The following is a 71071-nucleotide window of genomic DNA, read 5'->3' as shown; positions in this document are numbered from 1 at the left end:
TGTCGGAGCAGAAGTCCAGTAGTTTTCAATAGTTTTTTTTTTTTAATTCCAATTACTTTCGTTTAATTTCGTTGTGCCTCGCATAATGACAATAAAGATTCTATTCTATTCTGTTCTGTTCTATTCTATTCTATTCTATTCTATTCTTTTGTGGTATTAATAGTACTGTTTTTGCCTCTTGTAAGAAGATAATGATGGCCAGAGTAGTGGTGTTTATACTTCTCCTTCTTAAATAAGACATGGATCAGGTGTTTATTCAGTAGAATAAGGTGTGCTTGTGTTAGAATTCAGCAGACACGGGAATGGAATGAATGTCATACTTGCACACATGCTGATTTCAGAGGTAATTGCAGTGGTCTCTTCATTTTTTCCAGAGCTGTATGTATGTACAATCACCACTAGAGGGATACAGCTGATATTCACATTTGGAGTGACTCACAAGAAAACAAGACATAATTTTACAGTAATTTTGATATAAACATGTATTATTATATTTTGCTGTGCTTTGATATAAGTATCATGGCCCAAGATGAGACGTTGGAAGTCAAATGTTGAGTTTTGCTCTGAAACAGCTTATCTTTCCAAATATTATAGGTTTTTGACTCAGCATTGAAGATGACAAGACGCCTTATACTGACTATTTTAGCATCTTTTTGTTTTGGTTTCAGTGCCTGTAAAATGACTGTTTTATTAATTTACACATCTCACATCAGAGTCATTTTCATTTCTAATACAGGCCAGAGAACAAGCAGAGAAAATGAGCAACTAACCACTGTTTAAAAAACACTGATGTTTCCTTTAAGAGTTAGTGCATACCAAAAATGAGCTGGAGGATGGCCTTGTCTTTGTCTCCAGCATGATTTGGTCTCGTCGTAGGGGTTCTTGCCTACAACACTATCTAAAACTCATGAAACACTGAAACATAATGCTCAGTTGTATAGTGACAGAATCTGACCAGCACAGAGAAGCCAAAAATTGTCAACTCAACTCACAAACAGTAATGCAAGTCGGTCAAAAAGATAACAAACATGCAGTAACCACAAATGAAACAAATATGTAGAAATCTTGGTCAATAAGCAGACACTGGAATGAATGAGAGCCACTGGAACATGTAGAGCGCAAACCACAGAGAGTTCATGACCCACTTTGGATCAGGCAGGCACTTTATTCATTCTGAGATTAAAGAGAGTGATTTTATAAATGCAAATAACCAAGTAATAATAATGTATCAAGTCCTGTGCTTAACACATCATATTGTGTCTTCTGCAAGAGCACTCATTAACAGCTGTGTTCTTATCTATCACATATAAATGACTTCTGGATTCACTGTTATCTCATATTTTGAAATTTCTTCAGGTGTGAACATATTTTACAAGTTCAGACTTACAGTAATTGTGTGTAATTTCATTTGCTGTTTTTCACTAAATTATTGTGTTTTTGAGTTTTTAAGTTTGAAAACCCTATAATTCGTAACCCGTTGATGTTCCATATCACACATCTGGTGGCACTGGTGGCATTTATCATGTTTATATAGGTCATTTACACAGCTGTCTGAAGTTACTAGTGTTTAATGAATCTCATGCGACATTCTTGTACAAGGCCATCATGCAAAAAAAAGAAAAAAATTACAATTCTCCAACTTAATCATATGACAGGGTTCTTGTACAGTGATCTGATCATTATTATGGAATAAACCCAAACAGACCGATGCAGAACTTGTATCACTCTGAAGATCTACTTACCCCTACTTTAGAAATTAATAATTTGATCAAAAATGTTGATTAAACTAGTCAGATTCTAATAGTTGGAACTATGACTGGAATAGCAGATATAACAGACCAGACAAAGTCAGGTATTCAACAAAATTATTACACCTTTCCTCATAGTTAGCCTTTAGCAAGTGTGAACATGTGTTCTATGCACTGGGAAAAAAACTTCTGGCATTGATGTAATTTTACCGCAGTATACGTGAAATCATGCTTTGCAGAACAGAGCAATGTCAGTAACAGGTTGATTGTAAAGTGAGTATGAATCTGTTTCAACTTTTTATTACTGAATCAAAAAGGACAAGACTAGCAGGTCTCTGTCAGTTATGGTTTGATATAGTGTAGATATACAGAACAGTATGCGCTGCAGATATCAGTCAGCTGACAACAGTTTGGGTTGTAAGAGCAGGAACAAGATTGCTCCAAGGCTGCCAAGTTTTGGACTCCTTCAGTTCTGCTGGTTTGTGAGTCGTACTCTCCAAACTTATAGCGACCTGTTGGGTTTGTACTCAGTGGAAACAGCACATATTACAGTTTGACTGAACTTTAACATACTGTGGTTATAAAGCAATGTTTTGACTGCCAGGTTTATACCACCTCAAATACTATAAAATTTTTATGTTTTAGGACCTAGGAAATTCTCATGTATATTATAAAACCAGACTGTACATAATAAGTGCACGAAGCAAATACAAGACTGTATGTTAGCCTTTGACATAACATTGTAAAAATAGTAGTTTGCATCTTGCCCATTGTCATGGTGACTTTTTGGAGTCAGAGGGGACTATTTCCACTTGGTAAGGCATGATGTCATTTCCTATTTCTGAGTTATTACTCTATTCAGTCTGCTCCACTACTGTGTCCTTGAGTCTCTACAAACACATCCAGTTGTCATTCCACCACCATGTGACGATGACGAGCAAAGGAAGTGGATGAAGTTGACGGTGAAATTACTGTGAAAGCTGCAGATGACTTTCATCACCAATTTTTCATCAGATCTGTAAAACCAGAGTCACAGCCTAAGTACCACGAATCTGCAAGTCTTTCCATGAGTACACACCTGAAGCTCTTCCTTCATGGTGAACATTTGCGAAGTGTACTCCACCATAAACTATCAGTTTGTTTACAAACAGAGCCGGTGGGTCACTCGGGCATTTTCGGAAATTTGACGTGACGTGCATTGTGGGAAGCGGAACCATATTATGGCCACAGCGGCAACAAACACGGAAACGGCTTGACATGTTAGTTTTAGAGAGCAGCTCAGTGTAAGTGTATGGGAGACAGCATCTAGTGGCCGTTAGTGGTATTACACTTTCACACATCAGCCTCACCTTGGAACTGTGGTATAAATAGTTTGTTTTTCCATTATGTTGTTGCTCCCCACCCCCCCGAAGGGGAGGCAAGGGGTAGCCTATTGTTTTTTAGTTCAGTTTGTTTTTTTTGTTAACACTTAAGCAGCAAAAATATTTGTTCAGTTCATACCAAATTGGGTTTATAGATTGCCAGTGACCTAGAATAGATGTCATTACATTTTGGGAAAGGTAGGGCAAAGTTAAAAATTTTATGATTTGAAAAAAAAAATCCCATTTGCTTATAATGGGCTAAATACGTGTGACAGGCGGGGTTTCTTGTGCCTGGCACCACTTGTTTCTTTCATTGTTCACTTAACCCACCTTTTTTTTTTAATATGATTTTTTTTTCTCAAGTGAACAAAGCCATTTTCCTCTGGCTAAAAACCAAGCTGAGCTAACTGCTTCTAAGAAAATATGTGATTGTATTAAAGTGATTATTTAAAGCTTTTGTGTGTTAAACATTTTTGTGTTGTCTTTAGCGTATGTGAAGTTTTTATTGGAGGTTGTGTTGTGCTGAGAACTAGCCATTTGTTTACGTCAGCCAACCAAGTCCATTACTAAACTAATGATAGCTAATAATAGATATTGTAATTATGTCTAGTGGTTAGTTTATTATTATTAGTTATTATCATTCGTGTTTGGCTGTATTGTTCTGTCTTCATCCTACAATTTTTAATAAGCTTTCACATAATTTCAATATTATGAGTACTTTGAGTTTTGCAGTTGTAAAATCTGCTGTTTGTTAGATTTTTGGATGGATTCGGTTGCATATAGATCCATATGACAGTAAATAACAGGTTTGAGTAAGAACATGTACCGTATGGAGGGCAGCAGGGGTTTACAGAGGAAAAGTAAAGCATGTCTGCGTCCCTGATGAAATGCACAAGACAGGAGGATTATACTGATCCATGCCAAGAGAACATCAAGATCTGAACGTCAGCTACAAAACTGATGTGAGGCAGTTGTACACGGTGGCAGTGGTGATAAAACCCAGAGATTCCTGTTGTCTTTTTTAATTTATTTCAATGCATACACAGAGTGGGAACAGGCTGTAGCTGTCAAAATATACCAACAGAGGAGACTGATGTATTTAGGCTTCTATGCTCTGGTTATCCCCGGTGTTTTAGCTGGAAACAAACATAGTATACAAGGCACAAATTCCCACCGAGGGAGTATTTGAGACGGCTCATGCAAGGGAAAACTAGACATGACACTGCAATCACATGTTCTGTCAAACAGTGTCTTCTGTTTGTGTCCAAAAGTCTTGGAATCGTAACCCACATCCCTGCAGCTGGATGCTGGATGGTGATTTACTGTAATAGTGTGGTGTAAAGTTAGACAGGTTCGCAGGTTTTCAGGGTCAATGGGATCACTGCATACTGAAGACCTATATTAAAGGCTGCCAGAATAGCTTTATTACATAACATATAATAGGAAAGGAAAGCCAAGAAAGAATGTATACTGTGGGTAAAAAACAAGGGAACATATGGAAGTACAGTGAGTCTTGGTATGCATCAGTGTCATCACAGCCTTTTTTTCTATGATGCCAGGGAGCTTGACATACAAGACCTAAAAAAAAACATATCTGCTGGGTAGTGCTGGGCAGCGATTAAAATTTTTAATCGCAATTAATCGCATGGATTTCTGCGATTAATTCCAATTAATCGCATAGTTATATGGGGGGGAGGGGGGGGTTGCTGGCATCAACAGTGTGTATTGCCTCTAAGGCATATTTCAGACTTGAAGTACTCTGGTGATAAAAAATAATTCCACATTGCAGTGCTTCCAAACAACTTTGTCCTTCTCAACCCCACCATCTGAAGACATTTAAAATGAAAATGTCCATGAAACAGACCAGTACTTTTCTCCATGTTTATGTCCACACCAGCTTATTTCCGCTTGTGAGTGACTGACAGGAGTCTTACGCCCACTAGTAAGTACTAATACTAACAAGCCCAATAATATGTGATGTTCAGTTGTTAAAAGCAAGCAAAAGGGGCCCTGAAGTGGTCAGAATAAGTTGCACTAATGTATGTTTTGTCCTTTCGGTGTTACCGTAGTCAGTTTGGAAATAAAAAGACAAGTTTCTTTCACTCTGTTTGCATGGCCCCTAAAACGTTTACCTGTGAGTATTTTATGTTCAGTTGTTGTGAGAATGAATAGTATAAAATATCTCTGATGTGAACCTTTGTTGCTGGATAAAAAGACATTGTAAATCTTAAATTAATCTGTAAATGGTAATCGTTAGCGTGTCTTTGGATTTTCCCATTCAAGTTAGCATCGAGCTAATCACATCCTAAATAAGTAAAGGTTAGTTCAAAGACTGGCATATTATACCTAAACACAACCGATGAATTTACATAAACTTAACATGAGCCTGCATGAAGAATTAGCAACCCATCTGCGACTGCTAGCATAAACGAATTAGCTTAAACATGTTAATAACACATTGTAATAAACACATCCAAAATAACGTCATAAACATGTTTCTAACGGCACGTTTGCATGTGAAATTATTTAGCAAACAACAGAATGATTGATACATACGGGTGTTGCTTCTGCAGGAGTTACACAAAGTTTGATTCAGCATTATTCAAAAAGCTCGCTGGCTTTTCTCCTCTCAGCTACACCGGCTCCGGCGTTTGGTTCTGAAGTGTGTGTGGAGTGCCAAAATAAAAGCATGAGTTTCAAAATAAGAGTCCGTATGTATACATGAACTAAGACTTGCTTGAAAGTGTCATATCAGTCCCCGGACTTTTACTTGTTTTGTCTGTCTTGTGTGTCGTTTCCTGTTTTATTTTGTTAAGTTTCCCTCATGTGTCATGTCTGGTGTCTTTACTTCCCTTCCCTGATTGTGTCCACCTGTGCTGATTACCTGACTCCTCCCTGATTGTCCCCACCTGTGTCCAGTTGGCTTCCCGCCCTCTTGTGTATTTAAACCCTGTGTTTTCCCCTGTTCGTTGCCAGTTCGTTTTCCTCCTTTTGGTGTGTTAACTTACCAGTGTTTTTGGATCCTGCCTGTTTGCCTGTCTGTTGTGACCCGTTTTGCCCTTCGACCACCGCCTCTGCCTGTCCCTCGTCTGCCTGCTCGTCTGTCTTCGACCTGGTTTGTCCATCACACCTGAGAATTCGCCTGACCCCTGTCTGTTTATCCGCCTCTGTGCTTTATCCTGGTTTCGACCCCTGCCTGGACTATCGGTACGTGAGCCTGCCTATCCCAATGTACGTTTGCCTGTCTGATTGTCTGCCCGTGTATGACCTGGTGTGCCCCCTGACTATCCTTTGCTTTCTCCTAGTCGGGTTCCCCTCGCGTGCTCCCGACCTGGGCTGCAAAGTGGTTCACTTGGAATCTGAAACCGAGACGATTCCCCATCACAGTCCCGCTGAAGATTCACCCATTACTCTCCTGTGTGAACCAATTACTCTGATTGTATTTAATAAATACCCTTTAACTGTATTCCTGTCTGAGGGTCTTGCATCTGGGTTCAGTTCACGTACCATCAGCCCTAACAGAAAGGCAGAACAGCATTAACGGGAGACTTTAAAAAATTGTCGGCGTTATTTAATAAATACGTTAACGCGGTAACAATGTGTTAACTTGCCCAGCCCTACTTCTGGGGTCTTGGGTCATTGAGTTTTCCACTTTTTTTTTTTTTATTTTTTACAATTTTCCCTATAGACTGTATAAGTAATAGTAAGTATATAAAGATGGACACATGTCAGACCATTCTTTCACACTTCAGCCTTTAACATTGCTCTCTAGAGTGGTTCATATATATTGACATTCATTGCTGTTTTTCATTTATTGTGCTGTTTCTGTTGTTTAATTCAAGAATCTATTATTTTACACCTAGTTTTAATATTAAAAATTTTCCACTATATATTTGCAAACTGAAACAAATAAGCAAACAGAACAGATGGATGTTATTTTACCTCCATTGTAAATAATAGACGGCACTATGTTGTCAGTGTTATATCTGGGTCAGTGTTCACCCCAGTGTTCATTTCCTCCGTGGTGGCTGAGGCTGTACTCTTTCGTGGTTTGCTGAGGCGACCTGTTTCGCACGTCGCATCCTCCAAAAGATCCTCAAGTATGTCGTCTTGCTGTCAAAGTTTGGACACACCAGTTTTTTCTTTATTTTCGTGACTATTTACATTGTAGATTCTCACTGAAGGCATCAAAACTATGAATGAACACATATGGAATTACATAGTTTAAGCAAGTATGACATAACTCAAAGCATGTTTTATATTTCAGATTCTTCAAAATAGCCACCTTTTGCTTTTATTACTACTTTGCCCATTCTTTGCATTCTCTCGATGAGCTTCATGAGGTAGTCACCTGAAATGTTTTCCAACAGTCTTGAAGGAGTTCCCAGTGATGCTGAGCACTTGTTGGCCATCTGTGGTCCATCTCATGTCATTTAAATGAGAAGCTGAGTCCAAATCTTTGACTGATAATGTACATTGCTGCTTATTAGGGTATAATTAAAGACCCTGGTGCTAAAAGTACTGAAGTCACATTTTGGGACAATTCAAGCTGAGCATATAAACATGTATTTTTAACAGACTTTTTTTTTGTGACTTCAGTACTATTAGCACCAGGGTCTTCAGTTGTTTTTACACCTGTCTCCACTCTTTGATTTGCCGTGGTTGGCTCGTCTCTTGGTTGTACGATGGTAACTCTTCTGCTTTAGGCCTCTGCTTAACATAGCTTCACTTCTGTAAGATACAAAAAGGGGAACTGCTTTCCTTCCTTGTCTGGGCTTGTCCAGAGTTGTCGCCCTTATTCCAGCTTAAGATAATCTTTGAGCCAGACACAGGATGTCACACCCACTGACTGGTGATACCAATCCATCTGACTGTCTGTCCATCTGTTGCCAGCTCATCCCAGGGCTGACATATAGAGACGAACAACCATTCACGCTCACATTCACACCTACATACCATTTGTTTTGAGCAAATTCTGATGTTTTTTCCATGTGATTTCAGCTCCTGCAGCTTTAGCAGAACTCACCTATAACTAGTGCAACAGGCTACAGATGGGTGCTTCTATGAAACTGCGTTTATTTTGGTACCTTTAGACTCAATAATAAAAGAGAAATTTACACATATTTCCCCCAAGGATGTACCTAATGATGACCTCAGATAAATGCCAAAAAAATTATACTCTTACTCTGAGCCATCCCAAAATTAATGCATTTTTAATAAAATATTGGGGCCAAAAATAGGACCAAAATTGGGACAGGAAAATCTACCTAGGTGTCAGTGCATTTGATCTGAAAACATGGCTTGAAATGGTCTTATATACCGCTATAAATAAAGACACTGTGTTAAATTTGACAATCCTAGTGGTTTTTCTAATCCAGATATGCAGGTTTTTTATGACTCTCAGTCTCATTTCAGGTTTCATGTGTAACCCATCGTGTCCACTGGTGTTACAAGTGGAACCAGTCCATTTAAACACAAATAAATCGTGAGTGATTTTGCAACAGTTGTCATTTCTGGGAAACACTCTGCCTTGCATATTTACTTCCAGAAATGTACCTGTGAGAGAATAAAAAGATATTAAAAAAAAAAAAAAAAAAAAAAAAAGTAGCACGTAATTTTTGTGTCCTTTTTATTGTGTTACACGCAGATTTTTGTAGAAAAAAAATACAAAAAATTATAAAAATATGTTATATCTGAAAAATACTTTCTCTTTCATCTCAGTAAATATTTATTTTTAAAATAGACCCAAAGAGCTTCTAAACTTGCTTCATAACAGTCTATATCTGGTTTGAATTTTTAGCCTCTCTGTCCCGTTTTTGGGACCAGTTTCATAGAAGAACCCAGATCTGAGGTCATCGAGGAAGACAAACAATTGATGGAGATCTACTTTGTGTCAAATGTTCTGTAACGTGCTGTAGATTTTGAGTTATAAAACAGACAGGCAGTAAAAATATCAAATACTGTTGAAATTGCAAACAATGATGGAGCTCTGTACCATGTATCAGTATTTTATCACAATTGCAGGATCAGTTAATGATTTTTTTGTCATCTCATGGAATTACTTGAAGAAATGGAAAAGGCAGCGTATGAGCAGTCCTGTCCGTTCAGTGTATCTGTGCTTCGTTGAGTGAACAGTATGTTTTACCCACAGCTGAGAAAGCTAATCTGTGGAAAAACTGTCAGGTGGTCAGTGATGTCATCCACTCTATAACCATAACGCAAAGATGAACGTGACTCTGTGCCACGCTCCACATATTACACACCCATGACCAATGACCACACCCATCTCTAACACACACATTCATACAGACCACAGCCATAACTAAATGTCTGATGGAAAACCTCACCAGAGTATCATACGGTGGAAAATGCCCCAATATTAGTTTGAGAATTTTTAGTTTCACAGGTTTGTTTGTTTGTTTTTTTTTTTAATTAATAGGCTCAAAAAAGTATAGATGGAGGAATGCATGACATCAAACTTGATTCACAAAAAGAAATGAGAACGATCTAGTTTTGTGTCTCATTCTATAACTTCATAATTGGTTTGATGGCATTTATTTCTGCTAATGAGACTGTTTTAACTTCCTTTCCGTTACCCTCGTACCCTAAAGTAAACATATCTGCAACTTGAACCTTGGTCTAATTCTCAAACAGGATGGTCTGGTCCAAAGTGCCACATGTTCTGACCTGAAACCAATACTCTGACAAACTGCACAGCTCTTAAAAACCAGACTGTTACATTATTATCTACAGCCTCCAAAGGTTAACCAGCGTGTCACCTACACACACTCACACATACTCCTACTGTGGCGTCTGCCAACTGTGAGCAGCATACGTGCAGTCTGACACATCGTCTCCTCTGAGGCCACAGCCCTCGTCTTCAGCTGGATATTAACACCAGACCTGGATCAGCGCAGCGTTGACTGCTGTCTGCTCACCACTTCATCAAACAAATATCTCAACTAGTCATCCCCCTGCTACCTTTCACATTGAAGAACGAGTCAGTAAGATGAAGTAGAAACACTTTATTGTCTAAAAATGATAGAAATGTGCCTTGAGCCTGCATGTGAATATCCATCATAAAACCATACAAAGAGGAAAAAACTAAAATAAAAGGAGCTCTGGTCATATGAGTGGTGAGTTATAAATAAATAAACAAATAGAAAGTGATAAAATAAGTTATGGGAAAATGATTTTTTACGATGTTTTTCTTTGCAGAGGGAAACTGTTCTTTCCCCTGAAGGTAGAAGCTGAAAACAGTCATTTAACGTATGGCCTCTATCACATACTCTTGAGACCCAGTGACTTTAGGTCTTTTATTATTATTATCATTATCATTTTTTTCTTTTTTAGTAAATAATTGCATTAAATACATTAAGTACATTTTTAATGGCATTTTGACATTTTTAATGTCTTTTGAAAAGGACAGGGATTTCTTTCTTCTTCTTTTTAAGTAAAGCTGTGAAACTCTTGTCCAATAGAATAGAATAGAATAGTTTCACTCTCCATTTTACATTTTCATTTCCATGTAATGTAATTGCTGTTTTATCTATTTGTTTACTTCTTTGTATTTTATACATTATTTGTTTTATTCTCTGCTGTACAGTGTCCTGAAAGGTGCTTATAAATAAAATTCATTATTATCAAGAGACTTTCTGGTCATTATACATGTACATTCTAACTTAAAGTGCCAAAAATAAATGAATAAAAGTGCTTACAAAAAATATAACAAACATAAAAATCATCACCTTCCTAAAATAATCACCTCTGTCATTTTTACCCCAGATTTTTCAAGAAAACTTAAACAGAAATTCAGTATTTGATGATTCAGGGAAAAAAAAAAAAGACTGAGGCAATTACTTTCGGAAGGTGACGATATAAAAATATAGTAAGTAACTATTGAAGATTGGTCAGTTGAGGATATGAACAGCCAGTCTTCTCTCCACTTCATGCTGACTCTATTAGTAACTCCTGCATCACCACAGTCCAGGGTGTGGTTATAGGTGCAGTAGAACACACTGCACACCCATCAGTATGAGATGTGGTCACACGGCTGCTAAAAATAGGACTTATGCGATCTGTATCAGCCTCCTGTAAATATAGCTGAAGTTTAAGTACACAAATGCATTAAATATCACATTTCTCAACATTTCAGTCATTCTCACTTCTCCTTCAGTAAATGCAAGTACTTTATTAGAATGATGCGTAATTTTAAATCATGTTTTTATTTTAATTTTTTTTTTCAATTTTTATTGCATTGTCAGCATATCTGTCCATTATTTTTTGTCTGGAAAAAGAAGAACTGGAAAATCCTTCAATATATTTCCCCTGAACTTGCTAGAATTTATCACTTCTTCTTCCATCTTGTCCCTTTGCTATTATTTGGGGCCCTTTTCTGAAACTATGCAACTCCTGTGCTGTCAAAAACGAGTCAAATTAAGCTAAAATCAGTGTCAAGTACCACTTTGGGAGGATTTTGCATTAATTTTGAGACTCAGCACATTACATTAAAAAAATGCACAACTAAAACTCAAGAAGAAACAGTTTAGAAGTACATTTACGAGTGTGGATAATAGCTTTACAATGAACTGTACATAAAAACAACAGTATGTGACTTAAATGATGGAGAATGGCAACCAAGGTGTGTACAAACCACGAGGCAGATCAGGTGAATGTGAAAGTATCTGAATGTGTAATAATATATATGGCCACTAGGGGCTGACTCCAAAAATCCCTGACTTGGTGACTTTCAAAACAAATTCAGTCACTGTTTTCAAGGAGTCACAAAAAATTTAAGAAAGTACTATATAAAAAGATAATAAAATATAATAAATAACAGAGAAAAAGACATTCACAATCCATTCTTAACTTAACCAAACAGTAAAGAGGAGTTAATAATATTATTTATCTTGTTGCTTTTTTTTTCTTTTCTTTTCTTTTTTTTTGGGGGGGGGGTTGGTATGTTTGTTGTATGGTTTGTTTGTATATGTTGTGTCCGTGTAGTTCCCTGTGTATGGGTACATGTTTGTGTAAATGTATAATTTGAAATAAAGACAAAAAAAAAAAAAAAAAAAACTTAACCAAACAGGAGATTACCAGTGCAAACAAATAACAGCGATTCATCTGTACTATGTCAGTACTACATGGATATAAGTATTTACAAAATAAATAGTCACAAAGCTATAGAACACAGGTTATCACACAACATAGATTAACAAATACTGACCCTTTTAGAGGCAGAGGACGGGGCTGGTTCTGCTGTCAGGGTCTGTCAGAGGACTTGGCCCCATGGAAGCAGCTGATCAACTGTGACCACTTCAGCACAGCATGAAACAGAAACAAAACATGACAGTTACTAAAAGATGCAGCTCTGACGTATTCATTACAGTAAAAATGTAATGTGTGATGAACAATTTGATCAAATTTGTAAAGATTTGATACAAATGTTTGTTTTGACTGTACAGATTTTAATGGACAAAGGTCAAGTTTCATGTGACTACATTTTTGGCCATAGCTCAATACTTTACAATCCTGTTACAAAGACATTTTCATATAATATGATGGAAGATGTCATAACATTTTAATGTGCAAAAAGTCAAGGTCACTGTCACCTCACAAAACATATTTTTGGCCATAACTGCTAGTGATTAAGAGAAGTGCATGAACAGATTATGATGCAAGGATAAAAGACACATCTGACTGTTCATTTTATAATGTATGATATAACTTCCACCACATAACAAAACTGAGTAACTCTTAGTATTACACTTGTTAATTGTAAACTTTTGAACTTGAGAGTACTAGGAAGCTTATTATTGTTATTAATCATTTAACCCTTTGATGCACGAATTATGAAAACCTTAGTCAAGATTTTTTTCCTGACTGTTTTTATTCCTCTTTAGGCATGAAAAAAACGAGATTGATTTTTCTTTTTTTTTTTTTATTTAACCTTTTTTTCAGAGTTACAAAAATGTCCACTCAATTGGACACCATGTGTTTAATTTTTGAAACAAAGAAACATGTATTTAAAACGCAACATCAGAAAGTGATATACTGTGTGAAAACTATGAAACAAAAACATTTTTAATGCAGCTAATCTGATGTTTTCTCATCTTTTATCATTCTCTAATACTAGTTCTTACTCACTTCATGGAGATAATATATATATAAAAAAAACTGTTTAAGAAAACTGTTATTTTCAGTCTAATAACAACTAGCAACTGATTTAGACTCAATAATGTTACTGCAGATCAGGTTTATCAAGAACATAAAGTTACAGTAATAGTATGAATTGCAGTGTATGGGATGGTGCATAAGTGTCCACTGTGTTGGCTGATATGGAACTCAAACAACAAAACCCATGAATATACAAGAGAACAGCTGGAGAATAACTGTCCACTGTAGTGACCAGTATGCATGAAAGGGTTAAGGAGAAGGGATGGGAATTTATAAGTTATGCTTCTTCTCACTCCTTTTCAAATTTGTGTTATATGTCTTATGTTTAAATGTTTAGTTTATTTATTTTTCATCTGTTTTGACATTCATATTCAAATTAAATACATCAATCAATAAATAAATAATAAAGGGTTTTAAAAGACATTTGTAAATATTTATTTGTGCTGATGTATGATGATTTTTTTTTTTTTTTTTTTAATCTCAGAAATATCTACTTATTTTACTACACAGGTTTTTCTTGAAGTCTCAGATTCAGTATGTTTTGTAAATAAAAAGTCTTGTTAGGTTCATGTAGAAATGTTTACCTTAGCCCATGCAAAGGTCAGTTTTGAGAATCTGAAAACATGGATGTGAACATTGAACATCAGTCAATACCTTGAAACACAAACAGGAATCTGAAAGTATTGACTGACGTTACCAGCAAATATAATGTGAGAGAAGAAAAAAAAAATCCCTACAATGCCTTTATGATCTTTAAATAATGTGTTTGGTTCAGTTCAGTGTCTCTATGGTACTATGTGGCATTTCTAATGTTCATACTCTGGTATTGTGCCAAAGTGGTGCTCAAGCATCCAACAGCCTGATGGGATGGGACTCTGACGTCCTGCTGACGTGAAACAACACAAAACACCGTCTCTGATGCAGTCAGGACCAGGTTCATCGTCAGTGGTGAACAGCAGCGATCCTTTCCAGTCTTACACACACACACACACACACACACACACACACACACACACACACAATAAGCCTGTGTGACCTTAACCCTACATCACTGAAGGTTATAATTTCACTATGATGTGCACCTGAATAACAACATTACAAAACTGTCAATAAAGTCTTACATCAGTTGATTTATTTAAAGCACAGGTGTCAAACATGCGGCCCGGGGACCAAATCTGGCCCGCCAAAGGTTCTATTCCGGCCCGCAGGATGAAAGTGCAAAAATTAACCTGAACATTCAAGGCTGTCCAAATTATTTTGGTTCAGGTTCCACATACAGACCAATGTGATCTACAGTAAAAATAACAGCACAATAACCCATAAATAATGACAACTACAAACATTCTTTATGAAAAATTATGTGGAAAAAATTTAAGTGAAAAAAATAACATTGTACTGTGAAAATATTTACATTTACAAAATTATTCTTTCACAATGAAATGGAAATAAATACATAAATAAAAACAAAGATGAACGACCCGAAATGTGCAATTTGAACAATATTCTGCCTGTTACTAAATGTTTTGTGCATTTATGGATCCACTGTGAGCTGTAGTTGTGTTAATAATAAGAGATGTAATATTGTAGAAATTATTCAAATTTTAGTTCCAAATTCCAAAATTTTAACAATATTCTGCCTGTTACCAAATGTTTATGTAACATTGTGTGTAAAGTCTATTTATAAATAATAAGTTGAGGCATAATATTGTTAAAACTGCACTAATTTTTCAAACGAAATTTCTATTTTTTCAGGTTATTCACATCTTTTTTTGTAAAAATTTAAATATTTTCATAATGTAATTGGGGTTTTTTTGTACTAAAACAAAAAGGAAAAATTTGGGAGTTGTCATTATTTATAGGTTATTAAGTCATTATTTTACTGGTCTGGCCCGCTTGAGATCAAATTGGGCTAAATATGTCCCCTGAACCAAAATGAGTTTGAGACCCCTGATTTACAGAATACATTATGGTGTACTACAGTGAATCCTACACAGTGAGTAAAATCTGTGTAAGTCACTGCCAGTCAGAGTGGCGCTTAAAAATGATTATGTATTTGCTGCATGTATTTGTTCAGGAAAGAAACACTTTAAAAAATCCTCTAAAGAGATTTGAGGTGATAATCTGTGACGTAAGAAAGAATTTCAAGAGTTGACTGTAAATATACAGACTCCCACTGAGTTTACTATGATTTCAAATATGTTTCCCTTCAGTTAAAATAAAAAAGTACCTTTTTGCAAATATTAAAGTTCTCACAATATTAGAATATCAAGCAGTAATAACTCATAATGTTTAGAAATCAGCAAAAAGAAACTGAAACATATGCAGTTATGGGCAACAGAACACTCGTTTAAAAGCACATAGAAACAATGCCATGTACCCCTTGGCCCCTCCCCCTTACCCCTCCATTTTTTTGCGTTCACGTAAAGGGGTAGGGGTGTTCCAATTCTCGATGACTCAAAGGGGAAGGGCTGGGGGGGCGCCTGTTTGGCCCTCCAAATGGACGGGTATGAGAAATCTCCCATAATTCTCTTTGAATCATTGGCAAGATGGAGGTAAACACAGCAAAAAGTGCAGCATTGTAAATATTTTCTTCATAATAACTTAATCAATTGATCATCTGTTTAATGTCATTTCAATGCATTATGGACCACATTTCTGCAGTTGGCAGTGGATAAGTGCAAAAAGATGACCAAAGCCCATGTAACACAGACTGTTACAGCTGCTGACGACATGGGAAACTTTCGGAAACAAAGTTGTCGCATCTATTTATGGCAACATCATGATTGCTGATGATGTAACAGGTCTTAAAGGATTGTCCCATTTCGTAGGGGAATATTTCAACCCCTACCTCTTGCAAATCCGTTCCAAGGAGTAGTGCCAAGGGCCAAGGGGTAAGGGGTGGGGGGGTAAGAGGTGAATTGGGATTGGGCCAAATCCTCCTGTCCCTAGACACCCATATCACCATAAAACCTCTGTGGGTTGTGTGAAAGATTCTGTTTTACATCTCCACATCTGACTTCCTTCCCATGGTCAGACAGGATGAGAGCTGGATGTGCTGTTTCAGGGTCCACAGTTACGTCCACTGCAAACAGCTCTTCAGTTCAATGTCAGTCCACAGCCTCTCCACCTTCATAAGCATCTCCTCCAGCTGAGCCACAGCCCCCTTCACCATCCCCTCATGTAGTGGATGAACTCTGACCTCCATCCAGTCTTTGGTGGGCGGAGCAGTGTTCATGGAGGTGAAGTTCTGAAGGAGCTGGAAGTGGTCTTCGATGTGTGAAAGCTGCTCCACCTCAACACTTCTCATCAGTTCAGATATTTCCTCCTTCAGTTCTCTGATGAAGCCTTCAGCTCGTTTCTCTGTCATTTTCTGCTTCTCTTCGATGGTTTCACTGAGCTGAGTCAGACCTTTCTCTACAGACTCCATCAGAGCGGTGAAGACCTGCTCACTTTCTCTGATCTCTTCATCTGTATTGTCTTTAATGATCTTCACCAACTGTTGGATCTGCTTGATCTTCACTCGTCTCTCCTGGATCATCTGCTGTATATTTGCATCAATTTATGTCTAATTCAACCTACTTTTCTTCCCCTTTTTTCCCCAGAGAAACATTATGTCTCCTGAACATCATGAACCAACACACATCTTGATTGTCTTTATAGAACATTTTCAGAGATCTACAATGCCAAATTTTGCCCATATGTTCCTAATATTATCATCTAACTACTAATTGATTTTCTCAAATCTCTCATCCTGGGAGCATATTGTTGAAATCTTTATCTTTATATTGGACAATTTTTTTTTCTATATAAACAGTTTTATTAAAAATGTTCATGCAAATTTATTCAATTGGACTTAAAAATCTTTTACACTATATAACTTTGCAACAAGTTCATCTCAGAAGCTGCAGATCATCCATTCAACACTTCAGATATTCACATGGCGCCTTCTAGTGGAGAAGGACCAACAGTGCACTGATGGGTGATACTGTAGTTAGATCCTAACTCCCTCTGCTCTGACTCTCTTTGTATGGACAAAGACGATTTATCACTTTTTCTTTTCACAGTAAAACAGAACCAGTCTTTATCAGTGATTCATTTATTGTTAGTTTACAATCCCAACACCTCACACAGACATTAATATTTCAAGAATACTTGGTGCCTGATATTTTTTTGCCAAGTGGTAACACAATTGTAATACATTTATTCAGATTTACAGCAGTCAAAACACACAGAGTACACTCTAGAACTGGTGAAACTCCTTTACAACTTTCCAGAAGTAAGCAGAAATAAATTACATATAGAAACATACAGTTACAGAGAACAGCAGAAATGAACTATTCAGTGTCACTGAGGAGACATAATTAAAGGAGCAAAGTTTTATCCATATCATTATTATGAAATGACAAGGACTGAAAAATAGTTACATGTGTAGGAAATCCACAAATGCATTCACAATCAATGTTTTTCTGTCCAATCTACTACAAATAGGAAAGTCTTTCGTAACCTTATCGCAAAGAGGTGTTTTTGATAGACTTTGAGTAAGATTAAATGATACAAAGGAGGATTAAGGCCAAACTGGAAAAAAAATCTAAAAATTTTCAGGGAAATTTGTCTTGAGCAATACTTCCAGAATAAACACAAATAATACAATTATGATGTAAAAAATTTCAACCTATATATTCAAATTCATACTTTATTTTCAAGACCTTTTCGACCATGCAAAATTCAGAGTTGTATGTGTATCTATCTATACAGTATATATATATATATATATATATATATATATATATATATATATATATATATATATATATATATATATATATATATATATATATATATATATATATAAGGCCTGTAATGGTACACAAAATTTTCGGTTCGGTACGTTTTCAGTTTTGAAAGCCACGGTTCGTGTTTTTTTTGGTTCGGTACGGAAAGAAAGAAAACCCCTAAAAATGTCTTTAATACATTTATGAATTTTTGAAAAATTTTCCCCCAATTTTTGGACACAATAGAATATAGAAAAACAGGAATAATATAATTCTGCTGCTACAAATCAAATAGAAAATAAAAGGAATTATTAATATTACTAACTGTATTTTAAACATTAGTATTGCACTTTTCCCTGAAAGGTAGTTTTGAACAAACAACAAAAATCTGATCACATTTCTGTCAGTTCACATTCTGCATAAAAATACCAAAAAAATTCCACATGAAGTGCAACATTAACCAGAGGACAAACTGGTATTCTCTTTAAACAAACTGAAGAGCAACAATGACAACAAAAAATGAACCAAATTATTCACTTTACGACAGCTAACAAACTGTTTAGGCCACTTTGTGTACGGGCACACGCGTGCAGGGTGCGATTTGTTGGGGGGATGGTTTGTTTGTTTGTTAGTTTTTTGGTCAGAGCCAGGAGGGTGGGGGGGTCCATAACTAACATCACTAACGCTGGCGTAAAACGAAAGTGAAACGTTATATACTTTCAACATCCAACTCCGGGTTCTATTCCTCTGTTATACAGTGTGTGTGTGTGTGTGAGAGAGAGAGAGAGACAGAGCAGGTGTAAGTGTTTTAGAACTACCATAGTTCATAGGCGGTAAACAACGTCCGTCTTATTAACGTCTCTTTCCTCGTTGTTGTCTTTCACCGGGACCTGAACTGATCCCAAATGGGACTGTAATAATGGTGGAGGGTCTTCAGTCTCTTCCTTCCTGGTTCACATCATATTTGTTGGTTTTTTTTTAAACCTTATATCAGCTGCTATTTCGTATTCCGAGTCAATGTGTGCGTCCTTCAATATGTCCGTGTGGAACTTGTGTAGATTGAAAGTTCCGCATCAAACAATGCCTTTCGTTCCTTTTTCTTTTTCTCAATATACTGTGCCGTTTTGGTACAGCTGTGTACCGAACCGAACAGGTGTGTACCGAAATGGTTCGGTTCAGTACGTGTACCGTTAACAGGCCTAATATCTATATCTGTATATGTATGTATATATATATTTATATATATATATATATGTATGTATGTATATATATATATATATATATATATATATATATATATATATATATATATATATATATATATATATATATATTTATTTATTTATTTATTTATTTATTTATTTATTTATTTATTTTTGTAAGGAAAACAATGATGTGAAAAAAGGAGTAACTTTTTAAAGAAAAAGTCACAAGATTTTGAGAATGAATTCCTAATGTTTTGAGGACAGGTAATAATTTTATAAGCATAACCTTATAAAGATGTGGACTTAACAGTCTGTCACTAGTGGTAAAATGATCAATGTAGGGCATCTCCTTAAATGAAATTTTAGTTCACAAATAACTAAATTTTCCCCTTAGGTGAAGCTGGAGACATTTACAGATTCAGACTCCTGTGGTTCATCTGGTAACTGCAAGTATTATATTTTTTAACACCTCATTCTGATTTTTTTCCCCTCAAAATATTGAGTTAATTCCTGAACCATTTCAGTTTGTTCTTCCAAATATCATATTTTTATTCATTTTCAGCCCAGCCCAAATTCTTTGTGGTCAGAGAACAGTGTTGTGGACGTGACTAGGTCTGACCAACAGGACATATGATCAAAGGCGCAGAGTTTTTACCTCCATCATTAGAACGGGGGCCAAAGATCATACAGAGTTTCTCATTGAAGTTACAGTCAGTAAAGGAGTAGATAAGGTATGAGGCATCTACATCATAAAAAGAGACCAGACCCTCCTCATAATCCACAAACACCCCCACCTTTTTGAGATCAGATTTGATGCTGAGAGGAACATGGGTGTTATTAAAGGCCTTATAGTTGCAGTTATTTCTCAGACCAATGCTCCAACACTTACTTGCGGGGCGTGCTTTGACTTTCCCCTTCCTACTGATGGACTCACTGACCACTCCCAAAGTCCACTCAGTCTTCTCTTTAACCTGGACCTCATAGTAACATCTTCCTGAGGAGAGACTCTGCTTCCCTAAGACAACACAAGTAGGAAAAAACCTCTCCATATTGTCAGGGAGGTCTTTCATTACATCACCATGCTTAACTTCTTTCCCATTAGGGGATAATATGAGATACGGGTTTGCTGTTTCAGGATCCAGAGTTATGTCCACTGCAAACTGCTGGACCCTGTTCAGCTCAATATCAATATACAGCCTCTTCACTTTTTCATCAATTGTGTTCTTCAGCTGACCCACAGTGGTCTTCACAGTCCCCCTATGTGATGTTTGAATTCTGACCTCCGTCCAGTCTTCGGTGGGTGGAGCAGTGTTCATGGAGGTGAAGTTCTGAAGGAGTTTGAAGTCATCTTTGATGTGTGAAGGCTGCTCCACTACAACATTTCTCTTCATCAGCTCAGATATTTCCTCCTCCAGTTCTCTGATGAAGCCTTCAGCCTGTTCCTCTATCGTTTTCTGCTTCTCCTCAATTGTCTTCACGACCTCAGTCAGACCTGCTTCAATAAACTCTATCAGGGCAGTGATGACATTCACGCTGGCCGATGTCTCTTTGTCTGCATCGTCTTTACTGAGCCTTACTGACTGTTGGATCTGCTCAATCTTCAGTCGTCTCTCCTGGATCATCTGTTGGACATTAGTGCCTTCTGTCTGGAGCACAGCCTTCTTTGCTTCATACTCTTGTATGGCGGGGACAACATGATGAAGCCTGTGATCTGACACAGTACAAAACTGGCACACACAAATGTTGTCCGTTAAATAGAACATCCCCAGAGGTCTACCATATATTTTACACATGCGGTCTTCCAGGTTTTCCACAGGATTGATCAGCGTATGTCTTTTCAGGCCTGGGATTCTGAGATGAGGCTCCAGGTGAGTCTGGCAGTAGGAGGTCAGACACACCAGGCAGGACTTCAGGGCCTTCAGTTTGGCCTCGGTGCAGACATCACAAGGAACTCCTCCTGGTTCTGCAGCTTGTTTCTCTGAGCAGCTGCTGCTTTTGTTCACCATCGTCTGTCTGAACTGATGGACCATCTCTGATATGAACGTGTTGACTCGTAGATCAGGTGTTTTATCAAAAGGCTCTTTACACATTGGACACTGGTGCTGGTCATTCACTGTCCAGTGCTGTGTGATGCAGGTTTTGCAGAAGTTGTGTCCACATGGGATGGTGACTGGATCAGTGAACACATCCAGACAGATGCAGCACAGAAACTTATTGTCAGACTGGAAACTACCTTCAGTGGCCATGTCTAAAAAGTAAAAGTAAAATTACAGCAGTTAAATCAAAGTTCATACAAGGACCTCTAGGACCTGGTTTGGACACCCCTGCTTTAAAGGGACTATATATAGTGTTTCTACTTCCAAATATTTACCCCGCCCCCTGAAGGGGAGGCAAGGGGTATTGTTTTTGGTTTGGTTTGTGTGTTTGTTTATTAACACTCTAGCAGCAAAACTATTGGTTAAATTCATACCAAGTTGGGTTTATAGATTGCCAGTGACCCTGAATAGATGTGGTTACATTTTGGGTAAAAGTTCAATTTTTTTTAGGAATTTTGAAAATCTCTTTTTCTCCCATTTACTTATAATGGGCGTGTCTTGTGCATGTGAGCATGTCTTCTACATGAGTGAGTTCGATTATGAGTCTTAAAGGCTTAAAGTTATTATTTGATGTTATATTTGCTAAGTTCACTGTTTGTTGGCCCACAGTTCAGACTACACTGTGACGGTTCAAACCTTGTTTGGACAATTCCAAACAGATAGCAATAACTGCAGCACAAACCGTACAGAAAACAGAGGTGATTTGTGGTTTTACTGTGGCTGTTTTCTGTCTAAAAACAGAGCTAAGCTAACAGAGCTATAATGTAAACTGTCAGCTGACTCTGTTATTTTAATTAACTGTCAAAATAACTGACTTTTTATTTCAAGAAGAAAACTTGATGATACCATAATACAGATACATTTCTTCAGTGAGTGATACAGTCTGTGGTGCATCATGTTGATTGGTAGGTGATTGTGGTAGTACTAAGTATGTTCTGTTCCATGACTTGTTGGTGAGAGTTTAGAAAATCAATACTACATGTAACCCACCTTTAAAAAAAACTTTAAACAAATTAAGTCAGGAGTTGCATTAAAACAATGAGATAATTGATAATTTTTCCACTTAAAATCCAATTTAAAGAGAAAAATGACAGTATTATCATGTCTGACTTCACTATTTAAAGCTGGAGTCAGTTAGCTTAGCTTTAGCTTAGCTTGACATAAAAGCAGGGAAACAGCTGGTATTCCGCAGAGGTAGAAACATCCAACCAGCATGTGTGAAGGCCACTGAAGAAAACCTGGAGTGTGTTTGTTCCATATGTGAACACACACTCCTCTAGTAGTGTGAATTACTGATAATCACTAACACTTTACAGACCACAGTGAATGCATCCCTTCAACAGTCTGTGCTTCAGGAAAACCAGAGTAAAACATGACTACAATACATATAGAAGCAGAATAAATGTGATGTAGTTTGACTCACCAGCTGTACTTTACAGATCTTCTGTGCTGATATGTAAAATAAGAAAATGAAAACACGTCGTCTTATCTGCAGTTACTCAGCCTTTGACTATAAGTTTCACTTTCATTTCTGAGTCTTGCTTGTCTCCTCTTCAGGTTAGATGGTGCATTCACTGACATTCCACACCCTTCATGCTGTACACCAGGGGTGTCAAACTCATTTTAGTTCAGGGGCCACATTAAGCCCAAATTGATCTCAAGTGGGCCGGACCAGTAAAACAGAAGCATAATAACCTGTAAATAATGACGACTCCAATTTTTTCTTTTTGTTTTACTGCAATCAACATTAAAATGTGAAAATATGTACATTTACAAACTATCCAAACAAAATGATGTGAATAACCTGAAAAAACTGAAATTTCTTGAGAAAAATAAGTGCAATTTTAACAATACTACACCTCAAAATTTCACTTTCAAAAGTTCAGGTTTTTCACATTTTATTGTTAAAGGATAGTTTGTAAATGTTAATATTTTCATAATTTAATGTAAGTTTTTACACTAAAACTAAGATAAAAAAAAAAAAATGGAGTTCATTATTTATAGGTTATTATGCTATTATTTTAGTTGTTCTGTATGTGGAACCTTAACTAAAACAAGTTCAACATCCTTGATTGTTAATATCTTCAGTGTAATTTTTGCATTCAACAAATTCATCCCAGGGGCCGGATTGAACCCTTTGGCTGGCCAGCTTTGGCCCCCGGGCCGCATGTTTGACACCTGTGCTGTATACGATTAAAGAGAGTTCAACACAACTAACTTTCATCAGTGTTAATGTTTTTAAGATGAGGGAATACAATAGTTTATAATATCTCTTATTATGGAATGAATGTGTAGTGACATTATATTTTGGTTTAAAACATCTCTGAATCTGAAGTCTCTTAAGTTAGTTCAGTGCAAAAAAAAACAAACCCCACAAACAAGTATAACGCAGGTATGACACCATTACTGAGAAGCTCAAGCGGCTCCGAGTGTTGAAAAAAATAAATAATTTCTGTTTCAGTGTGTTTCCCAACCAAAAGAAACCACTTTAATTCTGTTTCCTGGGTCACAGTTTATTTTTTTTGTGCCTTCATCAGGTTTGGGAGAATAGCTGTCTTTAATACACACATTAAAATAATAAAGTTTACTTGGGTAAAATATAACAACTGAATCAACAGGGATCTAGAGCATCACATGGGCTTCTATTGCTACAAATAATCCTTGAAATTAGTGTATGGAAGTTTTATTTCTTTTTTTGCAGTGCAATATAGTTATTGTGTTATTAGTAATAATCAACATATTTGTAATAGAGACAATTATCTCTTTTTTTCTTTACACTGTTGCCCATAAAGTTGGAATAATTTTGTTATCTGACACATCTGACACTTTTTATTCTTATTTATACACATCAATAATCATCTTTGACCAGGTGTAATGATTACATACTGAGTCCCAGTTACACTTTATCTATCAAGAATAAATCACATAATCGCATTGTCACAATTATTTCATGAGAAGAGGTACAAATATTTTATTCCAACATTATGGGCAACATAACTGAGGTTGCCAAAATCAGAAATAGCCTGAGGTTGTTTCCCTTGTCAACATAAAAATCTCTCTACCATATTCAGTTAAAATCAGGAACCTTACAAAAATAGGCTTTTAAATATGTATTTTAGAAAACATGAAACACATTCAGTTTTTAATGTTTAGTACAGATTGTGAAGTCCTTTGAGGTAAAATTAATGATTTATAGATGTATAAATAATACTGTCTTATCTCCAAAGAAGTCTTGTCGTTACTTTTACTTTTCAAATGGAATTTATTCCTCAGTGTAATGTTTTAATATGTTCACATTTGTCACTAAAACACAACAATAAGTCACATTTTTTTATGTAGCACATCCATGTGCTGGTCTGTCTACATCTTTACACCAGTGACCACAGTTCATCGTCCTCGTGCACTGCTCTGGATCAGACGGAGTACAAGCCCTCAGCCGTCGCCATCAGGTCGTAGTAAGGTGAACTTTGCAGACGGGTCTGGGACAAACCACTTCTCCCACAGATCTAAATGAACGGCGGGGTAACTCCACGGTTTGAAGGGGCCGTTCCAGTGCAGCAGCCGTGCCTTCTGTAGGATATTGTCTGAATAATGGGCATCAGGGCTCCAGCCTGAACACAGAGGAAGAGCTGCATTATAAAGTTATGACTGTACACAATAACATGTGTACAATAGACAGACTCTTTATTTGTTCTTGTGGGGAATTGGGTTTGTTATGGTTGATACTCAAAATATCATCAACAGACATACAGAACTTGTACACATAAATCTGACCATAGACTAAGCATTTGCTATTAATATCACAAGTATTATAAATAGCAGATATTCTTTTATATTTCCTGTTTCACTCTTGAATGTTCTGCACTTTGTTTTCTGTGTTTTACTGCTGTAAATATTGTAATTTCCCCACACTGGGATCAATAAATTCTTATCTTGACACTTGAAATACCTAAAGTTTTCATTTGCTTCACACTGCTACTTGCCTTCATTACCTTTTGAGCTTTACCTGTCTGTTAGCAGTCTAACATTAACAATTTAGATCAAATTGTTCTGGCTCTTTTCATGTTAAAAGTCGTATCTTTGTCAAAAATCTAATTTAACACAAACATTCAGTGTCAAGATCTAGAGCCACATTAAGTTTGATATCGAAAGGTCTTAGTGACTGCAGGTAATTTTCTAAAAAAAAAAAAAGAAAAAAAAGAAAAAGAAAAAACACTCCATCTCAAGATTTTGTTCTCAGATTTCTTTCAGATTTTAACTGAGGTGTCTTTGGACCATTGTCTTCCAGAAGGCCAAATAAAATCTTAAACTATTTAGCGTGGGATGGTGTGTTGAATTTAACAGCCTTGGTGGAGGCTGATGTTTTCCAACTGTTTTCTAGTTAATCACTTTAAGTGTTTAGATGTATTACATAGTAATGCTAAAGTTTACTGTCTCCTCAGTGTTTCAGAATATGCTTTCGACTGACAACTGTACATCTATAAAATAAACTGAAAACCTGAACCTGAAAGAAATCTAAAACATTTAAATATTAGGTCATGAGAAACCTTTAAACCCTGATCACAAAGTAAAATGTAACTATGGATGAATAGAAATGACGAGAAAATTTGTATTTTAAGTTCTTGCAGTTGTCCTTTCCATGCTACGGTAACTGTGTTAAAGATGGAAGATGATGTTACCCAGGTGTCTGACGTGCCACATGGGATCCAGTGTTGTGAATTTGTCATGAAACACTATGAGCATGGGTGGAGTTGCGACACCTCCGGCCATGGCACTGCTGTATATGTTGATCCTGGGGGAGAAAAAAAAAAGCAACCAGCCACAAAGTGAATCAGTGCACAGTAACTCCAGGAGTTGAGCTGAGACGGAACCACACAGGGAATCAGGATTAAATTCAGATGGCCTTTCAGAACAGTCATAATGCTACGAGAATCACGTTTGTTTGTTTGTTTTTTATCTTTGCTGGTAATATGACAATGCATTATGGGGAATTCAAGGACTTTGTGGTCAGCATATGCACCTAAAATTCTCCTCCATCCATTTTTCCAGCTGTTTGGTGATCTTCTGTTTTTTCCATTCCCTAATATCAGCCACAAACACCCCGGGGTTGAATGAGCAGTCACTTGGGTTGATGCCCAGGTCTTTAACTTCTTGTTTTCTGTAATCCAGGAAACCCATGTAGGTTGTCTACAAAACAAACTCAGAGGAAAAAGAACCATACTTCAATTAAAAGAGCGGAGGACATACTGAAATTGTGTATATTTCTGAGTCCAGAGAAAAGATAAGGAGAAGACCACTTATTATTTTTTTCTCATCTTGAGATTATGTATTGAGAAATATGAAAATGACATAAAAATTCACCTGCATCCCAATGCTGCGCACCACCTCATGTGTGGACGGTAAATCGCAGTCAGTGGCAAAAGCTGCAGCATGACCTGGTTTCATCTTAATATTGAACAGATCCTTAATATCACCTGAAAAGCACAAGAAAACTATATGTAATAACTAGCAAAGTAAATGTCAAAATACACTAGAGTTAATATTCATGGAGGTCGCTGTTCTGAATCAAAATAATCTGAAATATCTCTGAAACTGTTAACCAGCTTTGAATGGAATGTACAAATCTTCACATACGTACCCTGCACAATCACATCATCATCTAAGTAGATCACCCTCTTATGGTTGATTTCAAGCATAGGTAAATAAAAGCGCACAAAGTTCAGCTGAAAAATAAAAAAAAACAACACATTTTTAGCTTGTTTTGCTTCTTTGTAAATATGTCACTATTCTAAGATTAAAGTAACATTTCTACATGTGTAAGTTTTGTTTGCTGCTTGACAAAGTCACAGGAACTCACTGGGTGCAACAGATCAGGACGAGAAGAATCTGGCTTCACCTTCCCTCGTAAAATCATGGGATTGAACTCCAGTATCTTATACCTGATACCTTTCAGTTTGGTCCTTTCTATGTACTGCCTGAGTAGGATAGAATAGAATAGAATAGAATAGAATAGAATAGAATAGAATAGAATAGAATAGAATAGAATGGAATAGAATAGAATAGAATAGAATAGCATTTATTGTCATTGTGTGTACAATAAAATTAGGCGTGCTACTTCAGTCAGTGCAGCAATATTAACAAAACATCAGTGCTACAGAATAAGGACAGCGCAAATATAAAATTACAAAAACTAAAAATAAGATAAGAAAATATAATTAAAATGTTACAATTTAACAAGGTAACATAAGAATAGAGCTTAATAGAATAAAAATAAAACTGGACAAAATATGAATAGGTGCAATTTACAGTATTAACAGTATGTGACAGTATGTATATCTATGAACAATATTAACAGTATGTATTACCCATGAATAACAGTATGTATATCTATGAATCAGTATGTACCATGTATCTATAAAAACAGTATGTATATCTATGAAACAGAGTGTATATCTATTAACAGTATTAACAGTATGTATATCTATGTAAACAGTATGTATATCTATGAATAATATTAACAGTATGTATTACCCATGAATACCAGTATGTATACCTATGTAAACAATATATATAGCTATGAAACAGTGTGTATATCTATTAACAGTATTAACAGTATGTATTGCCAATGTAAACAGTATGTATATCTATTAACAGTACAGAATATATTATCCATGAATAACAGTATGTATATCTATGAACCAAGTCCCTATGAACCAAGTGTAGTAGCAGAGTAGATGAAGGATGAAGGTGAGGTTATGGAAATGGAGGTGAAATTCATCATGACAGGCAACAAAATAAGAACATCAGATGATGAAAAATATCGCTCAAACTGGAAAAAGATACAAGTGACTAGAATATGTTTGATTAGAGACAAGTCTTGGACCTGGTCAGTTTGACAGCGTCACGCAGAGTAACAAGGTAGAACAACACGCTGGCGTCTGTGTTGCTATAGACGCTGTTGATGGTTGCCATGGTTGCACCCAAACGCTCCTCTGATGCACAGATGACCACAGGGATAACATTTTCCTCTTGTGGCGTTTTCGCCCCAGGAAGCCCAGCTCCATGACTGAGGCCCCTCCACTGATCTGAGGTGACAAGGATGTAGTGAGATGACGAAGATGAACATCTAAGTCAAACTAATAAATACTTCTATTAAACCAAAATGAAACTGACCTTCTAGGCAGTACTAGAGTTTGACTATTTGAGCTTTACATTTCCTGAAGGCCTGTTGAAACATCTAATATTGACCATCAGCCACTGAGCTACTACTGACCCTTTGAACAATGTCCTTTTTCTATGAAGTACCTGACGCTTTGGGCTGAGTGGAGACTCTGAGTGCACTGTGGAGGAGGAGACACACCATCAGCACCAGCAGAACCAGGAGGACCCTGTTAACTGAAACACACAGTCTGTAAACGCACATGTAGACACCACCACACATCAATATTTGATTTATTTGTGCTTATAAAAAAAGATGTTGTAAGATTGAAAAGAAAAGATTAGATACACATTGACCGGATCAGTGGGGAAGTTTGATGTGGTATGGCATCCTTTTATTTCTTATGTAGAACAGCTGACAATGCACCTTGACTCTGAATAATGTGTGCTGTGTACAAAGTGATTGGGTAACTACATTGTTTTTGGTTTTTTTTTTTTGGTTTCTGGCATCTTATACCTTTGCTATATGTTTCAGTGTTTGTCTTACTTTTTCTGTATCTTTGAAAGACTTAATGAAAAATACATTGATAAAAATACATGTTTGGGGCTTTTCTCTAAATATAATGTGAAAGTAATATAGTATGTTTGACTTCCATTAGGTAATAGATCCTGATAACTTCTCCATTGTTTTATTATTTACGTTCTCCAGAAAATGTCAAAGAACTACAGTGTCTACAAAAACTAGTCACCATTTAGATGGTTTCACCTTTTATTGCTTTCAAAATGGAATCCTGGTCAATATAAAAATGTTTTAATGTCAAAGTGAAAACAGATTTCTACATAGTAATGTCAATTAATGAAAATATATATAATGTAACATATGTGACTGCATAAATAGTCAGTATTTAGTAGTTTGTCCTTTACCACTCACACAGCGATGAGTCTGTGTGAATAGTCTGAATCTGTTTTCGAAATTTTACTCCATTCCTCTTTGCAGAACTCTTCAAGCTCTGTCAGGTTGCATGGGGATCGGGTGTGAACCGCCTTCTTCAAGTCCAGCCTCAAATTCTCTAGTTGACTGAAGTTTGGATTTGACTCAACCAATCCAGAATATTCACCCTGTTGTCTTTCAATCTTTTCTGTGTAGCTTTCGCTGTATGCTTCCAGTCATTTGTCATACAGGAAAATAAATCTTGACACAAGATCTTCTTGAATCAGGTTGTCCTGCAGGATTTCTCACTTTTGCTGCATTCATTTTACCCTTTACAAGTCTTCCATGACCTGCTGCTGACAGGCATCCATCCACACAGCATGATGCTGACACCATCATACTTCATAGTAGGGATGGTGTTTGTTGTAATGTACAGTTTTTGACGTCCAACAAACATAGGCCAAAAAATCTCCATTCCAATATGTTACTTACATTATAATAATAAGAAAATAATTAATGCTACTATGAGTGGCTTGTTTTATCTCGAGGTAAATGCACAGATGTAACAGTGGCTTTGGTTTGTTTTTAGTTATTTTCTCTGAGCATTTACTGTTCCCACCATCCACTTATCAGACAGACGAAGAGGAAAAGAAGCTCAAATACCCATCTGCAACCATTTAGAAGCTACATCCAGATGCCATAACCAGTTCTAGCAGTTACACTTCCTCACCTGCAGATTTCCACATAAATCACCTGTTATATTAAGGATTTCCTGACCAAGATCAGTAGTTTTATTATGTATACATTTACAACTTTCTTAACTTTCTGAGGATCCAACTTCAGTTATCCTCTGCCTTATTTTTTCTAGTTTAAATTCTAATGTAAATTAAATATGTGAAATTACTAATAATAACATAACATTTATACGTAAACATCATCCAAAAATGAAAGCTTCAACATTTTTATGTGCATCATTTTTATCAATGTGTCATTTGTTTAAAGAAAACTTCTCCAAGTATGTGGCAGTTCAACCAGCTGCTCACACACTCCAGAGACTATTTAACTTGTGCTGTGTCATCTGGTTACCTCATTACGCCCTCCCCCAGCACACAAACAGTTTATGTATGTGTCTATGTAGAGTCTTATAAGCACTTGCAGAGAGAAAAGTTGAATAGTTTCCACCTCAGACATTAGTGGGACTGACATGAGCTAAGTAGACGTTTAACAAAATGCAAACCTGAACAGCAGAGAAGACAAACATGAACATGACTGCCTGTGTTTATTCCTCAAAACCAATCCATTTACTTGTAAAAGACACTTGTTTTCACTTACTTTTTCTCAGAAGAGGCATATTTCATGTTCTCTTCCAGCAACATCTGTAACACACAAACACAGGAGTGATGAAGTCACTCAAGAAGAGTGAGGTTTTAGAGAAACGAGGAATGAAATACTCCTTGGCGTTAATAATGATCAATGTGTGTCAAGGGCAGGGGATTTGGCTGCACAAAAAAAGAAAAGCAGCTGACAGTTACTCAGAGAGTCTTTGATAGCCATTATAATGACAGGCCTAATTTGTGCTTGAACAAATGTTAAGACAAAGAATTGCTTAAAAAGGTAAACATTTTTGGGTCTGTCCAGCATAAATTAAACCAATTTTTCTCAGTCCTTTACTCTTTCTTTTTTTTTTTTTTTTTTTTTTTTTTTTTAAAACACTTTCTTTTTATTGTTTTTTGAGAACATGTAACAGATATGGACATACAGAAGGAAGACAAAAAAATAATAAAGAAATTCAAACCTCAAAAGAAAAAAGAACATAGTGGATTGTCATGTCTCTACAGTTTGCTCCAGTGTTGTTACCAGTAGGATCATCCTTATCCTGTCATTGTACAAACAGACTATTTCTTCTACTTTTCTCAACATTGTTCTTCTTGAGTCCTTATCTTATGGGTCAACACTTCCATCACATATATCTCACTCACAATGTTTTTGCCAGTCATGCTGTGTTGGTGGATCTGCTTTGTACTGTTTTCTTGTGACTGTTTTCTTGCACAGTCCTTTACTCTTGTGAATGAAACTAAATTTGCATAGATTTTTTTTTTTTTTTACTGTTAAATGTAGAATAATTATGTTACAGTAGTCTATGGAAACACACTATCTTCTAAGTAGAGTTTAAGTAGACTTGAAATGAAAAGGAAAATTTGTGAAAATGAGAAGGAAATTGTTCTGTTCATTTTCCCCTATGACTACAGTTAATCATGTACAAATGCATGACATAAACATTTATATTAAGTTTTATCTTTACACTCATCATACTTCTGTTTCTTTAACTTCTAATATCATAAAGCATTGAAGTTAGGGGCTGTCAGTATTTTCCCATGCCATGAGAAGACTAAAAACAAAAACTTAAGTCCACATCCTACTGTGAGAGTTAACCAGAGCACTTAATCTACAGTGTGTTCATCTGCTGCTGAAAATAGTCCCCATACAGCACTATTTGCGTTTGCTAGAGAACCCGTAGCTGAATTAACTTAAGCTCTTACAAATAAATTTCAATGCCTGGCTGCTAAGAATGTCCCAGAGCATTTCTTAAAAATGTTAAGATTTAATATTTATCTCAGACTGAAGCAGAGCTCAACAGAAAAACATAGGAATTACTGATAAAAAGCAAATAGGATTTTATTGTCTTAGAAAAGGAGAACTCACTAGGAATAATGAAGTTACTAAATGGCACACTGACAAATGTTTAGGCGTGTATTTTGCTGTGATGTGCATGACTACATGAGGAACTACCAGTGTAACCTGGGGTCCTGCGGTGAGTTCACTGACCCGAGGACACTGGCCAACACATGTGGCTCCATTTTTCCAAAGACTTCCACCACTTCCTTCCTTCCTGGTGCCAGGGCTTCATGAAGGAATTATTGCCTTCAGGCTTTTTAACTTTTTGGAAAATGAAAATATAGCAAATGCTTTAAAAATAGTGAATGCCAAAACAGACAGTGAACATTTATCAAATACATTCAATATGTTACAGTGGCTTTCTCTGACCTCCTAATCAATACCTCAAGGAAACAACACACTCACTCTTGCAGTATAAATATGAACCTTTGTGTGTGATTTTTACGTTTCAGTGCTTCTCCAGAGATCCGTATAAAACTAATGTTCAACAGTCAGCAGAAATTAAACAGGGCATGCATGTGTTTCTGTTTTTTTTGTCACTGTTTAGAGCAACCCAAAACATCTGGAGCTGATTAGTTTAGATACACTCGTTCCAGAAAACTGATACTGCCCATGGCATGTGTAAGAATAATGGGTTAGCCACACAAGACCACAAAAACGACAATGAATATAGTTAATGTAATATGTGGTCTAGTTTCACTGCATTTATAGCAATGTTAAAAGAAGACTTGGCAGCAGAAAGGCTCTTTGTTGTGTTGTGCCTCAGTCATATTCTGGACCATCACTGAATAAAATGATACATACATTATTACACATGTATGTATATTATATTTATATATGTATTAAAAACCTGCAGGCACTCATTTTCCCTGTGTGTGTGCATTTGTATATGATGTGGCTGGGAGTTGGGGACTGAACAGTACATAACGTACACTAAGTGCACTTAACTCTCACACTACAATAAACTGCCATATTAGGCAAATGTTTTCAGGGCTGGACTGCACATTATAGCTTTGTTTAACAAGTCATTCCTGCTTGTGCACCAACAAATTACTGATTTCTGCGCAGATTCATTTGTTTGGCTGGGATCTAAAGGACAAAATGTTTAAGGCTGCAGTTTAACATTGGCAGGTCTTATTGTCTGATTCAGGTGTCTAAATCCAGAAAAGCATTAAAATGCATTGACTATGACATAAACTGTGCCATGCTCAGCACAGCTGAAAATGACTATTTCTTTTAGGGGTCAAAAAATACAGTTTTTTACATCTGGTTTTGTCCCCCCAGGTTATAGGAACAAAAAGTTCTCTTGTCTTCCACAGAACAGTGATAATGAAAGAAGGTGTGTCACTGCTGAATTAATTAAAGATACAAATTGTACTTACCAGAGCGGAGTGTGGTGGGCTTTTACAGTCCTACTCCTGGTGCCCATGGTCCATGTTGTAAAACCTCTGAGGACTGAGACTCACCCTCACCAACAATCCCACTTTTCTCTCCCACCTTCTCTCTGGTTTCTTCTCGTCTCCAGATGTGACTCATCATGTTCACCTCTGTCCTTCAGCCAAACACTGGATCAGTGCTAGATCACCCCACTTCATGGAACAGCACTTATTGAAAGACTTTTTTTCTAGCCTTATTAGACGTGTATATTGTTGGAAAAAAAGTTTTAAAACAACCTCAGGGATTGTTTGACTAATAATTGATGGCCCACTGTTGACTGCAAGGTATTATTACCGTGTTACTTACTATGCTAATACTAAATAACATACACAAGTTCACGTGTGACAAATTAAAGCAACTGATCAGGTCTGAAATGTTTTAACGAGTGTTAAGCGTGTATTGTAATGGCAACTACATTTCCCATAAAGCCAAAGAAGATTTAGCGATTGGAAGGACGATTAAAAATTTTCCTGTGTCAGTTTTGCCTACCATTTAATACTGTACTCACTAAATTTATCTGAAGTTGTTTGGACTATAATTTCTTTAAGGGTTTTTTTTTTGTTTTTGTTTTTTAATATCCGATTTTCCTTCAGTATACTATATCATCCTCTACTCCACCTAGTGAATCATCTACATTGTTTTTGGGCTCATATGAAGACTTATTTTTATTTTTCTGTCATTTGAGCGTATTGTTCCTATGAGCAATTGTTCCTAGGCAATAACACTCGGTATACTGTGTGTCTTTACTTCAATAATCGTATAATAGTGATAACCCTTTTAGTTGTGTATGTTAGCTTAATGCGTGTGGAACACCGTGCAAAATCATAGTTGGCCATCTTATATTCCGCATGCACAGACAAACCAGAGGTAAACACTTCACTCTAGCATGTCTGCAAACCTTCTAACAGTAAGTTACAACACTTAAAGCTACTATTCCTGGGAGTTGATCGGCGAAACACACACAGTACACCCAACCTATAATCTCCAGGCAGAATGGATGAAAACAGGCTAAAGTTGCTGGTGAAGCTAACTCAGGAGGGACAGTTAAGCTCTATGGAGAAACTGATCACACTAGACGACTCTTCCGCGGCTCAGACTATCATTAGTAAACACTTCGGCCGGTCAGGAGACACCCTGCTGCACTACGCTGCCAGACATGGACACCTGGATATCGTTGAGTATCTAATAAACCAAGTGGGAATGGACGTGGAGGTGTACAACAACGACTACAAGAGGCCACTGCATGAAGCTGCATCCATGGGTCACCAGGCCTGTGTGAGCTATTTACTGCGACAAGGAGCCAAAGTGGACAGTCTGAAGAAGGCTGACTGGTGAGGACGGCTGTCGGTTTGGCTAAATTACTTAAATATTATAAAAAAAATATAGCGCCTCTTTTGGCTATAAAATCTAACCGGTCTAAAGGGAACATCAGCTCCCTTCGATAGCTCAGTTGGTAGAGCGGAGGACTGTAGAGGCTCAAAGCTGATATCCTTAGGTCGCTGGTTCGAATCCGGCTCGAAGGAGCATACTTTTTTTTCTTTCCTGGCAAAAGAATATCGCCATATCGCTTTGCTTGTCGTTAGAGGGGGGTATAAATTAGTTTAATACTACATTAAAGAAACTGAAGATCCAGCGATTTGCCCTGAAGTAACATTCAGTTATTATTAAAAAAAACAAAACAAAAACATCCCTGATAAACTACAGTATCCTCAGACTTTTATGTCCATTTATGATAAGGTCATTGAACCATTTCTGCTTTCACTCTAGTGGTCTATTCATTGGTACTATAGAGGGAATGCTCATATGTCACTTCCCCCTGGGCCACGCCCCTCTAAGTCAGACTGAGTGGCAAAAACTAGTGATGGGAATTCCGGCTCTTTTTAGAGAACCGGCTCTTTTGGCTCGGCTCGGCTCACTAAAAAGAGCCGGCTCTTTCGGCTCCCAAGTGGCTCTTAAGATTTTTTGGTGCTTAAATGAATTTATTACCAACAATAATGTAAAGTTATGCATAATATGAATTACTAATGTAAAAAAAAAAAAAAAACATGCACTATATCAAATGTTTATGTAAATGTAAATACACCTTTATTTATACACTCTACAGAGTGATTAAAAATAAATAAATTAGAAAGTGCAAAAGAAATGCTTTACTATTTACAAATGACCTTTGCTAACTTTTAACTATTTTAAACGTTTAGCTTTCACAGCGATGCTGTAGATACTGCAGTAGCAGTAACAGTTGCAGTAGACACAATGGTACCTTCATTAATGTCACGTTCACTTGCTTGTCTTTTTTCTTCCAGTTGCACTGATGGATGAACAGTTCTCATGAGTCTGTGCAGGTTGTTTGTCTTGCACACTCTACATTCTGCCTTAGTTTGGTCAGTGTAATTGAAATGTGTCCAGATTTTGCTGCGTTTCCTGTTGTCACTCATTTTCTCAACTTTTTTTTTTAACCTTTTCCGTCCGTTTGCGTTGTGGTTCTCTCTCTCTCTCTCTCTCTCTCCTGTTCGTGCGCGTGCTGTGCGTGTAACTCCGCCCATCTCCCCTCTGGTCGGGGGGTGGGGGGGCGAACGAACGGGACAAATCGGTTCCCAGTCAGGAGCCGGCTCCCGTCGTTCACGTCAAAGAGCCGGCTCTCAGAGCCGTTTCGTTCGCGATCAACACATCACTAGCAAAACAAACCGGCTCAACATGAGGGAGTATAGAAGTAACTACAGCGAGACCGGGAAAAATGTGGAATATAGCACGAAATTAAAGACAGTTGGACTGGACATGGATCCATACAACTACCAAACAACAAGTGGTCTACCAACATTGATATGTGGCCGGAAATCCCGTATCCTAACATTTATATGAACCTGATTCCAACGCTGGGAAAATCCACAATGCAAAGGCTGAAAGCATACAAAAGATAAAGAGTTGTTGACATCCTCGTCATCGTTAATTAGAGGATTACAGCTGGTGAGTGCTTTCAATTAAACAAACGATTGTTTTGGAGGTTTTGTGTCAGTGCAGACGTATTTTCTTGGCAGTGATTGCCAAGGTAAAGGCCCAGCAGTAGTGCTCACAGTTCACTACTGATTTACTGAAGTTGAACCCTTAGTATTGACCCAAGTGAGTGGATGATCTACTGGTACTGTGGAGATTTAAGTAGAGTTAACATCAAATACTTGATCCAACACAGCTACAACAGCTTTGTGCTAGAGTACCCCCTTATTTGGAAAACTAGGTTAGCCTCAGTTTAAGCTAGTTTACAAATTATGTAGAGCACAAGGTTCAGAATCACACAAATGAAGACAAAAACGTTTCAGTTCTGAAACATAGAACTAAATGACAGATGCTAACATTAAGAGCTTTACTAAGAAGTAACGTTAGCCAAAACGATATGTAATTTAAGGTATGATTTTACGCAAGAATACAGCATAAATTAACGTTACCTGACACGAAATGACAACCACAAATCCAGGTTTCGTTGCCTGGATTCCAGTTATTTCTACGAATTGCAGCGATCCATCTGCTTCTTCTGTCTTTGGCTTTAGGTCGCCTCTAAAACGATAGCTCCGAGTGCTTTTTAAACCTATTTGTGCAATCAATGGCACAACAGCTCTTCCCCATTTTTTAGATTGTTCGAAAGTTTTTGCAGTATTCAAGCCAAAGCCGCTACTCATCTCCCTCTTTCTGCCACTCAGTGGATGTAACTGCAGTGACTTCCACTAGTGGTGATGTCACGTGCATACCCTCTATAGTTACAGTATATTTAGATGCTTGGTGGGTATTTAGTGTCATTAAAACCACTGGAATAGATGTAAACATTTTCATGATTTGATGTCATAATAAAAACAGTAGTTGAAATAGCAGTGGAATAAATTCAGGTCAGCTACTTCAGTAAAAGTACCAATACACTGTGAAGATGCTTCACTACAAGTTAAAGCATTAAACCACTACTGCATTAAAAAGTTGCCTTTAAAAGTAGCTTGAGCTTATGCTCAGTGAAATTAGCCAAATATAGTTCAAGTGTCATAATCAAAGCGTTATTTATGCAGTAAAATGTCCCCTAAGTAAAGAGACTGAATAACTAATGAACATGTGTCAGCCTAATATTCAGTTTATTTAACCTCATTTTAATAGTTGTGTGAAGGAACACATAGAAACAATTACTTCTGTTTACTTTTGAAGTGTTTAAAGAACTGTTGGCCTATATTTTAACGTGCCACTAATGTTTTTCAATCGTACTTGTACTTGATGGTTCAACCTTTCATGTACAATAGATCATCATATGTTCATGTGACTTGACTCATCACTTGCTTGACCTGAACAATGACTCAACTTGTGAATGGCTTTGACCTCAGACTCAAGTCTATTTGATTGATTTTCCACCACAGAAACATATAACTTGCTTGAGACTTGAAAGTTAAAACTTAAGACTTGTTGCTTGTACATGTGTGACTGACTCTCACCTCTGGTTAATACCCTCAGAGACAGTCATAACTTTATCTTCTAAAACAAGTGAGTTATTTGTAAGTTATTTATTCATGGCATACTGGGATATATATTTTCCAAAGAAAAAACACCAGAAGATGATATTTCACATATAACTAATAGAACTGGTAAGTATACAAAGTTCACAGTGTGTCTGTGTTGTGCTCTGCCTTCTGTCTCAGGACTCCTTTGATGATGGCCTGCACCCGAAGAAACCTCAGTGTGATCCAAGAGTTGCTGAGCCACGGTGCCAGCCTTGCTCTGAAAAACAAGGACGGCTGGAACGCCTTCCACATAGCTTGCAGGGAAGGTGACCCTCTGGTTGTAGAGTTCTTGCTTCTCACTGCACCAGACACCTGGAGGACTGAAAGCAAGACACGCAGGACACCGCTGCACACTGCAGGTGACACTTCCTCACCTCTCTGGTGTCTGACTATAAAGTTGGCTGAGAGGTTATGGCACACAGACTGGACTATTTTGTCTTATCAGATGCATAATAACTCAGTCTCTTTGTTTTTATCCAGCTATGCATGGCTGTGAAGAAGTTGTTAGGATCTTGCTGGAAAGGTAAGCAGGATACATCTGACGCAAAAACAAATCACAAACAAAATTTAGTGGTGTAAACACATACTTCCTTCCTTACTTCCCCATCTGCAGCTCACAGCTAGCCTTGTCTGACCTTCACATTCACCCCTTTCTTCCAGATGTGGATACACCTCAGACAGCACTGACAGCTGTGGAGTGACTCCTTTTATGGACGCAGTCAGGAACGGATACATCTCTGTGGCCAGGCTGCTTTTAGAGAAGCATCAGGTAGAGCCAGGCATGTGTTTAGTAATATTTAAGAACTAAAAAAACCCAGATATAGACACAGTATGTATGACATTATATATGTGTACTAAAGGCGTCTCCGAGTGCAGCTGACATACTTGGGGCTCAGCCAGTGCACCAGGTTGCTGTCACAGGACAGAATGAGGCACTACGCTTCCTGGTGCAGGACCTCAAAGTAGATGTGAACCAGAGGGCCACTAGCATCCAGCTGACTGCCCTGCACTACGCAGCAAAGGTCAGATCATACGGATGAGTTAGTCCTGTTTGATTGATGGAAATAGTTCAACCACATTAAAGTCAACTAATTTGACACTCCTATTTTAATATACCTTCTGACTATGTGTTTTTCAGGAAGGTCATACATCGACTATAAAAACGCTGCTGGATTTGGGTGCTGATCTTCATATTCAAGACAAAAAAGGAAGAACTGGTAATAAATGTAACAGATTTATTTATTTATAGCTGCAACTGTAAAGGTGTGTGATGCTCTTATCTAGCAAATTCGCAGCACCGGGGTTCTGTTTTAACTTGATGTGCCCTTCTCAGGATTCACTTTTTAAAGCATTTAATAAGTTTTAATGAATTGCATATAGCAGCTAGGTTGTGTTTTTTGCAGATTTAATAATCTCCATAAACATTTAGTCAATGATAATGAGAGGCCTTCCAAACAAAATGCCTAGTGGCTAAAACATGACATACTAGACTCTTATTTGTCTTGTTTTCACAGCTCTTCATATGGCTTCCATCGGCCAGCATGCAGAAGCAGTCAGGACACTTATGCAACTTGGACTTGAAGACTCTCAAGACACATCTGGTGCAAGGGCACATCAGTTTGCAAGGAAACCTGATGTTGTGCGAGCGTTTGAACATCATTTAAAAACAGATAATATACCATAGTGACAGAAAACAGGATTGAAACCCATTGTGTATCATTAATTTAATAAAGGGTTAAATAAACTTGACTCACTTGACCAGATAAAAAACATAAAAGCAAGGCCATTGTTGTTGTAGTACAAGGTGACCTCACACCTATGCGTTGTTTTTACAAACTGAAATGCAAGGAAGCTGACAGGTCTAGACACGACAGGTGAGATCATGCCATCCTACATCTGTGATTATATTTGATATCATGAGTTGCTGGGGTGCTTCATTTACTCTGGCTGATATGTATGCATTTAAACATGTATAAAATAAATTAAGTGAATTATTTACAATATTACTGAGGGTCTGGATTCATGAAATATTCAGATGTCCACATCAGCTTGGTAGTGTTTGGTGATTTTAAGTCATTTTTAATCAAAGTAGGTAAGAGAAATTTCACCTCTAAATGCCTGTAAAGCAATTATATTTAATTTTCAGTGTGACTTCATGGACTACAGACTGGACAATGAGTGACTAGTACTAACTTTATGAATGCCACTGAGTGTACTAAACAGGTGTGTCAAACATATATTTAGTCCACGCTGGCAATACAAATACTAAAATGAGCTGATGTGGCATTACAGCATATTACATTTAGATTTATGGTTGAAATACTTGGTGTGAATTTTTGACATCCAGCTACTATGGAATGTAAGGAATGATGAAAGTAATGCTTTGTTCAATCAGAAGAAAACACTAAATGTAAATGTACGTTTTAAATGTATTCATTTAGTATTTTTTCAGCACAGTATGTGGCAAGGGTAAAACATAATCTGTACGAAGGTTTAATTTTAGTGTGTGAGGACAAAATGTAGTTTGGTTAATGTATTTTGTGTCCAGTGCTGTGTTGTGTGCATACATACTGTATTTGTTGTCATACGTCAATTGTCGATCACGCAGATTGCGCCTCATCTTCAAGGTGATTGACAGTTGAGAGGCCCCGCCCTTTGAGGCGCCTGACGCTGAACCGCAGCCCCTTCTCATTTGCAGCCCCGCAGATCTCCATTTTCTTCTTTCCCAATATTCAGGAGAAGAGGAGTAAAGATTCGGAAAAATGAATGAAGAATACGACGTTATCGTTCTTGGCACCGGCCTTACGGTGAGAAACAATCTTAGTAATGGATTCCGAAGCGTGGAAGTGATTTCCAACCTGTTACCGACGCAGCTAGCGCTTGACAGTCTGGCGTTGAGCTAAATGGGCCTAATCAGCGGCGCTAGCGCTAAGTAGCTAGCTTAGCCGCTAACCGGGAGTGAGCGGCTTCGTGTCAGTTAATGGAAACTGTGAGCACAGTGCTAACGGCAACTGTTAGCTGTGCTATCTGCGAGTGCTATCGGTGCCCGAAAAGATTAACGCTACTTTACTTCGAAATGTTTTAACTCATAGTTTCTACTGACAGTGCGGTGCTGAGGTTAACAAGTGTCTGTCCGACTTTTAATAGATTGAGTGAAGTTACTTGTCTTGGTTGTTTGTAAATAGGCGCCAGTTTGTGTAACTTGTCTGTCTGGAAAAGATTATAGCTGATTAGCGTAGTGCTAGTCAACGTAAGTTAAGCTAAGTAATTAGCCTGCCAACGACAGTGACGGCGTGTCATAATTTGTCTGACTCATCTTTCGTCCACGGTGCCTCCTTATTAATAGTGATTTAGGATGGTTGTTTGTGTTCTCTTTGGTTAATCTAACCCCTCGGTCAACTGAAGAGCAAAGTTGCGAACGAACTCAGTCTGAAGTTTCCGCTCAGGAAGAACTTTGAATCGTCTTCGAGCCTTACAGTTCAGAAAGTGGTAAATCTACTAAAGCCTAATCATTTTCTTTAGCATACACATGTGGTTTAAGAAATCAGAACAAACATAAATGTGAAAGTCTAAACGTAAAGTGGAGTCTGGACCGAGAAGACAGTCTTACGTTACAAGTAACGAACAACAAGTAGTCGTACGTTACAAGTAACGAACTCTTCTTACATTGCATAACTTGAATTTTAGAGTTATGCGCAAGTAGTGGCTGAACGATGACACCCAAAAACAAAAGATTAACTAAGTTTCATGTGTGGGGGCAGCGGATGACCTATTTACGGATGTTTAGTTTGCTTACCCGGAAATTCAATTTCACGATGTTATTTCACTATGCTTAACTGTCAAGCTTCCTGATTTCCTTTTAATTTTATATGGTTGAAGCGTGACACTGAAACCCCGTGATGACTTTTGGATTTCACTTGAGGCCTGTGACTAGCTTCTGCCAACTCTGGGGCAGTTTTAAATTCGCTGCATGTCTGTTTTTGGGTTGTGAAGAAACTCAATGTATTCTAATGCAAATAAACAGAATATGTCGTACAACATAACCCTGTCAGTGGTGTATGTAGAGTTAAAACTGACATATTGTAAATATAGTGTTTCAAGCTTCAGACGAAGTAGGGGTATTAAATAGAACTGCAGAGAGGAGTTGGTTAAGTTTTTGGTGGGCAGGGTATTGACTTAGCTCAGACTTGGGTGTGGTTCCACCAAGACTGAGGAACTAAAACCATACTGCATAAATCTGCAAACTTAGTTTAAGCAGAGCCAAACTGACAGCCTGGGGAAATTGAAGCATGGAATAGTTTCACATCAGTTTAGTTCCTGTTTGTAAATTAGTGACTAGACACATGTCATATCTTACAACTTCCTGTTCTGTGCACTAAACTTGCCCTGGTGTGTCTATTACCCTCACAGGTTCCTTTAAATTCTTATAGACCTTGAAAAAACTTACATAATTGTACAGATTTCTAATGTCATTCTTATATGAAAACTGTTGCGTGTGGTGGTATACTTTATAACAAAAAATTGAATCCAAACTAAATGAACTCACTTCTTTAAAGTCTATTAAAATGTAATGTCTAATCATCATTTATCATTTATACAGAAATACTACTTCAGTTTACTATCAGTTTCTGATGTAGTTTCATCACCTACAGTAATTTTCTAAGTTTCTTAAGCTTTTGCCGGAACAGAGGTAATTAACAGAGCCTTGTTCCATATCACGCTCAACATATTTAATGAGTTAAGTGGGTGGGGGATGGGGTTTCCCCATCTGTCCACTACTAATGACACACTGGAGGAGTGGCTTGGCACAGTGTATCAATCTGTACCACATGCAGTTTGGTTCGCATTCTGTTACTCTTGGTAAACCCAAGTAAGCAGCTTTTATGGGGTAAGGAAACTGTCAAAAATATTTGTGTGCATAAGATTAATGCATGCATATTATTCTGTAGTTGTGCAAAGAAAAAAAAATTTAAACTCTTGAATGAGTTCAGTTGTACATAAAATATATTGTGTGTATTTTATTCGTCAGAATATGAATGAATAAATTTTGACAAGAATTACAAACACGAAATGCAACTTCACAATTAAACTTTCTCCATTACGAATACAAATTCCCCAGCATGACTACTGTCAAAAATATGTCACCACGTCACAGGCATTATTTATCGAGCAGAGGATACATCGATTCCACAGACTGCACATGAGTTGAGAGACAGCGGCTGCACATCAAGGCACTGGCATGGATTATGCGGCAGCTGCCCTGGGTGCCGCGCTATTTGCCAGCAATATTAGTACATTATTTCTACTGACCAGGCATATTCCCATGTAGCCTATGACTGGCTTTGGCTTCTGTGCCAGTAAAATACATGTCAAGTGCTTGTTGGAGCTGTGGTATATCATAGTTTCCAGTGTAGCCGACTAATATGCTGGTACATAGTGTGCACCCATGGCACGAAGCCGTGACACCTGGGGCGGCTGCCGCAGAATCTGTTCTAGTGCGTCGATATACGCCTGCTGTCTCTCAACTCGTGCAGTCTGTGGAATCAAGGTATCCTCTACTCGATTAAAAAAAAATGCCTGTGAAGTGGGGATGTATTTTTGACAGTAGAATCAGTGCAGTCGTAAAGGTGCATTTCATGTTTGTAATTCTTGTGATCAAAATGTATTCATTAGTATTCTGGTGGATAAAATACAAACAATATATGTTATGTATGACTGATGTCATTGAAGAGTTTACAAATATTTATTTTTTGCACAACTATGGAATAATATGCATACATTTCTATCTTATGCACACGAATATTTTTGACAGTGTCCTTACCCCACAGGTTTTGACATGGAGACTAGCAGATTGTAGTTCAGGACTGTAATAGAGAGGGCCAGCCGAATGAAAAATTTGCATTTCCTCAAATATTTACGCACACGTCCCCCCCCCGGATTACACACTGCCACACCAATTACACAGTAAACACTGATGTAGCCTAATCTGAGTTTTGGAGGGTGGACACTTGATGGTTGGTTTGTACACATCAAAAAGAGGAAATTGTGTTAAAGGACACAATGCTATCAATGTAACAAATATAGGAAATTACTGTGTTTAGAAAGGTATACAAATTATTAAAATAATTCTGAAGAATCATAAGGGGCTTCATTCTAGTGTTATAACCCAAATTAATCTGCAGCTGGCACACTTAAGATATTGCATAATGTATTCTCAATTTGCAGTAAATCCAGTTAGTACAGCATCTGTGAACCTGTATTTTAGTAGTGACAGTGTAAGTACATTGTTAGTTCAATCTACTAAAAAGAAAAACTTTTTCAAGATGGGGTTTTTATCCCATGAGCCCATGGAGAGATTCATGTGACTTCAAAGTGTTTTGGAAATGTTAAATGCTGTTATATTAAAAAAAAAAAAAAAAAGGTCTTGTTACGATTTAACACATTTTATCAAGTCATTGTCACTTTCTGAACTGCAGAAAACCATCAGTCACCTGGGGGATTTGACTGCCTTTTACCTGATCACTGATTTTTATGGGTGTCATGAGTTAAAAATTACGTGGGGACTTTGCCACTCCAAATGTTTTATATTGGCTCAGTTTTCTGCCTGGCTCTACACTGTTTTTCTCTCTGTCAGCATGGCCACTTGTATCTGGCAGAGGTAGTGATGACTAGGCTGCCTCCGGATCTTTGTCAAAGCCTGTATTTATATAAGCAGCAGGTCGGCTTCAGTCACATGTCACACTCCAAACAAGTGACAGTGACACATCAGATGTGAGCCTCTGTGTCTCCCAGATTCATCTGCAGCCATGCTGTTTGTCCTTCGAGTAGCAGCCTGGCAAGACATTTACAGATGGACATGATCCGATTTCACTGCAGCATGTGTTATTTTGGGAAAGCACCTATGGAGAAGTTAGTTAGGATGTAGAAGTAGTTGTATCACAAAGGTTATGAGCAAAGGAATTCTGTTATTTCCCATCCAAGTTTTTGACAGCATGTCTTTTTGTTATTTTAGGTAAAGGCTAAATATGAGATCACTTGAGCAGAAGGCTATACTTTGTCTCAAAGTGCATGGAACTGAAACATTCTGTTGTCGTGTTATTGTGTACTGAAGGTTTTTTTTAATGTTAATACAGCAAAATTCAGTGTCAATTTAGAGCTTTTTGTTTCTGAGTCATTCACTCCCTTGATGGTTAAAACAATTGGTCTAGTCAGTAAGTAATTAACAGAGCAGTTTTTATAATTTGCTAGTAAACGGATTTGGAAAACCATAGTTTTGAGTTAAAGATATATTTAGAGAAAACTGCTGAGTTTAAATAGAACAGCAACTTCTTACATTTTACCAGCCCGCCCCCCCAGCCTAGGTTGCAGGGTCCAATCCATTCTCAGTGCCTACTAATTTTTATTTATTTTTTTAACACATATTTAACAAAAATAGTTTAATTATGTATTTTGTTTTAATAAAAAGTATTATTTTCTAGTGGGAGGGCCATGTAAAAGTAAGAATCGAAACAGCACTGAAACCCTCTGAAAATTCATGGGAAAACCCAGCCTTGATATTGCCTGATGAGAGAGTCTCTACAGTAACATTTTAGGACCATATAATTTAGTCCTAAACAGAGTTATAATTGCCAAATCGGAGTTCATATCTGTTTATCTTGGATGAGGAGCATTGTGTTGTTTGTTAAAAACATCTGAAAATTGGTAGGATCTCTGTGACTTCCTGTGTCATACTAGGCCATACTGGAAACAGATGAAATGGAGGTTACATCAGCTTTTAAAGGTTATGCTTTATTGCTTTGTGAAAAACCAGTTATACTTGATGCCTCCTGCGTGTAAGTTGTCAATCGGTTGTAAAGCTTGTTTGAAAGTCCACCTAGTCACATGATAACCTGTGTTTTCTGCATCTACAAACTCATTCCTGTAATCGTATTAAGTCCTTTGGTCTGTGGGAATTCCACACTCTGGCAGACATGCACATTTTCCCTCCCCATCACCAAGCTTCTTAAAAGCCTGTTAGAGCTGTAATCATCCCCACAAATCAACACAAGCATGTCAGATGTTATGCTGGTACAGGGTTTGTTGGAAATGAATGAATCATTTCCTTGGCCAGCCAGTGTCACTGTAGTGGTGTAAGGCAGATTGTTTGAAATGTGTATGTGTCACGTTGAAGTTGAATTGAAAGTTATGCTTGTTCATTACATTAGAATACAACATCATCTCCCCTTTAGAAACATATCTAAAACATGATTTGTTATAGCCTATGTAAGACACACTCTTCTACTGGCATTCAGTGCAATCGCTGAAGAAGTACCTCAAATCAAAGGGCATTACTTGCATGCCATAGATGCAAAAACCTATATCATAAGTTATGTGGTATGCAGCTTAAGTCCTCATGTATAAATCCAGAACCATGTGTATTTTTCTGCAGTGGTCATTTTACAACAAAACTAAACGTGAAATGGTTCTTGCGAGGTAAGAATTGATCACCTTTACTTGATATCTGTGTATTGTAATACAACAGTTGGCAGCGAGATGCTTAGCAGTAGTTGTTCCAGACCAACTCACTGTGGCAAAGTGGTTCATCCCAATAGTTCGAAGGATCAAAAAGGCTCTGCCATGAAAATCTTATGCCTCATCCATTTATATAATGATGGTGCTAACAAGAATTGACTCCTTTCTATGAGATAAATTCATCTTAAAGTTGTATGTGACATAGCTGAGGTGGATGTTAATGCAACTGGATGCAGTATCCTTTTCAATTTTGTTTGAAATCTCTCTTGTTTTGTCACTACAGGAATGCATTTTATCAGGCATCATGTCTGTAAAGGGGAAGAAAGTTCTGCACATGGACCGCAACTCCTTCTACGGAGGCGAGAGCGCATCCATCACACCCCTTGACGATGTAAGTTGACTGCTCACCCTTTTGACTTGGCTTTGTGAAATGACGTCACAGTCAAACCTACTTGGCTCCCTAATCCAGGTCTCGTATTGCTCAACAAAATTTTTTTTCCATCATTCATAATGTTGTACTGATGTGTTCACTTCTGAGTTACATTGGATTTTCTGACTGTCCATTATTTTGACTGACAGGATTGGAAAAACTTGTCATAACCCTTTATTACCTGTTATTAATTTTATTATTCTTTTTATTATTAATGTGCATGTGGAATATTTAATAGTATTTCATTTTTAGATGTGGCACTGGTGAAATAAAGAACAAATTTTCAGGTGGTGCACTTTTGGAAAGAGAACTCAAACTCTTTTAGTCTTTTTCCTTAGACAAATGACTTCTTATGATTCTATTAATTTTCTCAACTTTCAACCTGCATTTTTTGTCTAACTAGATGATAGGAATTTTTTGCCATCATTTCAGCCACAGTTTTCCAGTTAGACTTATTTTCCCAGTGAAATGATCAGAAGTTGGCAAAATTGGATCACTGGAGTACTCGTTTCACCTGAGGGAAATCCCATGGCATGTGCATATCATAGCTGCAAACACTAATAGACAGTCCCATATGTTGAAAACTGATGCTTTAAGAGGAAATGTCTAGCATGCATCTTAATGTGCTGAAAACGGAAGATTCAGGCTCCTCACTAAGTGTCTGTATGCAATGACTTATCAGCAAGTGTAACAAGGCAGCCACCCTGCACAGCGCAGGTGCTCTGTGAGCTGCAGTGATCATAGACTCCAAGGTCTTCTGTCTGCACATCTTCGAATACACTGACTGCACCTGAATTGAGATGTAGGCAGTTATTTATAGTACTGCGTGTAAATTGCATAAATTTACTATTGATCATATTAAATTCTTATCTGCCAAAACAACAGAAAGGGTTCAGATTTGTCTGCCATGGCTGAAAAAAAAACTGTCAGTGACAGAAAATATTCAGCTGAGGAGGCAGCTCAATTAAGACTAACGAGACAGGAGTGTAATGCACTTGTCCTGTTTGTAAAGGAGTCTGTGGCAGGAAATCTTTTTTTATTTTATCCTGCCCCCGTGTGGATAATGTAATCAGGTCCATTGATCTATGTCTCCCTGGACCTGTAACTCAAAAAACTACAGCATGCTTCAAAATTTTACACAAGGTAGGCCTCTATTGACACATTTCAGCCTATGGTCTTCATCGATGGTCTAGCTTCAATAAAGTTCCATACTACAAGTGTTGCTGGAGTTCTTGACCTGTGATCTGGATGAGAATCCAGAACTGAGAGTACATTTCTAGTCTGTACCTGCCATATTTGATGGATGTTCCTGTCTTCAGTTTGAATGTAGTTACTTCAGATTGGGGAATCTTCACTCATGGTTCATTCCTTGGTCATACAAGACCTGGTGATTCATAGCATAGTATTGACATAATACAGTACAGAATGAAGCCAGTGCAGAATTGAAGTTGTGGTTCTACTGATGGCTGCTGGGTCTAAAACACCTTGGCTCCTATGTTTACCTTGAACTTCGCTTATGAAATACCAAGTCAGTAATTTTTTTTCGATGACTCATTCTGGTCTCATTAATTTTATTTGGAAAACCTACTTCTCACATGAATGACTGAGTGACAGCTAAGTTGCTTTTCAAGTTAGACTTTCTAAGTTTAGACATCTAATAAAACACACTTTTTCTAATAGACTTGACTTATAGTTGTCTTAACAAGTTCCACTATTATGACTGTAAAATGCTGTTATTATAGTTCTTGATTAAGTTTGCTGCTTTATGGGGTCAGTGAGCTTATCTCAATACCTCGCCCATGAGCCCTTGTAGATTGCTCCTGACCCCTTGCACTCCCCAGTTTTGTCCCTTCTGTCCAAATATCGTTACCCCTGTCTCAAAAAACACAAGATGGCAATAGCCAAAAATTACTGGTATCAAAGCAAAAGTTCAGAAACCAATGGGCGACTGCATGGTTCCTCTGTTCACTAACTATACACAGAATTAACACAGAACCCCAAATTTGAATCCAGGGTGAATGTTTAAAGTGTCAAGGAACTGATTTATTACGTACGTACATGTGTTTTAGTGTGGTCACAACAGAATTATTCAGCCTTGTGGATATCTCTCTGTTTATCTAATTCAGACCAGCCTCTGCCTTTTCGTTCCTTACTCAGTTTCTTCTGCCTAACTTCATACCATACAGTTATCTATACCTTGATCATGCTTTTTTGAGCTTCCATTTTTGTGCAATTATCTTTCGTGTAAAGTGGCTAATTTTGACTGTAAAACACTGTTGTGACTGATGTCATCTATGTCTCATCCACAGCTCTACAAGCGCTTCAACCTTCCCGGCACCCCCCCTGAATCAATGGGAAAAGGCAGAGATTGGAATGTGGACCTCATCCCTAAATTCCTTATGGCCAATGGTATGAAACCATTTACCCCATCACTCTTGACACATTAGGCTTTATGTTGTGACTTCACTATCAGACTACAATGTGATACCAAGCCAAATATCTCATTTAATTTCCATACTCTGAGTTTAGCTGTTTTAGAATTAGAATTGCCTTTATTGTCATGTGACAGCACAGTAGTACATCAAACGAATTATTACGAATCATTAGCTCACTGGCTGATGGGCCATGAGCTATTGTGAAGGCGCTGTCTTTGTCATCTTCGTAAGCAATTTCTTCAAAGATCTCCTTTGACCAAACTTCAAATTTTTTATGTAGCTTCCTTGTGACAATGTCTACAAGGCTGCTCACAGTTTAGAGAAATTGTGATTTATTATTTATTTTTGACGAATTTTTGAGCTATTTAGAATTTACCTTTACTTATAATGGGCTATATTTTGATGGTTTATAACATGGAAATGGTTAGAGAGATCAATATAGTTACTGCTGAGCACTGATAGGAAGTCATATGTGGACTTACATTTAATTTGTTGAGTTATCTTCAAGTGAAAGTACCACCCACTTCTGTTGGGAGATAGATCTCCTGCATCGAGACCACAGGACTCAAACATAGAGCCAGAACCTGACAAACTCACAAATTCAAGTTGGTATTGATTCTTGGAAGAACATACTGGTGAGATACAGGGCCATTGGTGTTATTTTTGGTTATGCTATTTACCTTTCAGCAGATGAGGTTTTAAACAACGTCTTGACATTTGAAATACTTTTGAACTACAGAAATAAAAAGCTGTCAATTACAAATGATGATGCTAATCAATGTTATTGTTTGTATCTTTTTTTGCAGGTCAGCTGGTCCGCATGCTGCTCATCACACAGGTGACCCGCTACCTGGATTTCAAAGTGATTGAGGGCAGCTTTGTGTACAAGGCTGGCAAAATCCACAAAGTTCCTTCAACTGAGACTGAAGCCCTCAAATCTTGTAAGTTATTTGTTAATGCACTGACAGTGGGAACCTGTAGATACCATGAGAATTTAGGCAGAAGTTATCTCTAACCAGTTGTACAACCTGCTGTATTCTTGATAAACTACCTGTCTACTACAGCTCTGTTGGGGATTTTTGAGAAGCGACGATTCAGAAAGTTGCTGATCTTCGTTGCAAACTTTGATGAAAAGGACCCCAAAACCTTGGAGGGTGTTGACCCCCACAAGACAACAATGAGGGCCATTTTCCAAAAGTTTGACCTGGACAAGGAAGTCATGGACTTCACAGGCCATTCCCTCGCTCTGTACCGCACAGATGAGTCAGTATACCCCAGTTGTTTAATTAACCCTTTCTCCTTCACAACTTATTTGCAGATTTGATTCCTATTTTGAATCCTGTAAAGGTTTTAATGCTCATCTTTTGTTTTCACTCAGTTACCTGGATCAACCTTGTATTGAAACAATAAACAGGATAAAGCTTTACAGTGAGTCTCTGGCCAGATATGGAAAGAGCCCATACCTTTACCCACTGTACGGATTGGGAGAGCTGCCACAGGGCTTTGCCAGGTAGGACACTCACAGTCTGAGCACTGATTGGTCACTGCTATAGAAAGACTACCCTTTAAGTAAAAGGATGTGCATCTTTACTGGAGTGACTCGTTTTAGAGTGGGTGTATAAATGCGTGAAAACAAACCAGAGGTGGAAAAAGTAGCCTGAAAACTCAAGAGGTTTGCTTGTACTGTAGGTGATCTCCTAAACACTTTATGTTTTTCTCCTTTAGGATTTACCAAATAATCTTTGAGGTAATAGTTGACTATCTCTTGCTACATTTAATCACAGCGTTTTTCATCAGCACTTGCTCTCCGCTCTGTCACACACAATCTCTTTTGGTTTGTGAACTAGTAGAGAAGCACAAGAGATAACTTTTTTATTTAGTTTTAAACATAGTGAAAATGAAGGTGTATTGTTAAACTGAGGCTTCACTAAATTTTGCAAAGGATCTCTTACTAAGAGGGACTGGGTGGATTTGCAGTGGGTTATTAAATATGTAAACATTTATATACCTATTACCTCCATTCAGACAGTACGTTGGCCTTGACACATGTCCATTTAGTTCGAGCCTTAATATTAAATGTAAAATAGTAAAAAAAAAAAAAAAAGTAAAGTACTTTGTTTCCTAAGCTCCTTATCATTCTTATTATTTCACATGTTTTTGCATCACTTGCTGTAACTGATTTTTCCTGTGCTGTCACTTTGACCATTTGAACTCATCTTTCATCCTAAGTGTCAGTGAAACCAAACCAAATGAACAGAGATCATAAATCAGCTTTATGATACAAGCTATCCAGGACCAGTCATGTTTATCACTGAAACGGATAACCCAAACTGAGACCAAATAAACTTTGAAATATTGAACTTCAGTACAACACATTCCTAACAATGCAGCTCTGAAATTGACTTTACATTTTCACTTGTCACACATTAAATCTGCACCTCATCAGTCTGTTTTACTGGAGGTTTCCGTGTCTGTGCAAGGGTTGTACATTATATTTTTTTGTCTACCTGCCACTGTTGTTGCTGGTTTCAATAATCTACCAGCCACATTCTTGTTACTTGGCAATGTGTAAAATTGAAAATGATTGAAGAAGACCTACACTATTAATTTAATTCATCTTTATTTAGACAACCTGAATATTTAATCTTAAAGTTTGAGAAAACACTGACATTCTCAAGACCCATTATTGTTTGCATAAAATTCTTTCATTGAAAAATGAGAAGTTCACATCCCTGAATAGTCTTATTGCACATGTGTTTTACTGATGGAAAGTGATGCGTATTCAGAATAACCTCCTCATGGATGTGTGGTATTTGTTTCCATTCCAGGCTGAGCGCCATCTACGGTGGGACGTACATGTTGAATAAGCCTATCGATGAGATCGTTGTAGAGAATGGGAAGGTGGTGGGAGTCAAGTCTGAGGGAGAGGTGAGCACTTTGTTCATCTGCACTGTGTACCTGCACTGTTTTAGTTGATCACAGAAACCTTAGGTGAACTGCACCCGTTCCATCTTTTCCTCATCTCTGAGACATTTCTTTCCCCACCCCAGATTGCCAGGTGCAAACAGCTGATCTGCGACCCCAGCTACGCTATGGACCGTGTCAAAAAAGTGGGTCAGGTGATCAGAGCAATCTGCATCCTGAGTCACCCCATTGCCAACACTGGTGATGTGAACTCTTGCCAGATCATCATCCCCCAGAATCAGGTCAACAGGAAGCATGGTGAGCACATGCACAAAATGGTTTTAATAATTTGTGCCAACCGAATTATGTCCCCTTATAACTAAATTAACCTTAAAAAAAGTTATAAAGGTGCTTGTTTTAGTTTTGCAGAAGGAAAGAGAAACTTGGATACCAATTGCTTCTTACACTGCATCGTGGATAATTGCATCTAAAATTGTCAATTGTTAGTGGTAGACATATCAATAAGTAAAATTTCAGCATTTTTTTAATCCCTTTTGTAAATTTTGAGTGTTAACTCGTTCTCTGTTCTTTGTTGTGCTTCATTTGTTTTTTCCCTTTCAAACAAAAATCCAAAATAGTTTCTTGTTCTTGTGTGTCAATTCGCGACTTTTTGTTTTATTTGATAAGAATTAATATTAGGTTTATGTAGCCTGTAATAAATGGTTGTAGTGGTAGTTGTATAAAAACATCTAAACTTGAGACATTGGCCTGGGCTTGAGACATTTTTTTTTAATAAAGGTCGACTTTAGTGGATGTGCATTTATGAGGTCTTTACACTGGTACATTCTAGTGCTTACAGTTTAACACAGTCAATTGACCACACATTAAATTCTGTTTTCTTGCTTCCAGACATCTACGTTTGTATGATCTCCTTTGCCCACAATGTGGCAGCACAAGGTAAATACATTGCCATCGCCAGCACCACAGTGGAGACAGACGACCCAGAGAAAGAAATCAAACCAGCTCTGGACCTACTGGCACCTATCGAGCAAAAGTTTGTCAGCTTCAGCGACCTGTTTGAACCAACTGACCTGGGAAAGGACAGCCAGGTATGATCAGGGAGATTTAAGGAAGACCAGGTTTTTGTAGGTGTTTCATTTGTTTCTTACACCTCATGTCCAGAAAATCGTGTTTGAATCATTTCAATGTTTAGTGTGGCCTTGCATGTCCAGAAAATTACGGCTAGTTCTGTGGGTTTCTCACCCCCCCCCACCCCCATTCATCATTTTTACGCCTTACAACCCTATCATATGACTGGATCCAGCTCTGGCACCATCCACTATGATTCTGGAATCAGGAGAAAAAAATCCATCTGGATTCTTTGATTAGACTGTATTTTTTTTAAAGGTGCTAGAGACTTTCGTGACCAATTTTTCATCAAATCTGTAAAACCTCAGTCATAGCCTAAGTATCACGAATCTATAAGTCTTTCTGTGATTACTCACCTGAATCTCTTGCATTAAGATGAACAATTTCGAAGTGCAATCCACCATAAACAAACCGCGTGTTTACAAACTGACCCGGGACGTCACTCGGGCATCTTTGAAATTTTGTCGCGACGTGCATTGTGGGAAACGGAAGTTCACACAGCCACCTGACAATGGCAGCGCAACCATACTATATTATATGGATGAAACAAACATGCGGAAATGGCTGGAGGAATATGCATAGAGGGAAGGGAGTTCCTGCCGTTTCCGATTGTCTGTTCCAGCTGCCGCTGTAAGATGGCTGTGCAAGCCTTCGCTTCCCACAGTGCACGTCGCAACAAAATTCCGAAGATGCCCGAGTGACCTCCTGGCTCGTTTGTAAAGACATGGACTGTTTATGGTGGATTGCACTTCAAAATTGTTCACTGTAATGCAAGAGATTCAGGTGAGTAATCACAGAAAGACTTACAGATTCGTGATACTTAGGGTATGACTGAGGTTTTACAGATTTGATGAAAAATTGGTCACGAAACTCTCCTGCACCTTTAAATGGATTGCACTTGCCTTGGACACAGTGACAGTACCTGTGAAGTTGTTTCTGTCTGACATTATTATTAAAATGTTTACTGTTACCCTTTAGTATCATTATTCTAGCTGAGTCCGCTGTGAACTACAGTTATGGAAACAATCATTTGCCCACTGTGTCAAAGTACTTAAAAGTTGTCATAATTGTAACTTGTAAAGCCATCAGGGTTTGAGAAAAATCTGAGAAAATACACATAAATTATAAATTTGGTAAAGAAATGAACAATTCAAATTAATGACAACAAAAATGTAATTTTTGCCACAAGTGACAAAGAACATCTGTCAAAACACTCGCTACTGAAAGTCACACATGGTCTGATAATCATTTCCCAAAGTGTATGTTAACTACATTGACCCTTCTAATTAAATCCATTGAGTTAAACAGCACTGATATAAATAGAAGTTGGATGGATCACTGTTTGACGTCTCCCCGTTGCAGATTTTCATCTCCCGTTCTTACGATGCCACAACTCACTTTGAGACAACCTGTGACGACATCAAGGACATCTACTCGAGGATGACCGGCTCAGAATTTGACTTTAACGAGATGGAGCGCAGCAAGAAGGACATCTATGGTGATGCAGCAGAGTAGTGGCAAAGCATCCTCAACACTCCAGGTTAACAAAAAACAACGCTGCCGACAACTGAAACTACAAAACATAGAAAACATACACAAAAATGTACACACCAATGGGCCAGCTAACAGTACATGGTTTGCCCATTGAGGAAGTTCATGATATAGAGAGGTATGATATAGTATTGTTGGATAGGGTTCAGGGAGGGAGATATGCTTTTTCTAATCAGTTCAGATGGATGTTGCACTAAACACTGTTTATGCCCTACAGTCTTCTGCTTCATGTTTAGAAGATGCCAAATCAAACGATCGACCTTGATTAAAAGTGTAACTGTGTGAGTGGGAGGGGTGGCATTTGATTTTTTTTTTGTTTTCATTGTATAAAAAGTATTTGGAAGATGTATAGTATCTACATCAGTTATTTTGTCTTCAGGTATTTTTTCATGTCAGGTGGGACAGTGGCTTGGCTTCATCAGTGTGGATTAAACCTGGAGAGAAACTGAGTGTTCCTCTCAGGAAGTGGCAACTCAAGCACACTTAGGCCCCACAGCCCAAATTTTGTGAGATTAGGTGTTCAGGGGCATGTGTGGGGTTGATGATTTAGTGTGTTTGTAACCTTGTCTTCTTCCAAGCACAACTGCACTGTATGCTAAGCCACAGGAGCATCTGCAGACCAGCATAATCTGACCTGAACCTGTTTTCAACAGCTTGAATTACTATCACGCATCAGCAGAGATATATTAGTTTCTGTATTATACAAAATGATGGGAGACCCGAGCATTAACAGCAGTGTGGAGGGAAATATGATCGACTGTAATTGCTTAAGAAGGACCAAATGTGTACTGCTGCAGTATTGATTTGATGAGAGCCTTGGAATATCTTGTTTTGAACAGCTGTAAAAAAAACAAAACAAAAACAAACATTTTGGGCTCAATGATTTCTGTACTGCAAAGAAAAAAAAACTTGTCAAAAACCAAACTGTGTTTGAGTCATTTGTTCAGTGTACTATATGTCAAAATGAGTAACAGATATTTACACTAACAGGTCTTTATGCACCGTGTCTGAAACTTGAACTGCATTTAAACTACAACTCCCAGAAGTCCCTGCTGACTCCATTCCGCATTGTAACTCTATCTAGCGGCTGAGTGCTGTAAATCCCCTGCTGATCTGTGGGTTTTACCGGTAAACATGGAAGTGACGGCAGCCCGGCGCTCATTTCTCTGCGACATCGGTGAGCACTGCTAATGCATGTCAGACAGCTGTTTATACCCACAAATGTAGACCTATGCAATGGGCCACGGGACTTGGTCAAATATTAACCTTTTAAGCACATGGTCTAAAGGTTTGGAGTTACAGTAGGCTACATGACACTTCCACAGTGCACTCAAATACACAGTAGGTCATGCACAACCACAAATGATTTCTAATATCCACAGATTAGAATAGAACTAATTGCACCTAATTGTCAGAATACTAATGCTTATCTGTATAAAACCCTGCGAAAACTGTGGCTTTGACATTAAGTGGGACTGATCCATTTGATTATCTCCAAAACTGTCTAGTTAAACTGACCTTTACTATGATAATAGTAGTCTTGGGTCCAGGTTACCCTGGGGGGTGAACTGCTGTCCAGTCCCCATGGCCTACCTTCTACAAAGTCAAATGGTTCAGTAGGTCTTACACAGTCCTGCTGACTGACAGACAAGGCCTGTGATCAGGAGGTAAAGGAAAGGAAAGTTTAGGAAAATGAAAACACAGTACACACAACACTAGGCTACTGCAGTTTTTGTAAAATAATTAACTGTATGCAATGCAAATGTGTGTAATGCATTACTATCAAAACTAATGAACAATTCTATATCCTACATGTGCATGATATGTCATTAATAATCTGGAAGTAAGCACTACAGTTTATCATCAATGGAATTCCTGCAAAGACCGATGATAACTTAATATTTCATCAAGATTCAGATTGGACTGTCTTCAGAACATTTTTTGATGTTTAGGGGGAAAAGTCACATATCGAAGATAAGACAAATATATAACACTTAAGATGCAGTATGGATGTTGCATTTGTTTTAGTGAGGCATGCAAAGCAGTACAGCAAAGATGAGGTACGTTTCTGGACCCTCTGTATTTACATAAACTGTTTTTCACTGACTGTTTGAACAAGGTTTCTGGGCAGACCGGACTGCCCTACATGAGGCAGCGTCCCACGGCCGGGCCCTGCAGCTCAAACAGCTGATAGAAAGTGGAGCATCAGTCAACATGGTGACAGTGGATAACATCACTCCTCTTCATGAAGCCTGCATACAGGCTCATCCAAACTGTGCCCGGCTGCTGCTGGAGGCAGGGGCCCAGGTCAGCTCTCCATCACAGTCCTCTCAGTCTGACTTGTGTAAACTGTGCAAATAAATATCACAAACACTGGCAGAACCTCATGCAATCCAGTTATGAATATGCAGTAGGCTATCTTGGTGAGGTTTGTGAAATAACGTGCAATCTCAAACAGCCACAGGTTTCAGTCTTATTGAGAAAACTTTATCTGAGTTCTATGTTGGGCTGGTATTCTGAATCTGCTGACACTTGCTGCCTGAAATGTTCTGGTAAGGGTAACACATACTGTTAAAAAGTTCTAGATAATTAAAAGGTTTATAGGTTTATTATTAAAGTTGTAACTTGTAACATGTCTGCATTAACATTTTTGCATTAGAATCTCAAAAAGCAGCTAGGTGTCTGTCATTACTTATTGATTATTGATGATGGAGAATCGGACTGCTGCATTAAGTTTTCATCGCATCCCAAATTACAGTCTGGATTTAATTGAGGCTAATCCATGTGTGGAAATGATGTCTTATTCTCCCTGAACCATTCTGTCACAAGCCTAATGATCCTGATCAGTCCTGGCATTGTCCAGTCTGTGTGACATTAGAGACATGAGAGGATACTTACTGCATCACTTAGAGTTAAATAAACAGCCTGGACAAAAACAGTAACTGCCTGGATTTAATTAAGCAAATAGTTCCGATCCTTCCATGGGTAAGTACTGCAGTGGTGAATAATGTTTCAGCTGGAACAGAATATTTAACTCTAACTGATGCAGTGTCCTCTCATGTCTCTAATGTCAAAAAAATTGGACAATACCAAGATTGATCAGGATCATCAGGCATGTATCAGATTCCGATAATGTTCAAATCATTATAATGAAATGACATAATATACACATGTATGTATACATCACATGTAATATGATGTACTGTGTGTAAACATGATTTCAGACTACCATTACTGAAACGACTCCCATGATCCTGTGCTACTTGATAATGACTATTACTGCTGTTATTTTTGTTTGAGTTAATTGAATTACAAGGCTTATGAGTCCACATTTATGTTTTGTCCTTCAGGTGGATGTCCGGACCATCCATGGTAGCACTCCTCTTTGTAACGCCTGTGCTTCTGGCAGCCTGGGGTGTGTTAAACTTCTGCTGGAGTACGGAGCCAAAGTTAACCCATCGCTCACAGCCCTTACTGCCTCACCGCTCCATGAGGCGTGTATACAAGGTATGTAGGTCCAATCCAAGAGAGTATTAAGATCATCATTTCAATCTGACACCTTCTCTGTGTGTAAATCTTGTAATTCCTCTCAGGTAACGTCGATATAGTGAAGTTGATGATAGCCAGTGGTGGCCAGTTGGAGGCGTACGATGTCCACTTTGGTCCACCCCTCCATGCAGCGTGTGCTAAAGGACATGTGGACTGTGTCAGGGAGCTGCTACGTGCAGGTTAGCAAGAGGACTCCAGATTAATAGTGTCTTAAAGAACTGACAGAAAGGGTTAAGACAGTGTGTTTCAACCTTGGGGTCAGGACCCCATGTGGGGTCGCCTGGAATTCAAATGGAGTTGCCTGAAATTTCTAGTAACTGATAAAAAAAATTATTATAATACTAATAAAAATATATGGTGAGTTGAGAGAGACAATCACAATACATAAAAGACAAACTGTGAGGCTGAAACTGAAGCATTGTGGTTCTGTTTATCTTTCAGTGTTCATTGAGGTCAGTTTCAGATGCTGCAGCTCTTTCATAATTCATAGCTTGAGTTCCTTGTAAATCTAAGCTGGACTGACTGTACATATCCTGACCAAGGAAAATAAAATTCTCACTTTGTGCAGTAATCTACACCTGGCTTTTCTGCCTCCGTCTGTAATAATATACATTATATAGACTAAATGTCATCTAAAATTAATGTTTATTTGCAACATAGTATAGCAAACTATTACATGATCAAAAAAAAATTAGTTTTAGCCCCCAAAAAAGTCTCTCTTTTGAATGTCTGAGGTCACCAGAAATTTGTGATGTTAAAATGAGGTCACGCGCCAAAAAAGGTTGGGAACCACTGGGTTAAGACAACACTGATAAGCTCAACACATAAAGATATTCATAATGTGTATCTCTGACTTCATAAACACACCTCAGTTGCTTAAGAAGAATTGAAATTCCTGCAGGTGCCAATGTTAATTCAGTGAAATTCCACGAGACAGCTTTGCATCATGCAGCTCGAGTGGCCATGGTGGACCTCATTGAACTGTTGGCTGAGTTTGGAGCCAACATTAACGCCAGCGACAACCTTGGACGAAAACCTGTCGACTACACAACACCTGCTTCTCCCTCCTACTCCTGCCTCAGGTTTTATGAGAGTAAGATTAAAATAAATGTTCTGTGATTTTCTTTCTAATGATGATAGCTGGAATTTTATCATAATGTAGTTTTAAATGATGGCTTCTTCTCTTTCACAGGTAATCCCCTCAGTCTGCAGCAGCTTTGTAGAGTCACTGTGAGGAGGATGTTCGGTACCAGAGCCTCAGAGCTTATTAGTCAGCTGGACATCTCCCATCGCATCCACAGCTACCTCCAATACTCCGATCATCCCACATCACTGCTGAGTGAAACATAACAGTTTTCTGAGTTGGTATAAAATGATGGTGTTTAACAATGAACACTTTACCATTACTGATGAGTTACGTTGTTGCAAGAAAAGTACAATGTTTTATTCATGTTATATGACTCATGTTTATTTTGGATTGTTATGTAAAACTGCATGTGTTTTACTACTTTATTTATCTGGTAGTTTATTTGGTAGGGACAGTGCACATTAATGAACATCTGTATTGAACAACATCAACTGTAAATATGCCGGATTACAGCGGAAATGCTCATTTTTATACGTAATCCCTAGGCAGGCAAAAAAAAAAAAAAAAAAATCACAATTAAAACATGCAAATAGACCATGTGATTTATTCTAGATAGATAAAGTGTATCTGAGACTCAGTATGTAATCATTGCCCCTGGTCAAAGACAATTACTGATGAGTATAAATAGGAACAGAAAGAGGAATGTGCCTGAAAGTAAAATTATTCCAATTTTATGGGTAACAGTGTATATGTATATGATGCTATAAACATCTCATAAACTTTGATGCTTTGCTTTCAAGTAAAATACCCACAATATGTAAATTAGTTAAGATGAGTTCAACATTGAATACAAACAGCAGTAAAATGTAAAACACATCAATGTAATTGTGAAACAAATCCAATTCAGTATCATATGTAGTGGAAAACCATTTCGCTGCTTAATAACTACTACTGACACCTCACATGCATTTTAACCCATAAAGACCCAAATAGCCATGGGTGACCAAAACCATCTACTGATCTGTTTAATACCTGTTGATCCACTAATCCTATCAATACATGTAAATAATTGGTGTAAAATGCAGTTTGTCATCTTTTCATGGTCATCAGATATGACCCATTTGGATGTTCAGAGGCTCCGTAGTTACCATGGAAACACCATTGTCTTCTACAACATTGATTCACCAGTAAAACCCATAGAGTTCGATCAATGACAGTGGATGGAGACACTTGGTTTATGTTCAGCTAATGATAGATTTTACTGAAAAAGTCACTTTTTTCTGTCAGTTTTCTCCATTTTGGTATAATAATCTTTGAATTTACTCTGAGCTTTTATGAATGTCTACATGATCAGGGAATTAAATATAGGAACATACATGATTTACGCTGAAAAAACTTAAAGGGGTCATATTTTGCTAAACCCACTTTTATTAGTCTTTGATACATTTATTTGTGTATTTAGACCCTAATAGTTCAAAAAGTTTGAATTTGAACCCTCCAGGTGCTGTAAAGTTATTTTTATATTCATTTTGCCAAAAATCAAGTAGATTTCTACAACCTGTTTTAATTACCTATTAAGTTGTTACATCTATAACTAGTTATGTCACAACATTTGCACTAATAAGGTCAAGACTTAAGATAAACATTTCTCTGTGTCCACAATAATTGTTTGTCAGCATCAGCGGTTGTGGTCCATACTGAAAATGTCCAGATTTCGAGCCGATTATCTAAATTGTTCAGTTGTTGGTTGAACAGGACAGAGCAGCACAGTCAACAACCTGGAAGGGCTGGGGGGTGAAGTGGCTCATGTGCATTTAAAGGGCCAGCGCTCAAAACAACCTTTCTGGTGTCATTACTCAGAAATAGGGCTGAAGATGGACCTGTGGAGTTGAATTAATGAATGAATACAGACCCAAGCATAGCATTTACAGTTTATATAGACCATAGGGAAATGTTTTAAAATGGACAATTCCATTTTTTAAAAAAAGCAAAATATCACTCCTTTAAAATAAAGAGGATAATATTACAATAAATGGTAATGAAACACTTAAGATAGGTTAAATATATAAGAAAATTCATTTGGGAACAACCAAAAAAGTACCACTGGTTCTTTATGGGTTAATACTTTTACATACTTTTATGTGTTGACTATAGACCTCATAATTTACTTCTGTTGCAATATTTTTGCATCTTGGCATTAGAAAAGACCAGTAAAACCTAAATACTTACACCACCTTTATTTCTCCACATGAAGTCTCAGAGTAAGTGTCAGAGTGAACTGCAAATCCCACCATGCTAAAAAGGACTTCCTGGTATGTCACGTGACTGCTGCTGTACGTAAACAGTGCGAGGACGCGGCTGTTTACAAACATTTTGTGTCTCGCGCTCCCTGCTAGCCGGTTACATTTCGCAGTGGGAGAAAAAGAAGACAGGATGGAAATTGAAAGTACTCAGCCGTACTTCTTTGGAGACATAGGTGAGTATAACGTAAAGACAACATGGCCGGTGATATAGATAAGCGCTGTTTCGGATTTTGACCTAGTTTGACGTCGGCATGTATGTTATGGACGGGCTATACGTCAGCTGGAATGCTAACTATTTGATGCCATATTTACTTTAGCTAGCTGATGACATCCAAGGTTTTACATGAAGAAGCAGAACTTGCAAGCAGATTTTACTGCTAGTCTCATGTTTATCCGCTGAAGGTGTGTAGCAATAGCTTTTTGTTGATGAAAAAGGTGTAATATTAGAGGGCGCAGTCTACAGAAGGGCAGAGTACAGTGTTTTTGCCTTCATTAAATGTACATGGAGTCTCCATAGGATGCATGGCTAAATGTGTTTTAGTATATGGATTGTAAAGTAATTAACCTCTCATAAATGGATGGAATCATAGCTATTCATGTTAGCTAATAAATGCCCTCTTTCCATACTATTAATGAGTAAATCTACCAAAAATATTGTATTATTGATATAACAGCGTGTACAAGTACAATATCCAGATGGCAGGAGTTGATGAAAGTAAAATGCATCAAAATATACCACTACTAATGAACTAACTAGTTCTACAGAGATCTTTGTAGTCTAAACTTGGTTGTTGGGACACAACACACTAAAATTTACATGTATTTTTTTCTGTGAAATTTACCATTTCCACAAAAAAATGTAACATTGTATATTGTTCAACCATGGATCTATGTGGTTTATTGTTAAAAAGACAACTTAACAGACTGAACACTCACTATAATACAAAAATATGAACATCAATTTAGATGCTTTATTTACTTTTTTATCATCCTTTGTTTACTAAGAACATCAAGAGCAACACTAGTGCTAGTGTCTAACTGAGGTTTCTGTTTGACTGTTTATGTGCAGGCTGCTGGTCTGAGAGAACAGAGGTGCATAAAGCAGCCTCCCAGGGCCAGGTGTCCCAGCTGCAGAACCTCATCCAGAGTGGAGCTTCAGTCAACGTCGTGGCTGTGGACTCCATCACGCCGCTTCATGAGGCCTGTCTCCATGGACAGGTCCAGTGTGTTCGCATGCTGTTGGACGCTGGAGCGCAGGTGAGTCAGGCAGAAACACCTCACACCATCTGATATAATGTATTATGGTTCAAGATATTTTTCAGTGCTTGTGTGCAGCAAGATGTTGCTTTTTTGTTGATACTCACTGGTTTGCACAGGTTCTACACATTTCATTTGTTAAAATTCTAAATGTTGTTAAACCTGTGATGCATCTCAGGTGGATGCGAGGAACGTTGATGGTAGTACTCCACTGTGTGATGCCTGCTCAGCTGGTAGTCTGGAGTGTGTGAGGCTTTTGCTGGAGCACGGTGCCAAGGCCAACCCCGCCCTCACTTCTCGCACAGCTTCACCCCTCCATGAGGCCTGCATGGGAGGTGAGCACCCCTACTCAAGTTACACTGGTTTTCATTTCTGGAAATTGAGTAACTGTCCTTTTTAAGCCTGATGTTTATTTTTATTTTGCTGTGAGTTGTGTGCAGTAATGTTATGCTTTAATTTTTCAGGAAAATCAGATTGTGTGAAGCTCCTTGTTGCCATGGGTGCTGGTCTGGAGGCATATGACCTTTACCACGGGACACCGCTGCATGTCGCTTGTGTTAATGAACACATAGACTGTGTTAAAGTGTTGCTTAATGCAGGCAAGTGTCAGCATGAAACAAGTAAGGAAACATAGTGCAAGATGCCTTTAGTTTTTTTAGATATAATCGCCTTCCACAGAGTACATGGTAGAGTTTGTACATTAATAATAACTATACAAACACCTACAAGCATATAATTTAAGCCTTTAGCCAAATTTTATGTACAAATGCATGGTAAATGAGGAAAACAAACTCTCTGAGTCAGTGCCTATTGTCCGTGCCTGATAAGAGTGAGAAAGTTATTGTGTAAAAACTTACATATAAATGTAAAAAATCTGTTAGTAATGTTTTTCTCATGGACAATAGCCTTTAGAGAAATTTACAGCAGTGTGTGGTCTTATGATATAATGTCATCTTTTTACTTTTTGAATGGAAAAATACAACAGACACTTAATTTTTCATAGACACATAATTCTTTGATGTGCTTAGTATCTTCAGAAGGGATACTTAATGATACAATACTGTAGATATCAGTGCCCTCTTGAAAAGTGAAATGTACAACACACGTGAGGTCCAGGAGGCTCACACCCCTATTATTGTCCTTTTTTAGGGGCTAAAGTAAACTCTACCAGGCTACATGAGACCCCGCTGCACCACGCTGCTAAAAACATGCAAGTGGACATGATCGAAATACTGGTGGAGTTTGGGGCCAACCTCTACGCTAGAGACCAACATGACAGGAGGCCTGTGGACTACACCGTACCAGGCTCTCCATCTGCTGTCTGCCTACGGTTTTATGAGAGTAAGTATTCAAGATGCTAAAGTGTATGTTGTTTTCTGTAAACCTGTACCACAGTGTAGTGTCAGTTTTGCACCAGCAGATGGCAAGCAAAGACCTGTTTTCTCATTTTCATTGGTCAGCCACCATAAAATCATCGCTTTGTAGTGATTGTAGTGTTTGACAAGATTAAGCTGCTAAAATAATACTGAATTCTAATAAAGATGTTTAGCATGAAGCTCAGAGCGTCACTTACAGTTCACAGACATGAACATTTTAACGTCCTCGTTCCATGTTTTGGCCTCTTTAAAGATTCAGTGTGTTTTTCTCTAGCCCATTATCATTTTCATATTGTTTCTTCATTAAGAAATACTGTGCCACACTACCTCTTGAACTCTTCCATCTGTTTTTTCTGTCTGTAGCCACTCCTATGAGTCTGCAGCAGCTCAGCAGATTGGCAGTGAGGAACCAGCTTGGCACCAGAGCACTAAAGGTCATAGGTCAACTGGAGATACCAAAACTCATCATCAGCTACCTCTGCTATCAGTGAGTGATGCCTGGGAAAACCTGAAGACCTGGCTGGTGCACAATTCTGAGAAAAAACAAAACACAGGGAAGGTGGTGCTGGTATTAGACACAGTTTGGTGACACACACTGTTCTTACACATCTGTTCTTAAAACTGCACTCGCACTTCATTTCACAAAGGGGAAGTAACATGGGGTCACAACAGAGGATCTTTCCAGCAACTCTATTTAAGATGAAGCATTTTCTGAACTCTGCTGATTAAATTACAATACATGAATGCAGACAATTTAGTTTGATGCAGACCTTAAATGACTGGTATAAGAATGCAAAAAATGTCAGAGCGAACGAAAAGAAAAACAGTGTTTCATGAACGAACAACATGGCTGATAGTCACTGATAGTGAATATGTTGGATTAGCAAAACATTTTGAATGTTTTACCTATTATAAAGTATAAAAACATGAATTAAGGTACACCTTCAGTTTTATTTACTTTTTTCTATAACATGTTTCTTGACTGCCACGTCTAACTTTTACAAAAATCATACAATAGGTGAAATTGTTGGTCAGACCTGGGTTTGTAGACATTTTCAATAATTTTACAACTAGTACATTAAGTGCTTATATAACCAATATATCAGACTAATATAAGTGAGTTTTGTGCCAATCCCAAGTGTTTTTTGTCTTATAAGCAACTTCTTTAAGTCTTAAACATTTTTAAATAGATGAGGAAAATGTCAAATGAGCAAAACTAAACAAGATACCAAATGTGACCAGACAATGAATGTCCTTTATCAAAACTTCACACTTTAGTGATTTTATCAACAAAATTTTACTGCATGTCAATACCCAGTCTATCAGGTTGCTCTAATCCTTAATCTACTGTTTTTTAAATAGTATTTTTGTTAATAAACTGGTCAGAGATGGACACTGAGCCTCATCCTCAGCTGCAGAAAAGCCTTTGCTCATCTCTGTTCCCTGTGATTTACTTTAGTATAAACTGTCACAGTCACTTGCTGGAGTTTATAACTGTGTGAAGCTTTATACATATTTTATTTTTAGTTATCTGTTGGAGCCTGCTGTGTGTAATTGTAACTATAAATTGCAGCTATAAAGTCTTAAATAGAATTTAACAATAATTGCCCTTTAGATAAATAGGAACATTGCTAATGCTGCACAGGAACACTGAGCTTCTGTTAAGAAATAAACATAGATGGATGTTGAATTTTTACTGGATCAAATCCTGGATTTGCTGGGAAAATATGAACAAGGCTGTGAACTACTGTAAATGAAGATTAGTCATTAAAATATAAAGTGAGATGTCACATCCGCAGGAATACCAAACAGTGTTGTTGTCACAGTGACACTATCCAGATGCACTTTCACTCGATGTCAGATTCCTGTGATTCCCACTCCACGCCTGATGACAGACTGTTTTAAACAGAGGCTGAAGTTTGAAGGGGACAGTGAAGCTGGCAGAGTATTTATAGCTTAGTGTCTGATGCTCCACTAAATCTGCTTATAGAGACGACCCAGAGAGCTCAATGAGGTGTCGGTATTTATAGCAAGAGGTGCAGGAAGCTGTTTATGAATTCCTCAATGTGCGTTAGATTACTTGTGTTCTCAGTTGACCTGTTTTGAGGTTTCATAACTTTCATTCATCCATGGAGGTTGAATCAGGTCAAACCCTGTCTGTGAAGCCTTTATCTGGTGCTGATGATCCCAGATCACCGGAGAATAAGGCAAAGCGCAACACATCACATGAGGGGGTTTCAAATATCCCCTTCAACCAAACACATTCATTAACATAAAGGTGTTTTCTCTCCTTTCTAAGATGATCTGAATGAGTCATTTTTGCCCTACTTTTTTTTTTTTTTTTTACTGATGAAAACTACTTAATACAAACTGAATTATGATGATTATGCTGATGTCAAAAGTGTTAGTCTTTAGTGAGCAAGTGTGTGTGAGTTACTTTGACTCCAGGATGCTCTATGTCTCAATTTTTCTGAATATTTCTCCTAAATTCAACTGTAAGTTACATAAATAGTTTATTAGTCACAATGTTAAGCATATTCAACATGTTTTTTAATAGATGACTAATATTTATTTGGGTTGAGAGGTGATTTACATTTCACGTCATAGAGATGCAGGACTAATGTTTATAACAGAGCTTCTTCCCAAGTGCTGCATATGTTAAAGACAGTCTAAAAAAGTGTTTTGGAATTAAAATGGTATATTTTTTTTTATTATTTTCATTTTGGTTTGGGGGGAGGGTATGTGTTAATGATGGCGTCTTGTCCAGTCAACTTAAGAAATAAATAAAACGGCCATCTTTAGTGACTTTACTCTGAATGTAATTATGCCAAGTTGACAAAAATGTTATAACCTTGTCAACTAAAAATACACAAACACCCACAAATGATTACTGCAATAAATCAGTATTAACTGCTTGAAGACGGGACATTTTTCTTTTTGTTTTTTGAACAACAAAGTGTACCCTCTCTTTAACAGGAAATTTTAGTTCTTGTAGAAATTGTCAGGACAAAGTTTAACAGACCAGAAGAAGAGGACGTTTCCCCACATGAATGTAACTCTATTTGTAATGAAGCATAGAAGAGCAGAATAAACCACTGTTTCTGAGCTTTATTACATTTACAGATCGAAGATGCAGTCTAGAATATTAGCCTCGAGTTGTGTCTCTGCTTTGTGCCGCTCAACAGTTAGTTTGTCACTGAAAACGTCTGAAAACACTGAGACAGAGGTTAAGATTACCTGCTAAGACTAAGATGCTGTCTGCCTTTCATAAGGAGCCACATGACACAAATTCTGTGTTCAAACTGTAATTCATCGAGAAGATATAAACCCACAAACTGATAGACATCCTCAATCTAAACCCAGCGTTTTCTGCTTCACAGTTTTGACAATTCTCTGCAAGGTTTAAATATAAATAACATCACAAGTTGTTGGAGAGAGGTCTTAGAGTAAAGATGGATGTCACTTCATCTTAGTAAATGTCTAATATACCTGTATATGTGGTATTTGACATTGTGCTGCTGGGGCTGAAACTGTCAGAGTCAATACAGAAACACTCTTCAGCTTTGAGATGAAGCATTTCAAATGAGGAAACGGCTGAAAAACACCACATATTATAACCTCCTGGAGCATAAATATCCCCCATGCTGAGTTCACAAGCTTCAACTCCTCTATTCGTAGTAGGAGTTGCTCAGTTATTTGGAGTACACCTGTCAGCTCCGATGCATCTATGTGTTTACAGTTTGCCTGACAGCTCTTTGAAAGAAAAGTACTCAAAATCTATATTTCATTTGAGTTTTATTGGCTGTGCTCATTATGGATTTCCACACTTCCTCCCTGTTAACGTGCCTGAGCTGCACTATGCTGGCATGAACACGGAGCTCATCTGCTTCACTCCATAAACATGCCACGCTGTTGCTTTTTGTTTAATCGAAATATAAATTCCTTGAAAGTAATCATTCATCGTTATAAGAATCTGGACAAAGTTCTGATGGATGAAGGCAGGCTGTTCATCATAATGGCATGTAAATAATCCAAAAGCACATATCTCTGGCCTCTGCAGCACGTCTTCTCATGCAGCGTTGCCTTTAAGATTTGCTAAAATATCTGACCCTGATGCAGACGGGTTTCTGCTTGAGGCTTAAAATAACCCCGACAAAACATGGATGGTTTAACAGCACAAACTTTAGAAGTGTGCAGGAGGAGCTGGAAAAAACACAAAGAGAGGAGGGTAGGTATGCAGGGAATGTTTACTTATCTAAGATGAGAGATGGTGCGTCCTCCAAATTAGGAATGTTGAACTTCAGGTTGAACAACAGACTGGTTTCCTCATGGTTTATCAGATTAAACGGCTCTTAAAGGGTCTCTGGGTCGAAGTGTTGTCTCATTAAAGTGAATAAAGTCAGGTTGAACCTGCTCATTTGTATAGAATACTCTGATTTATGTCTTTAAGGTGCTACAAAAACACACATTACACCATAAATAGTGTCATAAATAGGAATCTTATTAAACTGTACATACTGTTGCTCTGAATATGATAAACGTTGATTTATTGAATAAATTCTGCCATTGACGTGTTTGGTGTCATGATTTTTTTGGGGTGTTATGTCCTCTGTGCTGCCGACTCATTCCTGTAAACACAAACAGCCAAGAACAGGACATGATAGATTTTTCATCCTGAGAACATGTATTCTCATTTGACGGGAGAGTAACTGGAAACACTATTCGGGAATTATGGCTCTGTTTCCATTGCTGTTTTAGAAATTGTATTCGCTCAAAGCTGTAACATACTGTATCTGGCAGACTTTGATACTAAAACCTGAAGATCACATAAATGCCAAGCTTAAATGTCTCTACAATGAGAATACTCCACCACATATCTTTACGCCACAGCATCATTTCTACTACAGAGAAAATGTTTTGCTTTATCGTTCATGTAAATTCAGTAGCTTACTCTGTAGATAGAAACCATCATGATGGGAATATTGGTCAGAGTATGTGAACCCTTTGAAAATTCAGTTTTCTATATGAATTGGTCATAAAATGTGATGTGATCTGCATCTAAGTCACCGGTACTGACAAATACAATGCGCTTAACTTAATTCCACACAAACAAGTTTAAATATCTCATCAAGCAGGAAGGATTCTCAGATGTTTAAGTAGAACAATTTAAACAATCAATAGAGATGACCATGCACTTGCACTGTACTGAGAGTTTATGTCCATCAACATGTTTTTAAACCTGCTGTATCTACACTGTTGCTCATAAAGCTTTAATAATTTAGTTTTGAGACTCATTCCTTTTTATTCCTATGCATGCACATCTGTAATCACCTTTGACCTGGTGCAATGATCACATACTGTGTCCCAATTACACTTTATTAACAATGAATTACATTGTCACAATCATTTCCTGAGAAGAGTTAAAACTATTTATTTACTATCTATGCTTTATTCCAATGTCATGGGCAACAGTGTACATATCTTCATTTTTAGTCTGTTGCATGAGAAGAAATGCTAATCATGCCAAGTATTGTTTCTAAAATTACAAATAAAGACACACAACTACAGACCTTGTAGACACAGACATTGAGTCATTACATTCATTAAAAGTGAGGCATCTTCTGCGACCTCACCAGAAGACGGACACATTCCTTCACACAGTGTAACTTGGGCTCATTTCACAGCAGTGTTGACATCTATATTCACAAGAAGCTGTAACTTTACATTGATTATGGATTTGATCAAATTAGGTGCATTTGCTAATGTTCATGCTGACATCAAATGACTGTTTTGAAGTGTGTTCCAAATGTGTTCAGTTACACTAACTGTCCACTAGGCTGTGCCATAGATAAGGAAATCATGTAATAATGAGTGTTTTTAGTGAGCCAGCAGCAGATGGTTCCTAGTGTGTTCAGGTCTAGAGGGCAAAGAGAAAACAAGCTCCTGTAACTGTGGTTGTTCTCCAGATTGTGGCTAATTAATCGGAGCCCCGTTGATTTACTTGCATCTGTCAGGAAACACAGCTCTCCCTCTCTCATGAGAAAGAGATCCTCTTCATTATGGCATAAACAGAAGGGGGACCATGTCTTGGCAGTGAGGGGTATAGGACAGCAGATTGGGAGTGTAGATTGTGGATTTGAGGCGCTAAGCGGACAGGAACTGCAGGCTTTTGTATGAGAGGCAGAGATAAACACAGAGCTGGATGCTGTGATGGTCTGATGCTACGCTCCCCCTTCAGCCTGAAAACACCACCCTGAAATGAGCTGCAGATGTGGGACGCTGCACAAAGACTGATTCTCTGAGAGCAACCAGTAACCCAAAGAGACATTAATGCAAAATATATGCTACGTACTGCTCAAAAGTACAGATACACGCTGTTTTCTGCACAATCTTCAATATGCATCACTGTAGAAACTATGTGCATCTGTAGAAT

At 37.7% G+C, this 71071-nt stretch overlaps 6 protein-coding genes and 1 non-coding gene across 8 annotated transcripts; 5 read left to right on the top strand and 2 right to left on the bottom strand.

The window, feature by feature from the left end:
- Positions 1 to 19444: 19444 nt before the first annotated feature.
- LOC115430086 (E3 ubiquitin-protein ligase TRIM39-like) lies at positions 19445 to 22886 on the bottom strand. The gene is made up of 2 exons (XM_030149974.1): positions 22782 to 22886; positions 19445 to 21510 (listed from the first exon to the last, which is right to left on the bottom strand). The coding sequence occupies exon 2, from the start codon at positions 21506 to 21508 to the stop codon at positions 19871 to 19873; it is 1638 nt and encodes a 545-aa protein (XP_030005834.1). The 5' UTR covers positions 21509 to 21510; positions 22782 to 22886; the 3' UTR covers positions 19445 to 19870.
- A 1350-nt stretch (positions 22887 to 24236) lies between these two features.
- Positions 24237 to 34897, bottom strand: glt8d2 (glycosyltransferase 8 domain containing 2). Its single transcript, XM_030150612.1, has 11 exons — positions 34849 to 34897; positions 33506 to 33670; positions 30780 to 30823; positions 28664 to 28753; positions 28242 to 28443; positions 27216 to 27333; positions 26997 to 27081; positions 26720 to 26832; positions 26379 to 26545; positions 26038 to 26150; positions 24237 to 24969 (listed from the first exon to the last, which is right to left on the bottom strand). The coding sequence occupies exons 3-11, from the start codon at positions 30796 to 30798 to the stop codon at positions 24791 to 24793; spliced, it is 1086 nt and encodes a 361-aa protein (XP_030006472.1). The 5' UTR covers positions 30799 to 30823; positions 33506 to 33670; positions 34849 to 34897; the 3' UTR covers positions 24237 to 24790.
- On the top strand, positions 34392 to 40092 carry ankrd16 (ankyrin repeat domain 16). Its single transcript, XM_030150610.1, has 7 exons — positions 34392 to 34891; positions 38225 to 38445; positions 38567 to 38609; positions 38747 to 38855; positions 38947 to 39108; positions 39225 to 39303; positions 39601 to 40092. The coding sequence occupies exons 1-7, from the start codon at positions 34554 to 34556 to the stop codon at positions 39768 to 39770; spliced, it is 1122 nt and encodes a 373-aa protein (XP_030006470.1). The 5' UTR covers positions 34392 to 34553; the 3' UTR covers positions 39771 to 40092.
- Positions 34996 to 35083, top strand: trnay-gua (transfer RNA tyrosine (anticodon GUA)). The gene is given in 2 exon segments: positions 34996 to 35032; positions 35048 to 35083. It is a non-coding gene; the product is annotated as a tRNA-Tyr (tRNA).
- Positions 40093 to 40733: 641 nt separating the features above from the next.
- gdi2 (GDP dissociation inhibitor 2) lies at positions 40734 to 55928 on the top strand. The gene is made up of 10 exons (XM_030150609.1): positions 40734 to 40893; positions 46881 to 46988; positions 49337 to 49436; positions 50269 to 50403; positions 50527 to 50725; positions 50841 to 50972; positions 52291 to 52390; positions 52513 to 52684; positions 53276 to 53475; positions 54878 to 55928. The coding sequence occupies exons 1-10, from the start codon at positions 40849 to 40851 to the stop codon at positions 55028 to 55030; spliced, it is 1344 nt and encodes a 447-aa protein (XP_030006469.1). The 5' UTR covers positions 40734 to 40848; the 3' UTR covers positions 55031 to 55928.
- A 145-nt stretch (positions 55929 to 56073) lies between these two features.
- Positions 56074 to 60255, top strand: asb13a.1 (ankyrin repeat and SOCS box containing 13a, tandem duplicate 1). The gene is made up of 6 exons (XM_030150613.1): positions 56074 to 56243; positions 57186 to 57373; positions 58417 to 58573; positions 58660 to 58794; positions 59517 to 59708; positions 59808 to 60255. The coding sequence occupies exons 1-6, from the start codon at positions 56201 to 56203 to the stop codon at positions 59963 to 59965; spliced, it is 873 nt and encodes a 290-aa protein (XP_030006473.1). The 5' UTR covers positions 56074 to 56200; the 3' UTR covers positions 59966 to 60255.
- A 1758-nt stretch (positions 60256 to 62013) lies between these two features.
- LOC115430541 (ankyrin repeat and SOCS box protein 13-like) lies at positions 62014 to 69212 on the top strand. 2 transcript variants are annotated; one of them, XR_003936953.1, is made up of 7 exons: positions 62014 to 62178; positions 63075 to 63262; positions 63441 to 63597; positions 63727 to 63861; positions 64412 to 64603; positions 65002 to 67577; positions 67625 to 69212. XR_003936953.1 is itself a non-coding variant. In XM_030150614.1 (6 exons), exons 1-6 carry the CDS (start codon positions 62136 to 62138, stop codon positions 65127 to 65129), a joined length of 843 nt encoding a protein of 280 aa, XP_030006474.1. In that variant the 5' UTR covers positions 62014 to 62135; the 3' UTR covers positions 65130 to 69212. The 2 variants fall into 2 exon arrangements, 1 of the variants encoding a protein (XP_030006474.1); XM_030150614.1 differs by having other exon boundaries at positions 65002 to 69212.
- The last annotated feature ends 1859 nt before the right edge of the window (positions 69213 to 71071 follow it).

The sequence above is a fragment of the Sphaeramia orbicularis genome, chromosome 12 (assembly GCF_902148855.1).
Source record: "Sphaeramia orbicularis chromosome 12, fSphaOr1.1, whole genome shotgun sequence".
In the NCBI taxonomy this organism is placed as follows: domain Eukaryota; kingdom Metazoa; phylum Chordata; class Actinopteri; order Kurtiformes; family Apogonidae; genus Sphaeramia; species Sphaeramia orbicularis.
The sequence above is the reverse complement of the archived record's forward strand: the minus strand, read 5'-3'. Positions and strand labels throughout refer to the sequence as shown.

What these genes read in the sequence shown, in the direction of transcription:
- ankrd16 (XM_030150610.1), top strand. Translation starts at nt 34,554, where the DNA reads ATGGATGAAAACAGGCTAAAGTTGCTGGTGAAGCTAACTCAGGAGGGA. An exon ending in CCCTGCACTACGCAGCAAAG is followed by an intron (nt 39,109 to 39,224) that starts GTCAGATCATAC and finishes TGTGTTTTTCAG; the next exon opens with GAAGGTCATACATCGACTAT. An exon ending in AGACAAAAAAGGAAGAACTG is followed by an intron (nt 39,304 to 39,600) that starts GTAATAAATGTA and finishes TTGTTTTCACAG; the next exon opens with CTCTTCATATGGCTTCCATC.
- gdi2 (XM_030150609.1), top strand. Translation starts at nt 40,849, where the DNA reads ATGAATGAAGAATACGACGTTATCGTTCTTGGCACCGGCCTTACG. An exon ending in CCATCACACCCCTTGACGAT is followed by an intron (nt 46,989 to 49,336) that starts GTAAGTTGACTG and finishes TCTCATCCACAG; the next exon opens with CTCTACAAGCGCTTCAACCT. An exon ending in GACTGAAGCCCTCAAATCTT is followed by an intron (nt 50,404 to 50,526) that starts GTAAGTTATTTG and finishes TGTCTACTACAG; the next exon opens with CTCTGTTGGGGATTTTTGAG.
- LOC115430086 (XM_030149974.1), bottom strand. Translation starts at nt 21,508, where the DNA reads ATGGCCACTGAAGGTAGTTTCCAGTCTGACAATAAGTTTCTGTGCTGC.
- LOC115430541 (XM_030150614.1), top strand. Translation starts at nt 62,136, where the DNA reads ATGGAAATTGAAAGTACTCAGCCGTACTTCTTTGGAGACATAG. An exon ending in TAAAGTGTTGCTTAATGCAG is followed by an intron (nt 63,862 to 64,411) that starts GCAAGTGTCAGC and finishes GTCCTTTTTTAG; the next exon opens with GGGCTAAAGTAAACTCTACC. An exon ending in CTGCCTACGGTTTTATGAGA is followed by an intron (nt 64,604 to 65,001) that starts GTAAGTATTCAA and finishes TTCTGTCTGTAG; the next exon opens with CCACTCCTATGAGTCTGCAG.
- asb13a.1 (XM_030150613.1), top strand. Translation starts at nt 56,201, where the DNA reads ATGGAAGTGACGGCAGCCCGGCGCTCATTTCTCTGCGACATCG. An exon ending in CCATGAGGCGTGTATACAAG is followed by an intron (nt 58,574 to 58,659) that starts GTATGTAGGTCC and finishes AATTCCTCTCAG; the next exon opens with GTAACGTCGATATAGTGAAG. An exon ending in CTGCCTCAGGTTTTATGAGA is followed by an intron (nt 59,709 to 59,807) that starts GTAAGATTAAAA and finishes TCTCTTTCACAG; the next exon opens with GTAATCCCCTCAGTCTGCAG.
- glt8d2 (XM_030150612.1), bottom strand. An exon ending in GACGCTGTCAAACTGACCAG is followed by an intron (nt 27,334 to 28,241) that starts GTCCAAGACTTG and finishes TATCCTACTCAG; the next exon opens with GCAGTACATAGAAAGGACCA. An exon ending in GTCCTGATCTGTTGCACCCA is followed by an intron (nt 27,082 to 27,215) that starts GTGAGTTCCTGT and finishes TTTATTTTTCAG; the next exon opens with CTGAACTTTGTGCGCTTTTA.